Genomic DNA, 72,089 nt, shown 5'->3' with positions numbered 1-72,089 from the left:
GAAACTGCACATTTTTTGTGTAGCAGCGCTGCGATCCTTTCGTTCGCACTTCTGCTAAGCTAAGATACACTCCCAGAGGGTGGCGGCTTAGCGTTTGCACTGCTGCTAAAAGCAGCTAGCGAGCGAACAACTCGGAATGAGGGCCAATATGACTTCTAATTTTACACAATTAACCCTGTTGCCGTCAACCCCAGGTTGTTGCATAATTTTGCATCTCAGGTGCACATATAGTATGTGAATCTAAAGCATATTCATGTGATATGCATCCATATAGATTGTAAGCTTGCTAGCAGGGCCTTCTTACCTCTATGACTGTTTTTTATTACCCAGTTTTGTTTTATCATTGTTGTCTCTAATTGATTCAACAGAATCTGCTGTGCTAAATAAAAAAAGTATTTGTCTGGTAATTTTATAATCATTATCCTGGAATAATCTGTGTTCAGATGTATAGTGTTCTCTCAGAAATGGCAACAAACACTTAGCTAATTTTTCTTGAAATAGTATCTTATCCATGTTCCCTACAGAGTTAACAAATGTTGGTAATTAAAAAGCTGCACACACTGTACTACTGTATATAGTACAGTACTGTAAATACTGTGAGTTCTGCATTTATTTATTTTTTTACAACAAACAGTAATGTACCTTCAAAAATTAAGATACTGTAGGTCCTGGACCCAAACAAGATATGGCTCCCAATGCATGGACCTTTAATGGATGTTTGGGATGTAATTTTACTGAGAGATGTACATTGTTACAGAAGGACATTCTTGAAAACCTATCCATTGAAAGTTTCATCTGTGAAAATTACATCATCACATTTTTCACCACTTTCAATCCACCAAAGTAGCTGTTCAACTTTTTTTTTATTACCATCCCTTATCATGGGATGTATCCTATGTTCAGAAAAAAATTATTACTTTACAGTAAAGTACTTCAGTGCATTATTGAGGACTTGTTACTGTATAAAATAGTGTACTGTGCGATGCATTTGTGGGTTATGTATTTTAATTTGCAGGCCCAAAACTCTATCCTAGTTCCATTAGCGTACTTTTGATTCTGGAACAGGAGATATTCTGGAGATACTACAGGTCATATTCTAAATGTAGAATATTTCTTATTTGTCCAGCAGTACACTCATTGTCCTGACAAGTTAATTCATCTACTGTTGATTTGAATTTCCAACAACATAACACATATACAAATGATGATACAATTAGTCTAATGAAATTATAAAATAGAATTGTAGCAATCTATTGTGCTTTACACAGTATTCATGGTAGAATAAAAAAGTGGATTCTGTAAATTACCTACCATGTATATTTTGAAGGAGTTCTGACTCTGTGCCACATCCTCTCAAATGCCTGATAGCATAGCACACAGTCTGTAAACTAATTGCAACACCATTGTTTTTCAGCCATGCCTAGATCTCTTGTGTTGTCTTATTTTCTTTTTTTCATGTTTGCAATTATCTTGCTCATGGATTTGCTGAATAGTGGGGGTAATTCCAAGTTGATCGCAGCAGGATTTTTGATAGCAATTGGGCAAAACCATGTGCACTGCAGGGGAGGCAGATATAACATGTGCAGAGAGAGTTAGATTTGGGTGGGGTGTGTTCAATCTGCAATCTAAATTGCAGTGTAAAGATAAAGCAGCCAGTATTTACCCTGCACAGAAACAAAATAACCCACCCAAATCTAACTCTCTCGGCACATGTTATATCTGCCCCCCCTGCAGTGCACATGGTTTTGCCCAACTGCTAAAAAATGTCCTGCTGCGATCAACTTGGAATTACCCCCAGTGTCAACACATTTTAAGACAGGAACTGTGATGAGAATAAGGGAGATATTTGAAAATATTTATCTTAAATCAATTTTTACCACACATTTTGAAAATACACAGGGGAAGATTCAATTGTTCTAACAGCAACAATAATGAATGGGCACCCAATAGAGCAATTAAATTGCTCTGAATGACCATTCATTATTGTGCTTCTTGCACCCAAGGATACTAGGTTTATAGCCGTTAAACCCATCTTAACTCATGATTTCGGGTGACCAAACTACAGATATAGCCACGTTCATCTTGCGTGGCTACATCATGGGTGGGAACCCTTGGTGGGGCTAGGCGATCAGGCACCTAGCCACACCAAGATAGCATGCAGAGACACTCCCATCCACGATCGCCCTTACGCGTGTAGCCACGATGAGCATGGCTACATGTGTATGTAGTTTTAGCAAATTTCTGCTCTCCCCCTCAGGAGGCAGCAAGCAGAGATGTGTCCATCTGTGGCACTCAAGTAACATAGTAACATAGTTAATGAGGTTGAAAGAAGACAATTTGTCCATCAAGTTCAACCTGTATTATAATTATTACACTATTCTGTATGTAACTATAGTTTAACTATAAGTACCCAGATGAAGTTACGGTTTAAGTCTAATTGACAACTATAATTCATGCTGTTACTAAAATACATTCATTTTATATGCTATATCATAGGATATCCTTTTCAGTTAGAGATTTATCTAATTCATTTTATACATATTGCCTGAGTCCACCATTATTACCTTCTCTGCCAGAGAATTCCAAATCCTTACTGCCCTTACTGTGAAGAACCCCTTCCTTCCTTGGGTAAGAAAATTTCTCTCCTCTAACCTCAGAGGGTGTCCTCGTGTCCTGTGTAGAGATCTCTCAATAAACAAATCTCCTGATACTGTAGCTCCATGTATTGTCCCTTTACATATTTGGAAATATTAATTATGTCTCCTCTTAGATGCCTCTTTCGAGTGTAAACATATCTAACCTAATAAGCATTTCCTCATAATCCAGTGCCTCTAACCCCTTAATCAATTTTGTAGCTCACCTCTGAACCTTTTCAAGTTCCAAGATATCTTTTTTTATAATGTGGTGCCCAGAACTGTACACAATATTCAAAGTGTGGCCGTACCAATAATTTGTACAGTGGCAGGATTACACTCCATTGTCTCAATTCCCCTTTTTATGCATGCTAATACTTTAATTGCCTTTGTTGCTGCTCTTTAACATTGGATACTGCTAATAAGTCTATTATCAATGAGCACCCCTAAATCTTTTTCAATTACCATTTTCCCTACATTTTCCCCATTTAATTTACAGGTTACATGTTTATATTTAGTTCCAAAGTACGATTGGAACAACAATGTAATTGCTAAATCAAGGGCCATCTACTGGCATCGGCATGGGAAAACAGTTGAGTTCGCCCCACATAACACAGTTTGTAAAAGTAAAATTTATTTGAAAAAACAATGGTTACAGTATCTGGTAGAAACTAGCTAAATTGCAACTGGACAAAATGGCTTCTGACTGCTGAGACCAGCCACGAGGCAGCCGAGCACCACAGAGCAATCAGCAGGGGTTCGGTATGATTTCCCGATGGTCGTTATTCCGGCGGACAGAATACCGACAGTGGTATCCTGACCATCAGAATCCTGTAATCCCCCTGTAAAGTACCCTAACCCTCCCCTTTTCCCTCCCTAACCCTCCCTTGTGGGTGCCTAAAGCTTACCCTCCCCGGTGGTGCCTAACCCTCCTGGGTGGTGCTTAACCCTAACACTCTCTTCACCGCTGCCTAAACCGAACACTCCCCGCTTGGTGTCTGACCATAATCTCTCCTTCTAAATGCCTAAACCTAACCCTCCCTCTCCTAACCGTAACTTTACCATCCATGCACCCTAACCTAACCTACCTTCTCATGCCAGTGCGTCCCGCTGGAAGTATGTTAAGGATTTTGGCTGTCAGTATTTTGACACCGATCTTGTGGTGTCCAACGAGATACTGGCATCAGTATTTCGACTGCTGGTATCCTGTCTGTCGGAAAACTTAACTGCCTCACACCAGCAGCATGAATTTCAGTAATGTGCTGCTGCTCTATGTGACTAAGTAAAAGGGCATGCATCTAGGTACAGTACATAGATGTTGTAAAATATATGAATAAAGCTACCAGCAGAATCCATTATGATTAAATATCATAGGTTACTAAATACAATTTACCTATAGTACTAGCATGATGATACTGTAGTAAAGGGCTGTAACAGTTCAGGGTAAACCGTAGGCAGCAACAACATGACTTGGAAGCTAGGAAATGTTGCTGAAATTTTCTCAAGCGTTCATACTAGTGATACATTCCATAGAGATGATCCGAGCAGCAAGTCTGCACAGGAAGTAGCAGATCCAAAGGGCAGAAATCAAATGTTATCGCGGGTCCCGCACTTGCGTGCGTCCATAGTGATTCAAATGTTTCTGCCAGTGGGCATAAGATCTTCATTTCAGCTCACTACCCCCAGGGGTGGAGAGCTGAAATGCGTGAAAAGTGACCCATTTGGGCACACAAGTGGGACCTTTTACATTACACCCATTTGTTAACTCAGGTTTTGTCACTTTAAGCAGCTAAACCCAACTGATATGGGCACAATTAGTGCAATAACGGGGAACAATTGAATATCGCCCTGCGATCTCCTGTCACTTTAGAGGAGAACGCTATTAATTGAACAATTGACTTCCCCCATAGTGTAGATAACTAACAAGGCCCAAGCCAAAATTTATCTTACAACAAGCAAAGAAAAGCAGCGCTACCCTCTCATTAGTCTGTTTGACATACACACTCATGCATGCACTAATAGAGCAACAGCGTTATGGTGGGAATATGGTATACAGTATGTGTAATGATTAGCTTCATGTTGTAGTGATTATTGGCAAAGCCAACTTTGTGGCATTGCACAGAAATGAATGTTGGAGGGAGGTGCAGACCAAAGCATGCAATGAATTAAGCATCAAGTGGTCAGCATCTCTTTTTATTGAAAACTGAAAGTGCATCTTTATCCTGTAGCAAATACCGAAGTGTGTATTTGCAGCTTTTGATGTGTGTTAAAGTGTGTTTTTGTGTGTGTGTGTGTGTGTGTGTGTGTGTGTGTGTGTGTGTGTGTGTGTGTGTGTGTGGGTGTGTGTGGGCAGCTTGGGCAGAACTGTAAAAAAAAGTAAGAAAAGTTTGGAAAATGTCCTTCCTTCACTTTCCCCATCCCCAAAGCACACATAAGCTCTACAGTAGTTAATTAAAATAAGAATAGACATGTTTTGGGGGGTATTCCAACACTACACCAGTGTGTAATGAAAGTGTATATTCAGTGTGTGTACCGTATAACCACTGTGTAATAAATGTAGACACTACACAATAGTGTACATATAAAAAATGTTTAAATGTTTTGATTGTCAAATGTTTGACATGCAGATCAATGCAAAAGTAACATTTAAAAACATACCCAGTAGATAAAATAATATTGTCATATTGTTCAATGCCTTTGACCTTAATGGCAGCTGAACCCCAGTTGACAGCTATTTTAAGCATTCACCTTACCACTAACCCACGGCAGCCCCAATAACATGGTACACACCTGTTGTCTGTGACTTGCTATTCAGTGCCTGTAGTAGCAATACAGCAGGCAGGGATACATGACAATACAACTGGTCAGCATGAATTAATCTCTTTTTACTGAAAGATGAATGTGCAACTTTACTCCACCAGCAGTTTGCCAATGGTGTAACAATTAACCATCATGGTAAGCAAGTTGATAGCGGCAATGTCTGTTGTGATTTGCAGAAAAGCATTTTATCTGTATAGTAGATGGTAACACCACTTGTGCAATATTATAAAAAATTTGGTTGAGAGAACAAGCTAAATAAATACTTGTTATAACTGTTTATACCATAGATTCAATAGTGAACAGTGTGTGATTGGCCCACCTGTAAGTGATCTCTATCCACTACTACAGTATTGTACAGTATTCAGTACTGTAGTTTTCATCAGTGGAGTATTGGGCAGTACGGACGGTGTAATGGTTAGCATTACTGCTTCACAGCACTGAGGTCATGGGTTACATTCCCACCATGGCCGTAACTGTGTGGAGTTTGTATATTCTCCCCGTACTTGCGTGGGTTTCCTCCGGGTACTCCGGTTTCCTCCCACAATCCAAAAATATACTGGCAGGTTAATTGGCTTCCAACAAAATTAACCCTAGCATGAATGAGTGTGTGTGTACATGTGGTAGGGAATATAGATTGTAAGCTCCACTGGGGTAGGGACGATGTGAATCAGCAAATATTCTCTGCTAAGTGCTGCGGAATATGTGTGCGCTATATAAGTAACTGGTAATAATAATAATAATAATAATAATAATAATTCACCACTCTGCGGTTTAGCTCTGTATGGCATGCCAACACATGTATTTACATGCCATGACTAAAATGCCAGAATAGCAAACCTAGAGCAAAAATGACTGAGGACACATTCTGTACAGTGTCAGCGGCGAAAACACAACTGCATAATCAATATTAATATGCTTGATTTTCAACAGTGAAAAATAGAGCTGATTGATGGTTGTCTTATATATGTATACATATGCTATATACAGTATACACATATATATATATATATATATATATATATAAAACCAACAATTAGGTCGGCACTCACATGACTGACCAGACAAAAACGCTCGGGTGCCCTCCTTGAAGTTGAAAACTCCACCATGTACACACGCAGGTAGGCAGCACTCACAAGTCTTATAACCAAGAATGAATCAGACGGACAGCGTCAGCGTTCAACGTATCAGTCTATTGACTTTTTTCAAGAACACGTGTTCTTGAAAAAAGTCAATAGACTGAAACGTTGAACGCTGACGCTGTCCGTCTGATTCATTCTTGGTTATAAGACTTTTGAGTGCCGCCTACCTGCGTGTGTATATATATATATATATATATACACACTAAATGTATATATACAGTGTATGTGTATATATATATATATATATATATAAATAATTAGCCTGAAAGCGAGAATGGTTGAGTATATTAATTATATAAATAAATCAGTCTGTCATCTAAAGACATACAATTGGTGTATATGGTTCAATATCGACAGACCCTAGAAACTTAACTTCATAAGTTTCAATTTAAAAAGCAATTGGAGGTATATATAAAGAGTCGCCCTAGGGAACCATTAAAATGAAATTAAAAGCCAGTGGTTTAAAAATAATTAGCAATTTATTTATACATATATAATACTTAATAATCAGACAATATAAAAAGACAGACAGCACCATATAGAGAGAGTTGCAACAAGCAATCAAAAGGAGAGCGAAATGACAGCATAGGAATGAAGAGAGTTAAACCTCCTGTGAGGGGTGGACCTAACTGTGATGAAAAGTACAGCCAATGTTAGAGAGGGGAGGGATCAGTATATATAGGGATGTATAGCCTAGGTTGGTCTCTCTTGCTGCTGGTTTTCCTTCTGGTGAGTGTGACTGATTTGCACTTGCACTAGTTTTGTTTAGCTAGCTGATTGGAGATTCAATTTCCACTTCTACTGTTCGCAGTATTCACTGTTATAACAGTACTGAGCCTTTCACCCTCCTCTCTCATCCCCCCCCCATAATATTTTTTTTTGGATTATGGCCGCCTCTCGCCCCCTCCGCTCTGCCGGGACCCCAGCGCGTTACCGCTCTGCTGGCTGGGATGCTGGGTCTACGGATGGGCCTGCGGGCTCACCTGCCCGTTCCCCGTCCCCCAGCGCCGGCGCGGCTGCCCACGCGGCGGTGGCTGGGCGGACCCGGTCTTCCCTGCCCCTGGCTTCTGGTCCAGTGCTTACCTCCGGCCGCAGGCGGCAGGGGGGGCCATCGACACGGGGGAGCCGTCCGGAGGAGGCCGGGCATCGGCCTTCACCTTCACTTCTTGAGGGTGAGGCGCCATTGCCGAGAGCAGGCACCCGCGGGCGCGCACGGGAGCGCCAGAGCGGGCGGCCTCCGGGTGCTCCCATAACATCTTCCCACCCGTCCCCCTTGCCACGGCCGCGGAGTGATGCCGGGCGGGGTGCCGAGGTGGATGGAGAGCGGCGGTGAGTCGGACAAGGCCTGTCGCGGGGCCTCGTCCGGCGGTCCCTGTTTGTGGGTCAGGCACTGAGAGGACGGTGGCGGGTAGCGGCGGGACGCGCGCACGGGTTGCGCGCACGCCCACGCGCTCAGCCAGTGGTGCCGTTCGTGCACATGGAGGCGCAGCGGCGCCGCCAGTATCAGCGTCTCCCCTGCTGCCTCCCTTACAGCCGGAGTCCGGCGGGGAACGGCGGGTGGGGGGGCGACATAGGATAGGGAGCACTAGCATGGAGCCCCGCAGGGATGCCTTCCCGGCAGACGGGGAGAGCTCCGGCCTGCGGGGGGAGGGCAAGTGCGGGGGGGGCAGGTGGCAGGCGCAGCAGCAGTAGGGAGGGCCGGCAGGTGCGGGTTAGGCAAGATGACTGGTGGGGGACCACGCCAATGGTGATCAGGGGGGCCAGCGGCTCACCAGCAAGACGGGCGGGGCTTAGGTCATCGGGTCCCTTGTCAGAAGAGACGGAAGAGACGTAAGCAGCTTAGCGAGGACGCTCGCAGGACCAAGAAACGCCGCAATTTGCCTGGGGTAGACCACTGTGATTATACGGCAGTTTTGAGGGGGTTGAGGGATAGCTGCCGTAGGAAGATCTGCAGGGGCGACTATGTGATTATGTTCGTGCTGACTAAGGACGCGAAGAAGGAGTATAAGGCAGCGACGGCTAAGAAAGGCATCGGAGCTGAAGCTTTCCGAACTTTCGACAACTGGCTTGCCGGTTTTTGCGTCTTTGCGGCGTGTTATCTGGAAGATAGGCCATATGAACGTCAAACGATACCTGCACTTGATACACCATATGCAGTGCACATCGGCAGGTCTCGAATGGCGGATGTATGATGAGAAGGTCCGAGAGAAGCAGGACTGCTTACAGATTATTGACTTCAGTTGCAAGGACGTGGAGGTCTGGCTCCAGGTCACCCGGGCTTCTCAAACCGCAAAGGAGCCCCGGAATACGGCGGCGGACGGGCTACGCGCGGGGTCGTCCGCTCAGGGGGGTAACGCGAAAGGGGGACAGGGTAAGAAAGGTAGGTTGGCTGTCCGCGGAGGTGGGCAGGCCGCCACGAAGGGGAAGTGCTTCGCGTTTAATAATGCGACCTGTTCCTTCGCCAAGCAGTGTCGGTTTCGACATTCGTGCTTGCAGTGTGGCGGCTTCCACCCGGCCTCCAACTGTTTTAAGGGAAATAGGCAAGGCGCGAGGGGAAAGCAAAGCTACGCAAGACCCGGCGTGAGCGGGATCGCTCCGCAGGGCCCCAACGCCAATTAATTTGGACGCCATGTCCAAATGGTTAGATTGGTATCCGAATAGTACGGACGCCCAGTTTTTGTTTCAAGGTTTTAAGTTTGGCTTCCGCTTGCCTGTTGCGGGCGAAGTCTGTGTTAAGGCTCTCCGGAATCTGCAGTCCGCTCGCGCCTTGCTGTCCATTTTGCGCGAGAAGGTGGATAAAGAGTTGCGCAGGGTAGGATGGAGGGCCCGTTTAGCTCGCCCCCAGTGGATGACTTGGTCATTTCCCCAGTGGGGGTAGTTCCCAAGAAGACTCCAGGTGCCTTTCGGCTCATTCAGCATCTTTCTTACCCGTCAGGGTCGTCGGTCAACGACGCGATACCACCGGCTCACTGCTCGGTGGTGTACCAGTCGTTTGATGAGGGGCTGGAGTTGGTTCATAGTTACGGCCCTGGTGCCCTGATGGCTAAGATCGATGTGGAATCCGCGTTTCGGTTGCTTCCGTTGCATCCGGACTCATTCTGTTTTATGGGTTTTCGAATCGGAGCAGAGTATTTCATTGACAAATGTTTGCCGATGGGATGTTCCGTTTCCTGTTAGTTTTTTGAACGGTTTAGCACATTTTTACATTGGTGCGTGGAGTCTTCTTCAGGGGGTCCTGGAGTTGCGCATTACCTCGATGATTTCCTGTGTGCGGGACCGGCGAATTCGCCGCGCTGCAGCGACTTGCTGTTTAGCATCCGAGCGTTGTTTTTTCACTTTGGCGTTCCTGTGGCCGAGGATAAAACGGAGGGGCCGGTTTCCTGTTTGTCGTTCTTGGGGATTGAAATCGACACGGTGGCGGGATCGTGTCGCCTTCCTCAGGCCAAGGTTGCGAAGCTCCGCGAGGTTATTTGCCAGTTCGTACGGTCGCGCAAAGTCACGCTGAGGCAGGCGCAGTCCTTGCTGGGCCTTTTGAACTTTGCTTGTCAGGTGATCCCGATGGACAGGGTTTTCTGCCGAAAGCTGGAAAGGGCGACGGCGGGGTGTGCCAGGCCGCATCATTTCATCGGTTTGTCCTCCAAGATTAAGAGGGATTTGGCCGCATGGGCCTCGTTCCTGGAGGATTTCAACAGAGTGCGTATCTGGCTGGCCCCAACGGTCGACAGCGCTCGGTTACAGCTGTTTACCGACGCGGCGGGTTCCTCTGGGTTCGGTTGCTACCTAGAGGGGTCTTGGTGCGTGGCCTCGTGGCCTGAGGAATGGCATCACGAAGGTTTCACTAAGGACCTTTTGCTGCTGGAGCTTTTCCCCATTATGGTGGCGCTAGAGGTTTGGGGCTATCGTCTGGCTCATCGCAGCATTTTGTTTAGATGTGACAATCTGGGCGTGGTGCATGCGATCAATAACCAGAGGGCGAAGTCGCTGGTGGTTCTGAGGGTACTTGGCCGTTTGCTGCTGACATGCTTGCATAAGAATGTATGGTTCCGCGCGCAGCAAGTGCCAGGACTTGAGAACGGAATAGCCGACGCGTTGTCCCGCGGTCAGTGGGAGAGATTTCGTTTGTTGGCACCCTGAGGCCGACGAGCGGGGGTTTCAATGTCCCGGTTATGTCTGGCAGGTGATCGGACCGGACTGGAGGGTCTAGCGATGCGGTCAGTGGCTCCGAACACGCTCAAGGCTTACGGTCAAGCTTGGAGCGAGTGGAAAGAGTTTGTCCGAGGACGTAGTCAAGAAGGTAAGAGCGGGCATCGGATGATGCTTTCTTTTATTTGGCAGCTTTTTGTCACGGGTAGGTCCAGAGCGGTGGTGTCCCGGTACTTAGCTAGGATTTCGTTTTTTAATAAAATCAAGGGTGTCCCTGATGTGACGAAGAGCGTGCTTCTGGTTAAGGAGATGAAAGGGTGGGCGTGCGTGGCGCCAACGCCGCCTGATAGGCGTCGGCCCATCGATGCGGCCTTGCTACCGGCTGTCATCGAGGCGGTTGGCGGGATCGTGTCGTCAATTTTTGAATCGCTTTTGTTCCGGTTGGCGTTCTCCATGGCTTACCACGGAGCCTTTCGGGTTTCGGAGCTGGTAGCGCCATCTAAGCGGGCAGACTCGCGCATGCTTCTGGTTGGCGTGGTGGTGGGTGAGAGGTCCTTGCTGTGCAGATTGCGTCGCTCTAAGATGGACCAGGTAGGTAGAGGACGATGGGTCACCTTGGTTCCGTCGCTGGAGGATAGCATTTGCCTGGTGAGGTTGGCATCGAAATATGCAGCGGTTCGGCCCGGTGGGCAGGGGTCGTGGTTGCTGCATTATGACGGTTTACCTTTGACGAAATATCAGTTTCGTTGGATGCTGAGTCGCTGTCTGGCGAGCTTGGGCCTTTCACCCGCTGCTTTCGGTGCGCATTCTTTCCGAATTGGGGCGGCGACGTCGGCTGCGTCGGCGGGGTTTTCCGTTGCGGAAATCCAGGCAGTGGGGCGATGGAAGTCGTCAAGTTACAGACGATATATTCGCCCAGTTCCATGAGTTGTTTGTTTGACTAACAGTTCAGTTTTATTAGTCGTTGTATAAGTTCATGTTGTAAAGTTAAGTACATCCTTGTGTAGTGTGTCTGTTTGTCTCCCCTGTTCATCCTACTCAGGGATTAGCTACTCGCCGCTGCTGGCAGCGGGGGTCTGGAGTTCTTTTGCGATTTTTTGCCTGACTTGACGGACTGAATTCTAATCTACAATTCGGCTGATCAGTTCAAATCAAAGTCCCTCAGCAGGTTTTTACGCTTTCACCTCCAGCTGAGTTCTTACATGTTTTTCCCATTTTATACCCCCGACCCATTTTATTTTCCTTATATTATTTTGATTTTTCCCGTTGTGTGTTTATGTTATGCTTTGATTGGCTGGAAGCTTGTTTAGATCGTCTAGGCCGTGACTTCTGCAAGACATGAAAACCCCTTTTTTCTTTTGGCAGATCCTTCAGGTTAATGCGTTTAATAAACTCCTGTTCGGATACTTATTAACCGATTTTTACTCCTTTCCTTCTTTTCAGGTTGGGTAGAAGACGATTTGGCAATCTGGGTGGTTGGCAACTCTTATGTTTACTGGGCAGCCAGGTTTTTTGGCCTCGGAGGGGGCACAGATGTCTCCTAGGGCTCATGGCGTTCGTTGGCTTGGTTGGTGGGGGATGATGTGGAAAGATCTGAAGAGTAGATTGGTCAGTCAGGTCAGCGAGCATGGAGTCCCTAGGGTGCTGGTTGTCCATTTAGGTGGCAACGATCTGGGGAAGAGGACATCTTTGGAGCTGCGGTGGGCCATGATGGAGGATCTGGCCAGTGAGGCCGCAGCGTAGACCAATTGGGTCTTGGTGTTCTCTATGATGGTGCCAAGGTTGCATTGGCAAGGAGTGGCAGACGGTCGCCCGATTGATGAGGCCAGGCAAAAGGTGAATGCGGCGGTGGCGAAGTGGGTGTTGGCCCACGGAGGGAAAGTGGTTCGCCACCCTAGGATTCGGTTTCGTGACAGTCACCTTTTTCGGCCTGATGGTGTGCATCTGTCCAAGGAGGGGATGCTGTTTTTCCTGGAGGATCTGTTTCTGGTGTTGCAGGAGTTAGGTTGAGGGTATGGTGGCGGTGCGAAGACTCTGGGGAAGAGTCTTTCGCTGTTCGCAGAAAAGAACGGCAGGTTGTAATTTGACTTGTTAGTTGCAGTTGTTTACAGTATTGGTGTGGTGTAGGTGCACTCACCTCCATTGACTTTTAAGGCCGCTAGATCATCCATCAGGGGGCAGCGTCATCACCCATCCGGGTGGGCAGTCAGCGTGGAGGTCTGAGTCGGGCACCTATTACCTATGTATGGTTTGTGGTAAATTAGGATCGTTTGGGTTTTAATGTTTTTTGAGGTTATCGTCAGTTGAATATAGCCGTTCTTTTTTCTGCCACCATATGCCGGCTGAATCGGCATGTTAACTTAAATTTTACTTTACAGGTTTTTTCTAATGGTTAGGGTACAATAAATAGCTAACAATTTTCTGCCAAATTCAAGTCTCCGTGTCATTATTTCTTGGTATTAAAGGTATTAAATGCTTTACTTTTGAATAAGAGTCCACATACTATCATTAGGAGGTTTATAGTGTGAAGTAATCTAAATAGATGATACTATGCTGCATTTCAGTTAACACACATATCTGTTTTCCTCAGTAGATTGACAGATTTAAAAGTTCAGTTCCAATTAAAACAAATGATCCAAATGAAATTGGCCAATATAGAACTGGGGTCCCGTAAGGTATTACAGATCATGAAATATGCAAAGTCCCGGCTGAGATTTTAATTAAATGTTCACAGGTGATTCTGTATGTGCCGCATATGTGCTATGTATGAATTGCCATTTGCGGTGTCCGCTACTCACTCTATCCCATTTTGAGCTGTATCAGGGACCTGTTTCAAGATATGAGGAGATGATCGAGCCTGAGCATCCTTGGGTAAAGCGGCTTGTTATCAACGGCAACTGGTGTGGCTAACGATAACCGTATGAGGAAGCAACAGCTGTGGCAATGTGCAGACCGGTGAATAGAGCACGAGATTCCCAGTGCTCAGCAGTAAATTGTAAGGAGTCCTAAAACATCTCCTCATATCTTGAAACAGGTCCCCTCTCAGCCGATTCCTGTTTCCGGTCACATTGCACTCCCATAACTTGTGGATCGCAAGCTTCCGGCTTGCGTTCCACTCGCGGCGCTTAGCCCTTTTCCATGGTCACATTGCGCTCCCGTAACTTGTGGAATTCAAGCTCCAGCTTGCGTTCCACTCACGGTGCTAAGCTCTTCTCAATGGTCCCTACGCTATTTTAGGCTCACCTTTATTTAACGAACTATATATTATTAGGTGATGGTGTTCTAGTTGTCAGCCTATGCTCCCCTAGCAACCAAATCCTTACATTATTTGAGCATTAATGTCTGCCTATGCTCCCCTAATAACAAAATACTTACATTATTTGAGCATTAGTATATATAACTATTGTGATAAAATAAAATGTGCACAGTGGTGTTTAATATACTATTAATTGGCGTTTACCTGTGATTATTATTTTAAAAAGAGTTGCTTATATTAAAACGTTAAGTTTCATTAATGTGTGTTAATTACAGTCTCATTTATAATCTTCATATTTCACAATTCATAGTGCTTAATCTAAAAAGACAATACCCAACAAGACCTTGTGGGGAAAATACATATGACCATATACATATAGTAACTAGTAACCATATAAAATCTTAGTACTCTTATAAAATAAGTTATAAACAAGATAATTATAAAATGGTCCTAATTTCTTCAAGGAATTCATGATCTAATATTATAAATGAGTTATGAGACATCACCTATATAGCACCAACTCTAGGACTTAAATATTCTTGGGTTTTGAAACCTAAGTTTACGGTTTTTCTCAAACGGGTTTTTTTGATCGAATTTATATAAATTACACTATATCTATGCCATCACTGAAACCAAGGGGTGCCTACGAGTTCAATGTATAAATCCAATAGGATTACCTCTTTGAAAGTTGTAGTTCTCTACTGCATCTCCTTGGATTTTCTATAATCTGTTCTAATATCGTAATTTTCAATCTATTTGGATTTTCATGTTTCTCAAAAAAATGTCTCGGAAGGCTGTGTGTCATAGCCTTATTCTTGATGTTTCTCATAAGTTCTAATTTACGTAGTTTTACAATTCTCTTAGTTTTCCCTACATATATTAGGCCTCAATCACATATAATCCTATAAACCACAAATGAAGAATTGCAATTTAAGTGATTCTTAAGTTTGATTGGCTTTTTTACTCCCTTATCTTCTATGGTTGGATTTTTTTCCATATGCCTACAACATTTACATTTTGTACATGGGAAACATCTTAGTTTCTCGTTCTGTAAAAAATTGTTAGGGATTTGGGACTCTTTTTTCACATATTTCAGAGAGATTGGAACTAGAGTACTTTTCAAATGTGGGTCTTTCTTATATGTTACATGAAGTTTGTTGGGGAGATGTGTGCCCAATATGGAATCTTTCAGGAGTATATCCCAATGTTTCTCTAATACATTTTTAATTTTCCTATTTTCTTTTTTATATTGGGTGAATAAAGATCTTCCTCTAATTCCATCTGTGCAGGTTTCTTGTCGCTCCTCTAACATTGGTATTCTTTCCTTCTTGAATGCCCGTCTTCTGTCTATTTCTAATTTCTCCTCATTATATCCTCTTGAAAGGGATCTTTCAGAAATGCCCTGACATTGGTTGAAATAGTCCTCATCCTGAGAGTAGTTCGTTCTAATCCTTGGAACTGAGCATAAGGCACATTGTTTATCCAACTTGATAGATGACAACTTTCAGCTGGTATGTAGCTGTTTGTGTCTGTTTCTTTTAAAAATGTGGAAGTTTTGATTTGCCCTGTATTTAATCCTTCTAATCTAAGGTCCAGAAAATTTCTGATATCCTTGTTTTGATTGTATGTGAACTAGAGATGTGCATCGGAAATTTTTCGGGTTTTGTGTTTTAATTTTGGATTCGGTTCCGCGGCCGTGTTTTGGATTCGGACGCGTTTTGGCAAAACCTCCCTGAAATTTTTTGTTGGATTCGGGTGTGTTTTGGATTTGGGTGTTTAAAAAAAAAAAAAAAAAACCCTCAAAAACAGATTAAATCATAGAATTTGGGGGTCATTTTGATCCCATAGTATTATTAACCTCAATAACCATAATTTCCACTCATTTCCAGTCTATTCTGAACACCTCATACCTCACAATATTATTTTCAGTCGTAAAATTTGCACCGAGGTTGCTGGATGATTAAGCTAAGTGACTCAAGTGGGCGGCACAAACACCTGGCCCATCTAGGAGTGGCACTGCAGTGTCAGACAGGATGGCACTTAAAAAATAGTCCCCAAACAGCACATGATGCAAAGAAAAAAAGAGGTGCACCAGGGTCGCTGGATGGTGGAGCTAAGCGACCCAAGTGGCCGGCAAAAACACCTGACCCATCTAGGAGTGGCACTGCAGTGTCAGACAGCATGGCACTTAAAAAAATAGTCCCCAAACAGCACATGATGCAAAGAAAAAAAGAGGTGCACCAAGGTCGCTGGATGGCGGAGCTAAGCGACCCAAGTGGCCGGCACAAAAACCTGGCCCATCTAGGAGTGGCACTGCAGTGTCAGACATGATGGCACTTTAAAAAAAACATTTTTTTTATATGACAGGGACAAACTCACTGTCCTAACAATTGGCAGGGCTGATTAAACAAACATCCAGGGGGAAACTCCTGAATCCAGTTTGTAACCCTGGGTAATAATTTTTATTACCCGGGATATAATTATAATCACTAAGACTCCCCTGTAGTGATGTAGATAAGATCCCCTCCAGTGGACCCCCACATGGGAGGCCTTCCGCGTCACGCTGAGGATGATAAGAGAGTAGAATCCAACCTCTGAACCCGTGCACCTGTAGAGGGTGCAGACTCTCTGCTCTTTCTATGGCCTAGCCTTGTGCAGAAGTAGGCCCTCCTGAATTTTCTCGATCTGGCAGCCGAAGGGGACTGCATCAGAGAAGAATAGTTACGTCTTCTCACAGGCGGTGCTGTGGAAAGATTTGTATTCAGAGTGTCCCCAAGCGCTGTCTCACCTGCAAAGGGGAGGTACCTCTTGGATTCGGCATCTGTGTTCCATTGGCGGATACAGAGACCTCTGCGAGCCGCTACTGCCATAGAGGATGCTCTAGAATTCATCAGTCCAATGTCGCTCATGGCTTTCACCATGAATTTAGCCAAATCCTTTATGTGACCTAGAATCAATACAACATCGACCATATGGATTGTATGAAGGTCTTCTATTAAATTGTCTGACCATTTTAACATAGCCCTAGCTACCCAAGTGCATGCAATAGTGGGCCTAGGGGCGGCTCCAGTAGCCGTGTAAATGGATTTTAGAGTTGTCTCTATCTTGCAGTCAGTCGGTTTCTTTAACAAGGCCGAGCCTGGTACATGTAATTACCCCTGATGGCCTGGACACCAAAATGTCCATTATGGGAGGAATCTCCCATCTCCTTCTATCCTACTCTGGAAAGGGATATGTCTTAAGTACTTTATTGGGGATGTGAAAAACCTCTTCTGGGTTTAACCAGGATCTTTCATTTAGGGTTTTCAACTCTTCCGAAACCGGGAATGTCACTAATGATTTTGCAGTTAGCATACAAGAATTTTCCTCTATTTGTATAGGTATTTCTAACACATCCCTTGATAAATTGCTGAATTTTATATTCCAATCTATCATAGTGCCCCCCTCTAACTTCTGTGTCGATCTCTTTGTCGGCATCAATGTCCGCGTTGGCCTACAAGACCTGTGTATCAGGAGCTGAGGGGGTCCTAGATGAAATGGACTGATCCATATCTAGAGCATTCTTTGTAGCTTTTTTCCAGCAACTTATTAGAGTATGCCCTAATGAACTCTGAGGAATCTTAATTCCTAGGCTATCAAGCCATTCTGTCTCCATCCTAATGGGATGAAACCACTCAAGGCAATCCTGAGTACCTGGTACAGACTCCTCTGAGGAAGACATCTCCACAACCTCCAAAACATTTTGTTCTGACATGACACTGACCAGTGATACTGAGCACTGTTCAGGATACTTGAAGTGACACGGAGCTGCAAGGTACAGCAATGGCCTACTGTACTGTGCAGCTATATATACTGGTGGTCACCAAAATGCTGCACTGTACTACTATATACTGCTCACAACAATGCAGCACAGATATGGATACTTGAAGTGACACGGAGCTGCAAGGTACAGCAATGGCCTACTGTACTGTACTACTATATATACTGGTGGTCACCAAAATGCTGCACTGTACTACTGTATACTGCTCACAACAATGCAGCACAGATATGGATACTAGAAGTGACACGGAGCTGCAAGGTAAAGCAATGGCCTACTGTACTGTACTACTATATATACTGGTGGTCACCAAAATGCTGCACTGTACTACTATATATACTGCTCACAACACTGCAGCACAGATATGGATACTTGAAGTGACACGGAGCTGCAAGGTACAGCAATGCCCTACTGTACTGTACTACTATATATACTGGTGGTCACCAAAATGCTGCACTGTACTACTATATACTGCTCACAACAATGCAGCACAGATATGGATACTTGAAGTGACATGGAGCTGCAACGTAAAGCAATGGTCTACTGTACTGTACTACTATACTGGTGGTCACCAAAATGCTGCACTGTACTACTATATAGTATAAACTGGTCACACAACAATGCAGCAGATATTGAGCACTGATCAGGATACTGTCTAGAATGGAGTCTGACACAGAGCTGCAAGATACAGCAATGGCCTACTGTACTGTACTACTATAATATACTGGTGGTCACCACAATGCAGCACACTGAGCACAGATATTTGCAGCACACTGTGCACAGATATTGAGCTTTTCAGGCAGAGAACGTAGCCACGTCCTCTCCGCTCAATCTCCAATGCACGAGTGAAAATGGAGGCGAGGCGCGGCTCTTTATATGGAATATGAATCTCGCGAGAATCCGACAGCGGGATGATGACGTTCGGCCTCATTCGGGTTAACCAAGCAAGGCGGGAAGATCCGAGGCTGCCTCGGACCCGTGAAAAACATGTGATGTTCGGGGGGGGGGGGGGGGGGGGTTCGGATCTTGACGAACCGAACCCGCTCATCTTTAATGTGAACTTCAGGTTGTAGTTAGTCATGGTAATGTCTGACATAAATTATTTTATGGTTGAATCTTCATTAGTCCAGAAACAGGAAGTGGCCGAGAGCCACAGGTGGAATGCAGGACGTAAGTCTGCATTCCACGATTCACATGGGGTTATGCTTTACACTGAGCCACCAATGAATTTCAATAGGAAAGATGCATTGGAAACGAGGTTTGAATAATCAAGGAAATGGAAGGGAACTATAGCTGAAATGCAAAATGGGTTATTAAGCCCATTTTTATGTTTGGGGCTCAATAAAAGGTCCTATTTAGGTTAAAATCACAACAAATATCCATCAATACTAAAAAGCCTATGGGGTTAAATAGGAAAATATGCTAAAAATAAGAAATTAAGGAGTAATTAGTGTTAACCAATGAAAATTAAAAGGATGTGATGTTATGGTGAAATGGGTATAAATAGATGAAAGGTAAGACACTGCTTCCATGATTTGACGGACAAGGAAACAGGACAGACCAGGAGAGGGATCCTTACTTTAAAGGTAACTAATAATTATTGATTGGTTATTGTACAAACCTTTAAACCCTAAAAGATTTGATAGAAATTGTTATATTAAATAGGAGTTTAATGAACTTATAATTTACAAATTTATTATAATTATAGAATCCAAGGAGTTTAACAATTTATTGTTTATGTCAGTATCCTGTTGTTCTTCATTGTTGGCTCTTTGGATATTGCTCCAAATAGTAAATAAAGTATTTGTTTCTGAAAAAAGAAAAAAACATTAATAAGAAGTTCCTCGGAAAGTTTATACTTAGGGAAAACTTGATGTAATATATATGCAGAAGGTATCCTGTATTTAAATCTCTATTCCAGCTGTACATCTATTCATGATTCTTTTTATGAATTTTAAACTATGTCAAAAAATATCCATTTGCACAGTATTTTTCTATATTTTTTCTTTTTATATATTTTTGATGTTTATACCTGTATGTATTGTACTTATTGAGACAATTTTCTTTTGATATTTTAGTAGTGGATACTAAGGACACCCCTGATGAAGTCATAATTGACGAAACGCATTGGATGATATAATATTTGGATCCTTAAAGGGAAAGAATAAATTGTCAAAAATGTACTGAAACAATTTGTACACAATACTGTCTTATTGCACTAAGTTTTAGTACTATTTTAAGGGAGAATTTTTAAGAAATAAATGTATGTAAATCTTGGAGAAGAAAAAGTCTGATGCTACTTAATTCTATTCTATTTTATTTGTCTATTAGAATGACATAAGAGGTTTCCTGTTTTTTGTATAAAGGTTACCAACCCTTTGAAATATATAAGTTGTAGGCGCACCCCAGAGAAACAACCGTTTCTACATTTTTACAAAAGGTCTCTTCAGGTAGAGGACCAGTCTTTGGAGTTGCAGCCGATTGATTTAGGATACATAAGAATTAAATTAGTAAAGGAATTGTTGAGTTATTCAAAACTTATAAGTTCTAAAGTGCAATACTAGTTAACTAATATTTTTAATATATATATATATAATTATTATTATTGACACCAGTTATTTATATAGTTCTGCACATATTTTGCACCGCTTTACAGAGAATATTTTGGCCGGTCACATCAGTCCCTGCGGCTTACGATAACTGTATTTGGAAGCAACAGCAGTGGCAATGTGCAGACCGGTGATTAGAGACCGAGATCCCCAGTGCACAGCAGTAAATTGTAAGGGGTCCTAAAACATCTCCTCATATCTTGAAACAGGTCCCTGATACAGCTCAAAGTGGGATAGAGTGAGTAGCGGACACCGCAAATGGCAATTCATACATAACACATATGCAGCACATACAGAATCACCTGTGAGCATTTAATTAAAATCTCAGCCGGGACTTTGCATATTTTATTACTTGTAATACCTTACGAGACCCCAGTTCTTTATATGCCAATTTCATTTAGATCATTTGTTTTGAATTGCAACATAGTATCATTTATTTAGATTACTTCAAACTATTTTGATTGCTAGTTGCAACTGTGTCTATATAGTCCTGTCTGTCTTTTTATATTGTTTGATTCTCAAGTATTATAAACTGTATATGTAAAAATAAATTGCTAATTTATTTTAAACCACTGGCTTTTAATTTAATTTTAATGGTTCCTTAGCACGACCCTTTCTATACTGTATACTGTATATCCAAATATATATATATATATATATATATTACCACCAGTTATTTATATAGTTCCGCGCATATTCCGCAGTGCTTTACATAGAATATTTTGGCCAGTAACATCAGTCCCTGCCCCAGTGGATTTTACAATCTATATTCCCTACCACATGTAAACGCAGACACATTCATGCTAGGGTTAATTTTGCTGGGATCCATTTAACCTACTAGTATATTTTTGGATTGTGGGAGGAAACCGGACTACCTAGAGGAAACCCACGCAAGTATGGGGAGAATATACAAACTCCACACAGTTAGGGCTATGGTGGGAATTGAACCCATGACCTCAGTGCTGTGAGGGAGTAATGCTAACCATTACACCATCAGTACTGCCCCAAATGTCAGGAACCTGCTGTTCACTTCTCCAGATATGCCAATCTGAGTAGCGCCGCCTGTGACATGGGGCTCACTTTGGACACACAGGGATGGGATATACAAACACTTTCTCTGCCACCAGCAGGAGGAGTTTAGCATCTAAACACAAGGTAGCCTTTGTTTCTACCTGTCACACACAGTTATTCATATGTAAAACATCAGTAGCTGTAGGCCACTCAGGCTTGGTTTCTGAAAACACAGAAATCCGTACTAGGATTAGATTTTTAATCAAAGTCAAAATTTCAAAGTTTATTGTTACAGAAAAAATAATGTTTACAATGATATTAGAGAAAAGTCACAGCAAGTAATTTACAATTTCTGGTAAAATAAAAATTGGAATAAACACAGCTTCACCTAAAGTTGAGCTGGACGATTGAGGCCTATCCTTGATGCTCAGCTGCACTTTATAAAACCAAGTCTTCCTGACCTGTTTGCCTCATGATAAAATGACACAGACAGCCTGCAGTTTCTAATGCTTATATATATATCAGGTTTTATAATGTGCACTTGAGTTATATATTATACATTTGTTAAATTACACTTCACAGGACTATTGTGTAGTTTCTACAGTGCATTAATCTTGTACATTATTATGAATGCACTAGCAGTATTAACTATAAAGAAAATGTAATGGGCCCAGACCATGCACTCTCTCATGGTTAGCCAAGCCGCTGTGGTGGCTAGTCACATCCCTAAGTATGGGCCCTTATCACTGCATTCCCCGGGGGACCCTTCATGCCCCAGTCTGACACTGTGTATACAGTATTTCTGAATAGATACTTATATTGCGCTAAACATATTCCAACAGCTTACTATAGATTTAAGTATGAGTTTACCAGAATTTAACTAAAATTGTACACATTTTCATAACATTTTACAATTGTCTGCTGTCCCCCTAAAAAGTTTCTTGCCAGTAAGGACCAAAGTTTTTTTTGAATCAAATAGTTTTTTTTGGGGGAGCGCCCAATTCCTACTATAGTAAAGTTACCTTATAAGTATACTTTTATTAATTTAATCCTGCTTTGTTGAGTGGTGCAGGTATGATGGTTATTCTTTATTCAAATCATCCTGAGAGCACCCTAATAAGAACAATCTCTAGATCCAATAAGAGAACAAATGCAATTTAACAATTGAATTCTACTTAAAACAGGGTTTTTTTTAAATATTTGAAAAAAATGGACTGGTATCTGAATAGACAGCTTTTTAAAACCTCTTTAGACATCCTCTACATCAATTAGACATCCCCATGTATACAGATTTTTTTCTTACTCTTCACAGTAGTCCCAGTGACATTTTTCTTTCTTTCTTTTCTCTGATTTTATGTTCTACCTCTTGTGTGCCCCGCCCCCTTTCTTTTCCTACCCCAAGCCCTTCCCTTCATTCTTGTTTTAGATCCATTGTTCGGATTATGGATATTCACATGTTTATTGCTATTTGACATATACTTATGTCTTTGTTTTCTTCATCAACTTTCTACGCAAATACCATTGTGTTCTTGGTATCTTTATTGACTTGTCTCCTACTCATTTGTGATTATCTCCTTTCATAATGTTGTTTCATCATGTGATGTTTATCTATTCATCAGCTTGCACTAATGATTCCTTCTGTTGTATTTAGTCATAATATTTCTTATTATTGGTGAAAAATGCGTAATAAAAAGATTTCACAAAAAACAGGGTTTAAAACATTTCCTCACATAGAACATAAAAATTCACGATAACAAAAATTTTACTCATGTTGGTGCCCACAATTTTGCTGGCTTGGTATCAATCCATTCAAATCGCTTTGAATAACAATAATGTGTCACTCAATGCATTTCATCAATAACAACATTCTCAGAGGCCTTATTAGTGAAAGTACAGTATACTCTTTTTTGTGGTTTCCTCAAGTCCTACAGCTTTAAGGAAATTCCAAACAATTACTGTGGTATTTGTTCAGATAATTAAACCCCCTATTAGAGATAATCTCTCCTAGTCTTTTATAGTTCTTCAAGTCAGATGACTTTCAAGATTCCTAAAGGACTTATAGGAAAGCTTATTAGTGTCAGTGTCTCCCTCTATGCTGCTCTAGAGCTCATATACAGATGGAGCCATGTTCATCTAGTCCAGTACCATTGCAAACATGCACTCCCAGCGGGATTAGGCAATCCGGTGCCTAACCCCGCTACGGGAGTGCACAGAGATGCTTCCATTTAGTGAATGGGGCACATGCACCTCTCACATGCATGCACATCCCATTCACAGCAATTGGCAGGACTTGGTGCAGACGGAGCCACAATTAGCATGTCTCCATCTGTATAACTATGTGTTTGTGTTTGTTTGTGTGTGTGTGTGTATTTATGATCCTAAAGAAGGTTACTGTTATTCAAGAAACTAGAGTACAAATGACAAATAATAATAATAATTGGTGGGTGGCAGCGTGTTCCTCCATGTACCAGTTGAGTAGGTCAGTCTGAAATACAACCCTGATCAACACATAGAATGGTGGAGAGTGCCCAGCACAGAATAAACTAGAGATGAGCGGGTTCGGTTCTCGGAGAACCAAACCCACCCGAAAATTAAGATCCAAGCCAGGATCTGAGTCCGGCTTGGGACTTCCTAGCTTACGCGGATCCCAAAGCGAGGCCGAAAATCATCTTCCCAATTTTTGGATTCTCACAGGTTTTGTATTCTATAAAAGTCCCCATGCACTGGTGCCATCTTTACTCCAGTTGTGGAGCATGTACTGGATAGATGTGTCCATCTCAGTACTGTGTTGTCTGGCGTGGGGTGGGTGCTCTGTCTGCTGTATCTGAAACAAGTGCTCTAATTCTGTATCTGAATTGAGTTCTCTGTCTGCTGTATCAGAACAGGAGTGCTCTGTCTGCTGTACTTGAAAGGGGTGCTTTGCTGTATCAGTCCAGATGGGGTATTCTGTCTGCTGCATCAGTCCAGATGGGGTGTTCTGTCGACTGTATCTGAAAGGGGTGCTCTGTCTACTGTATCTGAAAGGGGTGCTCTGTATGCTGTATCAGTCCAGATGGGGTGTGCTGTCAGCTGTGATAGAGAAATTAATCGGAGGATAAGCCAGGATCAGATGAAAGAGCATAGTTAGTTTATTCATATGCATACATATGGGTGCCTCAGTACAAGAACTGAGAGACACCTTGGTTACACATGTTCCAGGTTTAAATAGGCATTGTCCAACCCACAGAGTGTCACAGCTGAAACCAGAACTAATCACACAGTATACCTTAAAAAGACTTATTGCTAAGATTTAGACACAGCCCTATTTATAATTATAAGCATGAAGGAACAAATGGTAGTCAAACAGGAGTCACTTGTCAAGAGGATACTACATCCATAATTTGCTATACATCTGACCCCTGTATAACCACCATGTAAGTCCTATTCAAAGTAAATTTGTTCTAACAGACTGGCAGACCTAAGTAAAATGATAGCATGAGCTTATGAGATACAGAAAGTTCAATCCATAGATCTTATTGATGCACAAAGTTAACTCTTAACCATTCTGCGCCATACTATAAGATCCATATTTCTCTATCATTCCTCCCTCTGACAAACTCCATTGTCACACATCATAGCCTACTCTCTCATATACCTCTGGTTAACCACTTGATGTTTCAGACTTTAAGGTCAAAGCAGATTGTACATACTGAGGAGATGTGTTTTAAGGCAGAAAAATTGGATTGGGGGGCATTATCCCTCGGTGCATAGGAACATAGTCAAATTGCGGGGAAGTAGAGGAAAATGGATCTCTGACATATTTTGAGCTATTCTTACACATTATCTTAACACGACTTGATGCATACATATATGATTAATACTATTATTCCAAAAATCACAACATACTGTAAAACTCCTACTATTAATGCAGAGATTCAATTTCCTAGAAACCCAAAAGGGTCCCATCCTTCTCCACCTATTTTCTTTATTCCTTCCTGCATATTTTCTACCTGTTGAATATGTCCTTCTACTACGTTGTGATTGTCTGTTATAAATGTGCAGCATTCCTGTCCTATCAAGGCACATGTTTCTTACTCTGAAGCTAGCAATTGAGCCAGAGCAAACCTGTTTTGGAGAGCTACCTTGCATACATGGGCTAATTCTTCATTCATGTCTTGTATGGCATGACTTGTCTCGATCACTACCTTATCTATGTACTGGGTGTAAGCTTCATATAGTTCTGACAATATTCCTATTCCTACTTATGGAAAGAGTGAATAGAAGAACTGTTCCCATCTATTTTTGTATACTACTCCTCTTGTTGCTCTATAAAATACCTGTCTATCATCTTTATTTCAAGTGATTCCATATACTGAAGGTCTTTGGTAATTCTTAACGTTGGTGCTACTTTGGTAAGATCACAATTACCTTTTCCACCTATTGCTACCTAAGAGTAAGCATTTTTTTACACAAAACCAATAAAACCCTCTGGGGAGTGCTACACCTGCCATTCCTACATTAGTGAACAGTGCGGACAAGAAAAAATGGGTGTTGTTACCTTCCTTACTGTATGGGTTGGAACCATGTATATCTAAACTTTTTTCATAACTTTTAAACATTGAACTGTTTATGTTTCCATATTAATCTCTAAATGTAGATTTACCTCCACCCATACGATTTAAGATTAGAACCCCCTGGGGGGCAGTTTGTCCCACCCATCTGTTGTGTGTGGGATATGAGTGTATATAATTTAGTACTTTCTTCGGTGGATGTCACTACTCTAGTTGAACTATCATTGTGTATTACACAAACCACTGGTTGACATATTCTAACTACTATTGCTAATGGGGGTGAATATATCTGCCCTTGGGGAATGATTCTAACAGTTCTATTTGTTCCTGAAATATTTTCTTACCAATATCTCCAATCGAATTTCAGAGCCTCTTCCCAAGTTACAGAAACTGCTACTAAGGGTTTTCCGGATTCAGATGTCATTGGTAAATGTGTGCAAACCCAACAATCAGTCTCATTATTAGCTTTGGCAATAGCCTGATGAATAGTCAGTATGGCATTTTTTCCTTTTATCTCATGTCCGTAGTCTGTGATGTGTGTCTCCAGCATGACAGGAGTGAACACAGCAAACAGCATCCAAATTATCTTAATTTTTTGATGGGTAGAGGAGCTTTGCTCCTTTCCAACTTAGGTGGCAACTCACCAGTGACCTTATCTGGCCAGGGAGTCACGTTATTGGAAATAAAACAGGTGACGTTGTCAGCAGAATGTCTTCCGGTTGATCTTTGGGTGGAGCAGAACAAACCTTTTTGTAGTGTGATACGTGTATCCAAGTAGATTTCTCTCCCACTTTAAATGCTGATGGAGTAGTCAGCAACACCTGGCAAGGTCATTCCCACCAATCTGACAAGGAGCTGGAATGCAAAAAGTTTTTAATCATCACAAAGTCACCAGGCACTAAATTATGACATGCCTCAGAGTTAGCAGGTTGTTGATATATAACAGCATCATGTATCTGCTTGATCTGCCTGCTGATTTTGATCAGATATTTAACAGTCACATCCTGAGCTGTAGAAAGGTCTGGAGATGGAAACATCATAAGATTATGCAATCTCCCAAATAGAATTTCATATGGGGAGATCTGTAGAGATCCTGTTGGCATAATTTGTATTTAATGTAAGACTTGCGACAGGGCCTCGGGCCACAGAAGTCCAGTTTGTTTCATACAATTTTGCAATTTAGTCTTTTTAGTCTGATTAACTCTTATGATTCTGCCACTTGACTGTGGATGATACAGGACATGGAGATTTTGCTTTATGCCAATCATTTCACAAATTTCTCTGAATACAATTCCTGTGAAGTTTGTACCTCAGTAAGAGGATATGATTTGGGGCAGTCCATACCTACAAACTAATTCCTGCACTATCCTTTTAGCTCTTATGATAGCTGTGGCCGTGGCTACAGGCCACGCCTCCACCCACCCACTGAATAAGTCCACACAAGTCAATACATAGTTTATTTGTCTTACCACTCTCATTATCATATGCAGCTAATACTTATAGTATTCTGTCATTGATGACCCAATGTATACGTATTCCTCCAGCTTCATTCTTTCACTCCACCCACCACGTTCCGCAGTTCCTACACCATCACAGGCTTCTATTCTCCAATATTTTGGCATTTTAAAAAGAAAACACAGGCGCATTCGTGGGTAGTGAGCTGACCGGAAATTTATTTTCCCCGGTAACCACCTAAGTCCTTTGCCAATCTGCTCACCCCCAGATTCAAAGAACAATCAAATAGAAGTGATACCCAAAAGACGGACCTGTGCTTGGAAGAACAGAACCGTCAACTCTCGCTTTGTTATCCCCATACCCAGAGCTCCTGCACTTAACATAAAGAAAACTGAAGGCCCTCTGATATGCCCAATCAGGTCAGTCCTTTGTAATGCCAGATCTATTAGAAACAAGACTGCAACAATTGCTGACCTTATTGAATCTGCAGATCTAGCTTGTATTACAGAGACCTGGCTAGATGTAAATGCAGCACCTATATTAGAGGCTGCGATCCCAACAAACTACTCTGTCATCCACAACATAAGACTGTACCACAGGGGTGGAGGGTGGCTATCTGCTTTAAAAAAATAACTTAAACTTAGGGTCCACCCTATTGAAATTACTTGCTCATTTGAGTGCATTGCTGTCCGGAATTCAAAAGGATTAGGTTTTAGAGTATTTCTCATTTACCGGCCCCCTGGAGACTAAAATATATTTCTACAAGAAATTGGAGACACTGTTGCTAGCCTGGTTTGTGAACCTCAAATATGGCTCATCCTCAGGGATTTCAATGCATGGTTGGATGATGAGCTCTCACGCCTTGGCCAAGTCCTCCTGTGCACAATGAATGGTCTGGGCTTCACACATTCCTTCTACCACACATAAAAGTGGTCACACTGTTGATATTGTCTTTCAGATTGGATTAGAAGTCACTGACCTACAAATAAACCCAGTCATCTAGTCTGACCACCACTCCCTTTGGTTCTCAGTTGCAATCCCTCAAGTAAGATCTCTGCCCGTGGAGTCGACCAGGTATCGTCCAAGAAGTGGTATGACTCCCCAGGCTCTTTCAGCAAATCTGGATCTCTGCTATACTGAGTAACTGTAAAGATTCCTGTTCCTTTGTCCGTTATTATAATAGGGATGTTATGGCTGCAGTTGATATTATCGCCCCTTTGCTTATAAGACCTCGGAAACCACAATGTCGAGCTCCCTGGTTCGACAACAGTGTTATTGAGCTCAATAAAAGGGGGAGTAGACTAGAAAGATGATGGAAGAAGACTAAGCTAGTGCATGACAAAATAAAACTAACAAAGCATAACAAAGAATATCATTCGGCTATCACTTGTTAGAAATCACAGTTCCTGTCAAATGAGATCATGACAGCAAACAATAGGACAGCTCAACTTTTCAACACAGTGGAGATGCTTTGCAAGCCAGCATGCCTGCAGACTGATGAATCCCTCTCCCAGGCAAGATGCAATGAGTTTGCAAACTTCTTTGCAGATAAAATATCCACCATCTGGGCTGGAATCTCCCCAGTACCATCAAAGGAGTGCCAAACTACAAAGCATGCCAACATAAGCCACCTGCCTTAATGGACCAGCTTTGACCAAATGGATGTAAAATACACTACTGAAGATGAGGTTACTGGGGGCAAGCAAAGCTAATTCCCACTTATTGAGCTGTGAGGTAGTTAAGTGTTGAGATTTTTTGCAGGTGAGCAGAGTAGCAACCAAGTGTGGTACATACAAATACAGTGGTTGATTGATGAAAATGCCTGCATATTTGTCAACTGAGGTGGCTGCTGGAGCCACGGCCCTTAGACACACTGGAAGAGCCTGGGTGAAAGGATCAAGAACAGCACTGTAATTTTCTATGGGATGCTGCTTGTCCGTATGACTCTGAGTTAACACACCAGCAGCATGACCCATGACTTTGTGACAAAAGAGCGAAAAAGGTTTGTTGTAATGTGGTATACCCAAAGCAGGTGGTTGTAAAAGCATATTTTTTAATGTGAAGAACACTTGCCTAGATTCATCTGTGTGTTGCAAAGGTTCTGCTATTGCCTGCTTTGTTAACTCATACAAAGATGCCGCTAATTTTGAATAGTTAGGTATCCACAGCCTGCAATATCCTGTCATGCCTAAGAAAGCACACACATGTTTCTTGTTCAAGGGTAACTGCACCTTATGGATAGTGTCAACATGTATAGTGGTGATGTGCCTGTAGCCATGGGAAATGCAATGTCCCTTGGGGAACATAACTGTAGTTTGCCCTTGGACACCTTGTATCCCCTGTCTTCCAAAAAACGTAAAAAATCTTTTGTGTCTTGTTCAGATACTGAAAGGGAATTGGAACAAAGCAAAAGATCATCCACATATTGAATGAGGATGGAGCCCCCGGTGGTATAAAATGACTTAGATCTTAATTTAAGGCTTGTTCAAAGATGGATGGATCATCAGTATATCCAATAGGCAGGTGGGTCCAGGTGTACTGCTGGCCTCTGTAGGTGAAATCAAACAGGTGCTGGCTGTCTGGGTGGATATGGATAGAAAAGAAAGCAAAGCATAAATCAATCACAGAAAAATGCATACTGTCTGGGGGCACTTGCATGATGAATGTGGCAGGGTTTGGAACTACAGAAAACAAAGCGAGCACTGCAGAATTAATGGCTCACAAGTCCTGTATGAATCTCCATGAAGTGCCACGGTGCTGTGAATTGACACGCCCCTTTTTAATAGGAAGGATCAGTGTATTAGTGGGGCTATGCGTTTTAGCGATAACCCCCTGTTCAAGTAAGACTGGGAACACAGAAGCCAGTGCATCATATCAATTATTAGTAACTGCACGCCTCCTACCAGTACCATCAGCACATCTCTGTCTTCGGCCTCTGGGAGGTCTCCTTCAATCGTAAGATGAGTGTCCTGTTTCCTAACAGTTATAACATATGACAGCCTTTCTGGAAGCTGATCTCCTGTCACTGGGAGAGTGTGTTTTTGCCTGCTGTGATGTAACTTCAGCTGCTTTAATTTGTACGTTCATTAGTTTCTGCTGTCTGTTTGCATCTTTCTCATATGGATTATTTTCATGGTGTTTTGACCACTCAATTACATTTGCCAAAGTTTTAGTTTTCCAGTCCGGTGCCTGTGTTTTAAACTGGGACTGTATAGGTTTTCTAAGACCTTCTACATAGGATGTTATTAATAAGGGAGCTAAATCTTCCTTGCCCTGTATGTCAGGAATACCACAGTGGCATTTAACAGCCCTAAAGAATCTGGCAGTGTAATCTGTTACAGATTACTTTGGATCCTGAGCAATTCCCATGATTTGAGTCCAATCTATCAAAGCAGGAAAAGCCTTATTGAAAGCTGTTTCTAATTCCAACCATTTAGTTTGTAATCCCTGAGCATCAGGGTTGTCAGTAGGTGTCCATTGTAAATGTTGGAAAAGGGATGTGTAATCATTTGGTTTAAATAATGCTGAAAGCAATTGAAAGATATCTCTATAAGTGGGATGGTGAATATTTTTTAGTTAAGGCTATCTGTTCCCAAGCTGCCCTGTAGTCTTTACAAGGGTTAGGCATTTTCTCTGCTAATGTTCTGAGGTTAGATGCCATCCAGGGGACATGCATCGAGTAAGAGACAGCATTTCCTCCAGCAGACACTGGTGGGGCTGTGATAAGCCCTACAGGGTAAAGGTTAGGCTGGGACAGGGGAGTATAAGCAAGTGGCACCATGCGCCAACCGCTTCCTTCTGTCAAAGGAGTTACAGCTAAATGTGGGGAAAGCATCCCAGAAGAATCTGGAGACTGAGCCCGAGATGGCGATTCATGTAGTGTAGTATCAGCTAGGAGCGAAGGGGCAGAGGCAGCAACTCGGGAAGAGTCTGCTCCCTGTGTCCCTTGTCATTGGTTCCATAGAACCTGGGGAAGATAGGGATATAACATCTCCTCCCTCTTGTTATCTTCATCTATGTCAGTTTTTAAAACCATGGAATGTGTCGCATAAGGTGGAGGATCTGTAGTGTGTGGTAATAGTGACACAGATTCAGATACCCATAAACAAAAGGATTTCCATTCATTACAACCTTTTAACATATTCCCTAGATTATTTTAAAATTTCACTGTCAAATGCACCTGTAAGAGGAAAAGTTAGTGAATTCTGTGTTCTTGTGTTTCATTGTTTCAAATACTTTACAGCATAGGTCTGCAAACTCGGTCCTCATTACTCTACACAGTGCATGTTTTGCAGGTAACCCAGCAGATGCACAGGTGTATTAATTACTCAAAGACACATTTTAAAAGGTCCGCAGGTGGAGTTAATTATTTCACTTGTGATTCTGTAAGGAGACCTGCAAAACATGCACTGTGTGGGGTAATGAGGACCGAGTTTGCAGACCTATGCTTTACAGCAATCACACAATGTTTACGATTCATCACATCAGCCGGAGTATTCAGAGGAAGTTTCCTCGTTGTAGACTGGCCTTGCCCCAAGCGTGCAATTTCCTTAATCCGGCAATATAGAAAAATGGGGACCCTTACCACAGCAAGAGAGAGGACCGATATTTCAATACACTGAGTATACCTACAATGGCTACGTCTGGTGTGAATATCAAATGGGCTTTTCCCACCTGAGAGAAAGCCCAGAACTACATTCCTAAACTAGCAAGTATTCTTAGAACAACAACATGTATCCCTGAATTTCTGTACTAACCAGAGATCAGTTTACACTCTTCAATTCATGCACACAGTCACAGGCATACACAGAATTCCTATAGCAGCTTTGCACATATTTAGAACAAAATAACTCTTCCTTGTAGGCAATGTTAGATCACATGATAATATCACTTTATGCAGAAACAGAAGTCATGTAACTCATTGCAAAATTAGGGGAATAAAAAAGAAATGAGATTAGAACATGAAAACAGGAAGTGCATAATGTAACAGCAGACAATCAATAAGAAACAAGAATCACATTAAGTTATGCAGAAAGATAATAATCATAGGGAAAAGTATGCAGTCACCTGATCTTTACCCCTTGAAAAGGTCCATGTCTGCAGATAGATCTGCTGCACAGGAGGGGCAGACTGTACCATAATACCACAGAAAGAAAAGATAGAAAAAAATCCTCAATTTGCTGCAGCTTAAATTCTGTGATAGATGGTCCAATAACCGATGGGTTCCATACAGTCAGTGCAGATTCCAGTAGGGCAGAAAAAACACCAAGTGATAGATAAATTAATCAGAGAATAAGCCAGGATCAAATGAAACAGCATAGTTAGTTTATTCATATGCATACATATGGGTGCCTCAGTACAAGAACTGAGAGACACCTTGGTTACACATGTTCCAGGTTTAAATAGGCATTATCCACAGAGTGTCACAGCTGAAACCAGAACTAATCAAACAGTATACCTTAAAAAGACTTATTGCTAAGATTTAGACACAGCACTATTTATAATTATAAGCATGAAGGACCAAATGGTAGTCAAACATGGGTCACTTGTCAAGAGGACACTACATCCATCATTTGCTATACATCTGACCCCTGTATAACCACCATGTAAGTCCTGTTCAAAGTGAATTTGTTCTAACAGACTGGCAGACCTAAGTAAAACAATAGCATGAACTTATGAGATAAAGAAAGGTCTATCCATAGATCTTATCAATGCACAAAGTTAACTCTTAACCATTCTGCTCCACACTATAAGATCCATATTTCTCTATCAGCTGTATCAGCCAGGGGAGCTCTGTCTGTTGTATCAGTCCAGGGATGCCCTGTCTGCCATATCAGTTCAGCGGTGCCCTGTCTGCTGTATCAGTCCAGGGGTACTAAGTCTCCTGTATCAGTCCAGGGATGCTTTGCCTGCTCTATCTGAAAAAGGAGTGCTTTCTCTCTCTCTGCTGTATCTGAAAGGGGTGCTAAGCCTGCTGTATTGGTCCAGGGGTGTCCTGTCTGCCATATCAGTCTGGGGGTTCCCTGTCTGCTGTATCAGTTCAGGGGTGCTAAGTCTGCTGTATCAGTCCAGGGGTGCTCTGCCTGCTGTATCTGAAAAAAGGGTGCTCTGTCTGCTGTATCTGAATGGGGTGATCTGTCTGTCCATTCATGGGCTCTACCCCATTGTAAAACTAAAAAAATAAAAGCTAAAAACAAAATGGCCTAAAAGTATACTTATTTTGTTTATGTTTGTGCTGTACCCCAATGTAGTATACAGTTTTTATTTTATTTTCATAAATACTGTGACACTGCTGGTCAGACCACAGTATATTATTTCCTGCTCATACATTATTGTGTGACACTGTTGTGAAGCTAAACCACAGTGTGTAATAATATATATTTCTGACTCATTTGTGCAACACTGTCAGTGAATCTAAACAGCATTGTGTAAAAATATATATTTTTGACTCATTTGTGCGACATTGTAACCACCGGTGTGTGATATAAAAAAATAATAATACATATTTCTGGCTCATTTGTGCTACACTCTCGGTGAAGCTAAACTGCTGTCTGTAAAAATATATATTTCTGACTCATTTGTGTGATACTGTAACTGCCGGTGTGTGATATAAGAAATAATAATACATATTTCTGACTCATTTGTGCAACACTGTGTGACACATAGAAATGGAAAACAATTGAAAGATCAGGAACCACTTACTACTAGTAGTGCTGAAGCTGCTGCCACTAGTCATGACATTGACAATGTAAGTCCATCAATGTCATCTCCTTAGGCCGATATCCAATGGTGTATCGGGCATGTAAAATCAATTAAGCTTTATTTTTAGGTGATAAATAAAAAAAATAGTCGAGTTAGCTGTCGAGAAATGTAAAATTGGCAATATGCCATTCACTACACGAAGTGGCAAGGAAGGCTGTGTTTATGACTGGTGTAGAATACTTAAAAAAACTTGTTAAGGCACAGAAACCAACTGTGTGTTCAGAAATATCATTAATCCCCAAGGAGAGTCCAAGTCAATTTCCTCCTCAATCGGGATCAGAAATAATCCTTTGTAAATTTCATAGGCATGAGTAACCTATCCAGGATTCCTCCGGAGGATCCTTAAGTGCTATGCATACTGCTGCTACTGTTACTGCTGGGAGTCGATCTTCATGCCAGGAGGGAACCTTAAAGACTTTTTGTAGTTTAACAAAACAATTGACTGTTCAACAATCCTTTGCAAGGAAGATGAAGTATGACAGCAGTCACCAATTTGCAAAGCGGTTTACTGGGCCATAACAACTATGCTTGTGTTTGACGTGCATCCAGTATCTGCCATTTAGTGCATTGGGATTTAGACAGTTTATTAGCGTACTGTTTCCCCGGTACCAAATCCCATCTAGATTCTACTTAACAAGACAAGCAATTCCCAGTTTGTACAAGGACATTAAAAAAAGTGTTATTAGTGTCCTCAGAAATGCCATTCTACCCACTGTCCACATAACCAAGGATATGTGGACAATCGGAAAAGGGCAAACTAAAGACTATATGTCAGCCCACTGGGTAGATTTATTGCCTTCCGCAGCACCAACAGCAGTAGCAGTATCTCACATATACCAACTCATTCAGAGGCAGGCTACACTGTGTATCACTGGTTTCAGTAAGAAGCACACCATTGATAACCTCTTAGAAAAACTCAAAGAAATCATTGCACAATGGCTTACCCCACTTGGACTGTCCTCGGATTTGTGATATTTGACAATGCCACCAATATTGTGAGAGCATTACATCTGGGATAATTCCAATATATCCCATGTTTTGCTCACACAATTAATTTGGTGGTGCAGAATTTTTTTTAAATGACAGAGGGGGTGCACGAGATGCAGTCAGTTGCCCGAAAAATGTTGGGACATTTTCGACATTCACCAACTGCATGTCAAAGACTGGAGTACCAGCAAACACTCTTGATTTTGCCCTGTCATCATCTAAAGCAAGAGGTATAAACGAGGTGTAATTCTACCCTTTATATGCTTCAGTGGATGGAGGAGCAGCAAAATGCCATTCAAGCCTACACATCCACCTATGACATTTGGAAAGGAGCGGGAATTCACCTGAGTCAAGTGCAGTGGAGAATCATTTCCATGTTGTGCAAGGTTCTCAAACCCTTCAAAGTTGCCACGTGTGAAGTTAGTTCAGACACTGCCAGCTTGAGTCACGTCATTCTTCTCAGCATGCTTTTGCAAAAGAAGCTGGAGAAAGTGGAGGAGGAGCTGAAATGGAGTGATACCACTAAGTATGTCCGACTTGTAGATCAAGCCCTTCATTTGCTTTGCCAGGATTCAATGGTCATCAATCTCTTTAAATCAGATCACTATATTTTGGCGACCATACTTAATTCTTGGTTTAAGTCATATGTTGTGTCTTTCTTTCCAATGGGCACAAATCTGCAGAGATGCAAAGAGCTGTTGGTGATAAAATTGTCAGCTCAAGCGAAACGTGACATGGCAACATCTCCTTCATTTTTTATAGGCATGTCAGACAGTCCCTTTTAATACTGGCAGGAAAAAGAAGCAATTTGGAGGCCCTTGCACAAACTGACTTTGTATTACTTCAGTTGCCCACCCTCCAGTGTGTACTCAGAAAGAGTTTTTAGCACAGCTGGGAACCTTGTCAGCTATAGGCATATGAGGTTACTTCCGCAGAATGTGGAGAAGATGATGTTCATCAAAATTAATTACAAATTCCACTTGGAAGATCTTTACCAGCAATTTCCGTCAAAAAGTACAGAGGGACCTGTGATGGTGGACTCCAACAGGGATGAGTTAATAGTCTGTGAAGATGAGGATGTACACATTGATGGGGGTGAGGAATCGGATGCTGATGATGACATTGTGCCTATTTAAATTACTAAAGCCAGTTTGGCACTGCCCATTGCCAGCTTGTTTTGTGGGGTTCAAACAAACCAATCATTTCAGCCAAAAGTGGCAGACCCTGTCACTGAAATGATTGGTTTGTTAAACTTTGCATGTCCTGTTTAATATACAACATAAGGGTGTGGCCCAAGAGCAATTCCATCGTGCACCTCTTTTCTTTGCATTATGTGCTCTTTGGAGCATTTTTTTTTACATAATTTATAAAACTGATATCCTGTCTGCCACTGCAGTGCCACTCCCAGATGTGCCACATGTTTGTACTGCCCACTTCTGTTGCTTAGCTTAGTCATTCATCTAGCTCGGTGCAACCTTTTGGCCTAAATTGGATGAAAACAATACTGTGAGCGGTGAGGTGTTCAAAATAGACTGAAAATGAGTGGAAATTAATGTTAGTAAGGTTAATAATACTGTAGGAACAAAAACACCCAAAACCCACAAGGGTGGTTTTGGTAGAACCAATACAGATCCAAAACACGAAGGCGATACAGATCCAAAACCAAAACACACCCCTAGAATAAACATAGATACACAGCAGCAGGTACTGTAGTGTAGAACCAACTGGTTGGAGCAATGCTAGAAGTACCCAGAAGTAGACTGGAATCTGTGAGGATCGCTCACCAGTAATGAATGATGCAGGATGTAATACTGTACCTCAAAGGAACTGTAGGATGGCAGGAATAGTAGAAATATCATGAACACTACAGTAACACACTGGAGAATGGAAGTAGTGCTTAGCAATTATGGCTAACACTAGAAGTTTATCAGGTATAACTGTAGTCTGTGATAGTGCTCAGCAGGATTGGCCAGCATGTAGAGTATATTAGGAATGCACAGAAAACTGTGAACTGTACTTAGCTAGACTAGCTAGTGTTTGAAGTACAGTAACACAGTAATGCTCATACATACCTCCCAACATCTGGTCAGTCGGGTCCCCCCATGTGGCACAGCTGCATGTGCCACCGGAAATGGGGCATGGCCTGTGAGAAAGGGGCATGGCTTCATGGGAATGCTGCGATCGCAGGCCACACCTCCCATTTTAGTCACAGTGGGGGCATAGCCAGCGCTCTGAGAGCTGCTGTCCATGCCTCCAATCCCTTTGGCTCCCAGGAATAGAAGCTGTGTGCATGCGCATAACGTCTGTTCACCACTGCTCTACTTTGCACTATGCATAGCAGCAAGTGACAGGGGGTCTCCCATTTGGGAGGTATGCTCATAGCAGGACTGACTAGTGCTTAAAGAAACACAGCCAGTGTTGGACCGGGGCATGAAAGGCCCACCGGGGGATGCAGTAGTAGGGTCCCATGTTTAGGGATGTGACCGGTCTCCAGAGGGGGTGTGGCCAGCCACCATATTGGTTTGCCTAACCAGTGGAGAGTGCATGAGCTTGTGTCTTTGATAAATATATATATAGAAAATTACTGATAGCACATGCATGATAATGTACCAGATTACATCCAGAATTCACTGTAGAAAATACTCCATAGTCCTGTGAAGTATAAGGTAACATATGCATAATGTATAACTTATGTGCAGAGTCTGGAACATGATCCCTAGAGGAGGAGGAGGGGCCCCAGGCAGTAGGGCCCACCAGGGATTTCCCCTGTACCCCTGTGGTACAATCCAGAGTGCTTAGCAGGCTGACTGGTTCTTGTAGCAATACACAGGAGACTGTGGATACAGCTTAGCAGGATTGGCTAAAACTGGGAAACCGGTGTAGTATGTTATGCTGGCTGTAGCATGTTATGCTGGGTGCTAGGATCCCGACAGCCAGCATGCCGGCAGTGGGGCGAGCACAAAAGAGCCCCTTGTGGGCTCGTCACGCTGCGGGCATGGTGTCACACTACACATGCCAGGCTATTTCTTCTCCCTCCAGGGGGGTTGTGGACCCCCCAAGAGGGAGAATAGTTGTCTGTATGCCAGCTGTCAGGATTCTGGCACCGGTATACTGAGCGCCAAGATCTTGACAGCTGGTATATCCAATTTCTCCCTTGGAAACACATCAGTCAATAAAGCACACTGAACTGTAAAGCCAAACTCTGGAAACTGCATACATTCAAAGTGTCACTAGTTGGTCTTGCTCCCCTGAATTGGTATATGTTGCAACAATATAATGGTAGGTTCTCTACCAGGGTGAAGAGTAAAAGAAAATATTTCTTTGTTGGGACACCCTTAGTTAATATATTTCCATAATACAGTGAAAAATACATTTAAAACATAGCCCTTAATAATATCAGTAACATTTCAGAAATAGCAACAAACATGTTTAGCCTTCAAAACAGAATATATGATCACAATACAATTTTGATGCAATCTCTAATAGGGTCAGAATTCCTGGTGTGAAATACAAACATATACAGATGTAGCCACGCTCAGTGTGGGTACATCTGCACTGAACGAGCATTCTCGGTAGGGCTAGGTGCACCTGCACCTAGCCATGCCAAGCTGTGGCAATTGCTGCACCCATTCATGTAGAGCCATGCTAACACCTCTAATGGGGAACATGATGACCCCTGCTTGGTACCACTCAGCCTGCACTGCAGCAAATGATGGTGCATCGCTGCTGGTGCTGCTTCTGCTGGACTGTGAGTTGGGACCAACCAGTGAACACTGATTCTGCATGGTGCAGACGGCTAAGTTACAATTTAGCAGGAGACCTGCCAATTCATTGCATGCTCCAGTCCCTCTAGACCAGCTGAGAGTGCTCTCTATATAATTATTTAGGTCGTATACTGTATGTTTTTACATACACACACTATATTTGTTTTCTTTTTTAAGGGGGAAGGGTGGGTTACCAAACTCCAACTTGCTTTTAGGCGACTGGGATGAACTTACGCCCCTGGTCTGGACCTATTGTTAAAACAATCTAGTGACATCTAGTGCAGCTCAATTTCCTCAAGGATATTCAGTCTGTAATAAAAAAGGATGGCTTCCTACATTTAAAAGTTGGTAATATAAATTTAGGGACGGTGGAGGAATCTTCACTTGTTACAGTATCAACTGAATGACAATTCAGAAAATAATGTATATCCATTTTAATCTTATACTACAGTAATTTTTTCCAAATTAGAGGACAAATGTAGTCAATTCAATTGCTTGAAAAGTCAGTTGGGTGTCTGTTTTTTCCTATCGAATAGACGGGAAAAAACAGAAACCCAACCGACTTTTTAAACAATTGATTTCCTCCAAATGTGTCAGCGGAGTTGCAGGGATCCCCAGCTGTCAGCATACCGCTGCCGGTATCCCATTTGCCAGAATGCCTGCAGGAGGGTGAACGCAACGAAGCCCCTTGCGGGCTCAGACACCCACGAGTGGAAATAGCCCTCAGCCCACTGTTGGCATTCTGGCAGCCGGGACCCCGTGTCGGTATGTTGACCACTGGGATCCCGACCACCGGGATGGTGACTACATCCCTATCAGTGGATAGGGCTCAAGGCACCGGGTGTGATGCTCTGAGATGACATGCACACTGTATTTTAATTTTGCAGCTTAGTCACATCGGGTTTACCTCCCAGCGAATTGTCGGTGCTGTTGGATTAAATTAACCCTGCGTGCTATTTACCATAAACAGGATTTTTCCTTGCAGCTTCACACCATTTTTGGGGGAGGAATCAGCCACTACATGCGATCATGTACAGTATTTCTCCAGCATTTTAGTTGCGGCAGGCATTCTGAGTGGCCATATACTTACTTGAGGAAGCATGTTTTTCGGGATCTGCATTGATGCTGTGAATGTGTATGCAGTTGTGGGCAGCTGCAAAGGCTCCATAGGGCGCCTCAATAGAAATCTGAGTGGATTAGCATATTTTCGCACATCCTCTTAGTCAAAAATCGCATCTATGGCAGGATTAGTGTACAACTCTGAATCAGGCCAATAATCATCTAAACTTCTGCATACTGTGTTCTGCAGCTTACATTTCTGCTGCAAATGCTGATGATGACAATTGTACCTTGGGAAATGGTTCTATTGTTTCCCCTATATTAAAAGTAAAAACATATGCTACCTTATTTGCTACAATATCTTTCCTACTGCAACTAAACTGTCAATACAATGAAAAAATATGCTGTTTGTCTTGTCTGGTAGTGGTACAAATTTATAAACTGGGGAGGGATGGCAAAGTAATTGGCACTGCTTCCTAGCAGCACAAGGGCTATGGGATCGATGATATTAGGGTTTAGTCTGTATGTTTAGCCCATGTTCATATGGAGTAGTTTTCGGTGCATATTCTGTTGTGTATTTCAGGTAACATTAAAGAGCTTCTAAAAGCATGATACAGGAATGTGTTATGAAACGGGCACATTGTCAGCCATCACTGGGAACAAATATGGTATCCCACTGTGGCAATTATAATTTGGTGACAACTGCAAACCATTTGCTGCTCACAGTCCGATCAATCAGAGTTGGCTGTGGTGAGCGAATCACGTATTTCCTCATTATGGCTCCCCCCACCCTGCTTCCCCCCTCTTGACCGGTTCTATTAAGCAATGTAAGTAACAGTGGGACATTTTGGTGGTGGTGAGGAAGCAGAGAAGAGCAAAAAGAAGCCAGACAAAAAACTGCAGGCACTGGATAAAAGAGAGGCCACCAGGGATTTGACCCTTCCTGTATTTGTTATTAAGTCCATAAGGCAAAATCAATTAGGTGCTAAGCTTGTAGGAGAGGTTAATTCTGATATAAGTCCATGATGTAGGATGAAGTTGGGTGTGCAGCTGAGTCACGGTGCGTCTCAAGTGGTAATGGAAGGTCCCGAGTTCCTCAAGGGGTTCACCATGCAAGATACTAGCTCTAGGCACTGATGCAGCATTAAGCTGGGGATTAATACCATAAATTGCCCAGGTTTGACATGAGGCATGCATACCTAAATGCCACCAAGCCACAACCCCCTCGCTGAGACTTTTTTAAACACTCTGCACCAACTGCCCCACACGTGGTCCAGCATTAAAAAAACCATAATTAACATGCTCAAAAAATAGTAAAGCCCCTTTATGTTCACAAAGTAGTAGAGCTCCTTTAACATTATGACACACAGTAGTAGTCATGTCCCTTGTGCATAGTGCTTCAGTGTAGTAGTGCCCCTTGCACATTATGCACAGTAATAGTAGTGCCCTATGCAGATTATGCAACACAGTAGTAGTCATGTCCCTTGTGCATAGTGCTTCAGTGTAGTAGTGCCCCTTGCACATTATGCACAGTAATAGTAGTGCCCTATGCAGATTATGCAACACAGTAGTAGTGTCCTTTGCACATTATGCCACACTGTAGTAATAGTGCTCCTTAAACATTAGGGCCACATATTACCAATGCCCCTTGCACAATATACCAGAAAGTTGTAGTGCCACTTGCACATTATGACACACAGTAGTAGAAATAGTAGTGCCCCTTGCACATTATGCAAGGGTCACTGACTGCACCACAATATTTGTAGCCCTGAACTTGAGTTTTATATAGATAGCTTCGATGCTAACATTACAATAAATTTTTTTTTTCAAGATTATGCTTCCCATTGTTTTGGGTTTTTTATGTCTTGTCTTTCAGTATGCCTGTATGTGTACCCATATGTCTGTATATGCCCCTCTCTATTTTCTATATCTCCCATACATTCTAAATTGTGCCCTCTATTTGATGTGTATTGCACCCCTATATGGTTTTTATTGTGCTCACCTATATTTTCTGTAATGTGCCTCCATTCTATATGTTTTGTGTTGTGCCTCCCCTGTATGATCTGTATTGTGCCTCCCCCATAAGCTCTGTATTGTGCACCAATTTGTATTTTCTTTAAAGAATTTCTCGCCACTTCCACCCTCTTTCACTTATTGTTCTCCACACATCTTCCCCTATTCTTTTTGATGTTGTGCCACTCCCACTGTCCCCAACCCATCTGTATGCTCTTTAATTTATTAATGTTCTGTGTGCCATTAAGTACAAACCCACATCTGTTACTAGTGTAATGTGTCCCCCCTTACTTTACTCATTGTGATACCCGTACCCCCATCCACATCTCACATTGTGCCTCCCCTTAGTAGTTTACTTATCACAGAAGGGCTGTCTTCTTCCTTATTTCTTTTCCAAGATCCTTTAACAGGCAATGTTACATCATCACATCCTGTGCACAATGTGTCAGGAACTCGGAACTGTAGCTGTCTGCTGAGACCAGGCCTGATGTCTTTTTATGAAGAAGTTCCTCTGGCACAATGGACAGTGGCAATCTGAACATGTGTTAGAATATATGTGACTCTCATGCAGTGGGCCCTGCCAGGAATTGGATTATGTGGGCAAGCTCCGACCCTGGGTGCAAGTGTCACCCTGGGTGGCAACCTCACTGCACTGGCATGCAGGGCACCTGATGCATGATGAGGAGCAGATATAGAAGAAGGTGCTGAGATGGGATCAGTTAGCACAGCAATGTCACAGAAATAACTGTGCTACCTGTGTTAAAGGTAGGCAGCACTTTTATCCCATTAATATAAAAAGTAAAAGACAGTTACTATAAACTAGTGATGAGCGGATTCGGTTTTACTCGGTTTTACTCGGTTCTCAAAACGGCATCTTATTGGCTCACGGATGTCACGTGTTTTGGATAGCCAATAAGATGCCGTTTTGAGAACCGAGTAAAACCGAGTAAAACCGAGTAAAACCGAACCTCGCTCATCACTACTATAAACATTTAAGAATCTGCAAATAGACCAATTCTGGAGTACCCACCAGCCACTGGCCTCCAGAGCACTTGTTCCACTAACTCCACCCATTCAACGCCCCTGCCCAGCGGTGCATATTTTCTATATTTCTAGTTGGTGCACATGTTTTTATTAGTGACTGACACATTTGAAATGATCCCCAGATGGTATGAATTATTTCACTTGTGATTCTGTTCATCTGTAGAGCATGCACTGTTAGAATTATTAGGAGACTGGAGTTGGGAAAACAAGGAAAGCTTTAGCTCTGCTTCCTGCAAGCAAAATTTACTTTGCAAATTTCACTATTTACCTTCTTTACAGTATTTCTTACATCTTTGTTTTAAAACTGTCCATCTACAGTACACAAACCAAGCAAGATGCTTGTGTTATGTGTAAATGCTGGTTTATGTACAGGACTAAAAGCAACACTTTAAAAAGACATTTCATACACTTTAAATGGAGCCGCTGCAGCCGCTATACTTAATCCTCAAAATACGTACTTATTACACCATTAGCGTACAGAGCCCCGTACCGTGTACGTACTTTGCGTACAAATGCCGCGCTGGCTGTACAAAGTACACTCAGTGCGTACACACCCAAAGATACACCATGAACCCTTAACAGCTATACATGTGATAGTAATACACTTATAACCTTAGCAGGGAAAGGAAAACACAACACCAGTTTGTATTTAAAATGCCGGGTTCCGACACCACAACATATTATTACTGAAAGGGGGTTACAATAACAAAGCAATACAATACAAAAGAATAATGGCTACAGTCAATGATACATACGTGTTTGGTTTTCGCCGCGCTTCCCAGTGTGGTCCTCAGTCATCTGGATAGATAACCTTTAGAGTCTGTGATAGTGACCTGGCATGCAGCTGGCTCTTTATACAGTAGATCAAACCATAATATAATAGACACTGTGTGCTCTTCTTCCATTGGTTCGGGGGTGGGACATATCCTGTGCACCGGGGATCATTGGTCAGCTCAAGAAGTGGGCGATGGCTAAGACTTAAGATGTGATTTCTGTTGTTTGCATCTGAGTTCCCGCCCCATGACCAGTTAAACCCATCACATTAATCATACATAAATCCGGTGTTATTTATCATTTAATGTGGTAATATATGATAATATTCTTATTCCCACCAGATTAATGTTTACATGACTCTGAACAATATGATCCCACACATGATATGATTATCTATTTCCATCCTCAAGATTTACATATATCCACATATATCCATATACTCATATATATATATATATATATATACATACATACACACACACACATACTCCTGCTATTACAATTTGTTAGGAATTATATATATATATTTATATATATATACATACATACAAATATATACAAATATATACATCTTCAAGAGTTTAGACTATGAATGTTATTACCTCAGATTTCTAAATTACTGGTTTGTATTTTTGTTAGCTGTTGCTAATTGAGTTTCTCCTCAGCCATAGATTCCTGGGTATTGTCTTTTTGTTTGTCTTGTCTTCAGACAAGACAATGACAATCCAGTGCTTATTGTTTTCGATAGAAACTGGGCTACCCTAGAATAATAGGAAAAACAAAGGTGTTTGCCTTCTTCATAGAATTTCAAAGCTTTGTGTAAATAAGGCCATTGTATTTGTGGCTCTGGGAGTTTAATTTATGTGTGACCGATCTTCATGCTATTAGAAGAGGAAGCAGACAGTGGGGGATTTATGCAATATATGGATTAGATATATGATATATCTTTTGTGGCTTTTCCATGCGAGTACAAACTCCACTGTAATTACTCATACCACGCACTAATGTGCAGGACCACGGAAGCGACCATACGCAAATTGCGTATATGTGCACGCACGGCCGAATACGTACACACATGGAGGCCATGTATGTGGTGTTTGTACGTAATGTGTGTGCTGTAATATTTTCTGACTTTGACAGTCCACCCTTTGGCAGTCATCAATAACTGCCACTAACTAATCAATAAACAGGAAAAAAATATTACCTATACAATATATACAAAAGCTTGGATGATCGGGGAGAGTTGTAAGTGGGAAAATGTATAGCCTAGTGGGATAGTAAAAAGCATGTATGTATGAATCCATGTCTGAGGGGCATGTATCATCATGCTGTATATATTCTAGATAAGCTTCAAAGTATTGCAAAGTATACATTAAATCCTTCTCTTCCCATATTAATGGTCTGTAAATGGGCCAACAAACACTACCAAGCTCTTTTCAGCTTCTTGTTCCAACAAATGGGGTGCACATTTAGTTGATGATACATGGAGGGGGAAACATATGTGAGTGCTAGTATATGTGGATATCACCTGTCGACTATGTGTGCCATTAACTGGAGGTTGAAGAGATGCAGATAAGACACATATATAAAAATACATTCACATAAACATTTTGGGTAGGGCTGACGTCTTTTCCGGATGGATGCATCTGGGCAGAAGGGGAGACAAAGAAAAACGGGTGAAAGAAACAGGCCATGAAATTCACTTGCAATCCTTATCATAACACTGTCTCTATGGATGGGTTGTAGATTAAATCTGCTGCTATAACAGCACCCTCGCTCCTTAGACTCATCAAATTTGTGCTGTGCTTGCGCCGCATTAGAATTTGAACACACCTAAATATCGAACCAATAATTATGACGACTCCCAGGATACAAAGGAGAAACTTCCCCACACTCATAATGACATTTTGAGCCCACTCTCCTAAACCTGAGAACCATTTGCGTGGGTTCAACCATGAGACCCAGCCGGTCAGTTCATTACTCACAGTCGCTAAGGTAAGGTTGTGCTTCCTCCTGAACTCCCACTTCAACTGCAAGATCTCGTCCATCTTCTGATCGATGATCTCTGTTGGGTCGTCAGTGCTGTTCGTAATATACGTACAGCACTTTACACCATATTGAGTTGCCAGAGTAACAAAGTACCCACCTGTCACGGCTGTGACATAATTAAGGACCATCCTGTGCTGAATCAGTTTCTTCTTGTAGGCTTGTAACTCCCTTCCCGTATACCTGAAGGTGTCGTCATACATCTCAGTGATATTATATATCAAGTTCGCTAGCGCATGGATATACCTATAATTTATAGGTCCTCTGGCAGTACGGGTAATGTCTAATGCGAGAAGGAACTGAATCCCGGTGGATTCGTGAATCAAATCAGAGGCTGCGTGCTCTGCCCTATCTATGAGGTGTATCTTGATGATGTGTTCATAGTGATTATGAGTATAAGGAGCCTGAGCACTGCGGTGAACGTCTTTCATTTTATCATGGGTTATGGTCATGATCTCTGGTAGTACTTTCCCATTATAACACAATCCCTCTGAGCTCAGGGCAAGCCACTTGTACGCCTTCCTCCCACATATGAAATAGGCATCATCTGGGAGAACATAGGGGACAAAATATAACATCACCATATTACAAATTTTCCAAGTAAAGGAACCAATCCCTAGTTCTCCCATCTGCACAGTACAAATATTGGGCTGGATGATATGAGCACAATACCCTGACGATACTTTTCCAACCCACATGGTCTTGCTTCCACGGGCATACCTATACCAAAAATACCTCCCACTGTTGGCTATCTGGCGTACAAGTTCAGCAGACAATATCTCTTCCCAGTGCCTCCGAACTCCATGACTACCAGAGCGCTTACTGATACCAGCCTTTACTCGAGTGATGTGCTGCTCCTGAGATCCTACAAATTCGTACTCGCCATCAGAACCCATTCCAGATCCCTGCTCGACCTCTCTGGGACCCTCACCAATACAAACTGTCCTGATCAAAAACAGAATTACTAACAGAACCCGAAACGCAGTCTCTTGTGATCGATCCATTTTGTTAGGGGAAAGAAGGAAAATAAGAAGGAGAAAAGAAAGGAAAATGCAGGGGGAGGTGAAAAAAGAAAATGGTGCGACAACCGTTCTATATCTTGTTGCTCTCTGTGCTCAGGTGCCTTTCAACAGTCCTGCCTCTCAACTTTCCTGGAACAAACACTCTAGTGTCTCTTTGCCTTGCTCTTTGAACACACAGTTCACTTTGAACTCACAGTTACCAAACTACTTTGTCACGAGTTCTCTACGGGTCAGCGACCTTCCTGCAGTGGGACGAGTGGACCCAAGTCTCTCTTTCGGCGACGTTTAATGCTGTTGTGCTGGTTAATAAGACTTGGTATGGTCCTTCCCACCTGTCTATGAGGCAACCTGAGCGTAAGAAATTTCAAATCATCACATAATCCCCAGGCTCAATGTCATGACAATTACTGTTCGGTAGGTCAGGAATCACCAGCTTTAAATTTCTTTGTTGATTTCTCAGCTGCTGGCTCATCCCAACCAAATATTTTACAGTCACTTCATTATTACATTTCAAATCATCCTGGGGGTCTATCATTACATGAGGTTGTCGACCAAAAGAATTTCAAAGGGTGAAAAGTTAAGTGGAGACCTGGGAGTGGTTCTGATGCTGTACAACACTAGTGGCAAAGCTTCTGGCCACAACAATCCAGTTTCAGCCATTACTCTGCTCAGCTTGTTCCCATCAGTTTGCACATGACCTGAAAGACTTCACCTGTAAAATGGGTACCCCTGTCACTTTCAATCATTCTAGGGATACCATATCTACACACAAATTCCTGCACACTTTTCTTTGCAGTGAACGTAGCAGTATTTGTGGCAGCAAGGAACGCTTCTACCCAGTTGGAAAATACATCAATACAAACTAACACATATTTCAATATCCTACAGGGTGGTAACTGTATGAAATCGATTTGTATTACCTGATAAGGTCCGTCTGTAGGAGGAATATGGGATGGCTCTGTTGGTATTGTCTTTCCAATATTCTTCCTCAAGCAAGTAAAACATGTCATTGCTCTCTTACCTGCATGAGAAGAGAATCCTGGCGCACACCAACAGGCTCTCATCAGCCTGCACATACCCTCTTCGCCTAGATGAGTCAGACCATGTGCCACCTCAGCTAGAATTGGAAGATATGCTCTGGGGGCTACTGGCTTACTGTTTCCACCTGTCCACAGTCCTGAGGACTCCTGGCCATACCCCTTTGTCCTCCAGACTGCCTCTTCCTGTAGGGACACAAATTTTGCATTTTAATTTACTATCGTGTGTTACCAGTTGTGTGAAGTAAACCGTCTCTGGATGATAGGAGAGAGGGTTTGTAAGGTTGGAAATGTCTGGTTTGACATTCACCAACAGGCTGTCACACCATCATGCATATTGGTGACTGTGCACAGTCTCCATTCACCAGTATTCTCATTCTCCACCCTTTGTGCATGACCAGGCACACTGCATTAATACTGTTGTCCTTATGTCCTTATGCTGGTGAGATATATCCTGGATTTGGGCAGAGCTCTGAAGGACCAAGTAGGCATGTGGCGTTTTAACTGTAATCGGGTCCATGTGTTGTACCCTCCTGCCGGTGAACGTAAGAGATGAGGAGGAAACTTTGAAGAAAAATCACATAGAGGTTAGTAACAGGTAAGTTTATAGAGGCAAAGAGGATTTTATAAAACTTGACAACTGGATTGGGCACTATGGGGAAGTGATTCTCTACTGTCTATACCTCCGAAAAAAAATTCTATGTGTCATATATCTACTGGGACTATCCCAGCCATCAATCTAGTGTCCTGTCCATCCTAACTTCGTAGGGAACCCGGTATCTGTGAGATAATTTCCTCTACCTGTGATGGACATGCATCTAGAACAGTGAAATGCAACATTAGTCTTCGTGGGTATCCAACATACTTTGTGCTTCCTGGGCGGGAGCACGCTATGTGTATACCATCTCTAACAAAACTCCTGTTAAATTAATCATGGGCCATTTCTGCTAGAGAAAGAATAAAAAGTTTAGAGGCCTCCTCTTAACCCCAGCAAGTTCTGTCAAAAGGATAAAGTTGCATTTATTCCGTTCTTCCCATTAACCGAATCTGTGTTTTCTATATGGCTCGTGATTCCTTACTATATGTCCCTTGATCCCGTCTATGTGTTTTAATACTGTGGCTTGTGTTCTCTGTCTAGGGGCCTATATTGACTATGTGTTCTACTATACCTACAGTCTCTGGCAAAATGCCCTTCCTTTTTACAAATGTAACATATTCTAGGTCTTTTCTTACTACCCGGGTTTTGGGTTTTAGGCTGATGAGGCTTTGCTGCAAGAGCCTGCAGACTTATTGTCATCAGCTTCTCCTCCTGATGTTTTCTGCACCTAGCAATATTCTTATGATGTTCAATTGCGCACTCTCTAAGACAAGCTACTGTGGCCCCTCTCCAATTAGGCAAATATGTTTGTACCCTGTCCCTTACTGCCTTATTGAGTCCGTCCATTAGCACAGAGACAGCCACCTCCCTGTAATTCGCATCGTTCCCTATATCTGATACTCCAACGTAGAAATCCATTATTTGGAGAGCCCAATAAAAATATTCAGATGCCATTTCATTTTCCCTTTGTTTAATGGAGAAAATTTTTCTCCACTTAACAGTAATGGGGAAATACAACTCTAGTTGCCTGTTAATTTGTTCCACATTCTCCTGATTGTTTCCGTCAGTCATAGGACTATCCGACTCTAATCTACAATCAGTGATACATTTTTGGGTGTCAATATTAGGGGGTAGGCACGCTTTTAAAAGTGTCCGCCAATCTTTATTAGCTGGTTCAAGAGCATTACCCAGATCTCTGATAAACTTCTGACATCTGGCTAAATACTTCCGGGGATCGTGGAATTCTGAAATGATTGACTGCAGCTCAGCTCTGGAACACGGGCAATACATTGCATTATTCCTGGTGAGGATTACTCCCTGACTATCGGTTCCCCCATTAGGAGTTACTATTTCCAAGACAGGATGTAATCCTACCATTCTGTTCCTAATCTGTTTGCTGTAAGGTGTTGTAATCTCTGTGCAATGACCCGTCTCACACTTACCGGTTGCTGTGACCTCACCAGTTCTTTCAGTGGGGAACACTGTTACTGCTCTAATTGGGTGGACAGGCCCCACCTGAGTTTCCAGCAAGGTGACTGCCTGAATGAGAGCTGTGATTTGGCTGGATCCTTCATCTTCCTGTGACCTATAACCTTGAAAAGACTTCAAAACAGGATACATCTTGCAAAAATTAGGGTTAATACATTTCTCTTGCATTATACTATCATTCATAGATATACCATTGACTGTAGCCATCTGTTCCCTCTTGACCTGTGTCGATAATGGTGTGTTTGTGTCCTTACTCCTGCTAGGTTTGGAACCTGCTTTGCGGGTTTGTTCCCTTTGCATTTCCCCCTCTTGTTGCCATAATTTTAAACAATCGTTATGTCTAATCCTTTGTTTTCTGGATTTAAAAAGACATATTTTACTGCTTACATTCTGCAGTACCTCTGGTTCAAAGCTGCCCACCTTAGGTAATGGTACCCTATCTTTGTCAGTCATACATACCCATTCGTCACTATAAACTTCCATGTGTGAACCATATTTTTCACACATGATAAACCTTGCTGACCCTTTTGGCCGCAATTCTGACCTTCTCGGTCCTAACTCTTCTGCCTGAACCCTGCACAAACGTCTCTCACTTGAGCAACTGGCTCCCATATTTGTGGATCTTTTTAATAACTGAAAAAAATTCCCACAAACACCAAAACACTCAATGTAAGTAGATGGTGGAAGTATCTCTGAGCGCCTTCCACTCGCTCTTGCCCTCGTGGACCGGTACTACCATACACTGTTGATAGCGAAGGCGATGTCCCCAACTTAGGGCTCCTATCAGACCTTACAGCACCGTAATTTATTTCGGTGGAAGTTCTGTTGGAATATTTTCCTGAGAGAGGCAGCGAAAAATTCCTTTTCGGTATCGTTCAACTGGAATTGTTTGTAGGGTGAAAAACAGAGAAATTAGATAACTATCCTTCACCCTTTCCAGTGAAGCCCACCAGGGAGATTTCCCAACGTTATCAAAGAAAACCCCCTTTGTCTATACAATCACGTCTGCGTATGTTTTTCCACAGCGCATATGACATAATGGTATCACGTTGTGCTGTGTAGAACGAACAGACATGCGATGCAATCACACAGCCTATAGATACTAGTTATCTATATGCCCTAGGATTGCTGTAGGCCACCTGACCTAGACCACTCCAGATCACTTAGTTGTATGGGACACTTAGACCACTTCAGATCACTAAGACCACTTCAGTTCCTAATCACGCAAGGTAACGAACCCTACGCCACTGGGCCTCTACTAACCCAGTGTTACCACTCCAGCCACTTAGACCACTTCAGTTCCTGGGTTAAGCTCCACTCACTCCTGCTTTCACTCATTCAAATACACTTTGTTTTTCTGTATGGAAAATTTTCACTCGTTCTGATTGGCAGCTTTATCCCCAGAGGCAATACAGTTTAAACAAAAGTTTTATACTAATCTGCTTTAGAAACCAGTTAGTTTTGTGCTATTGTAGCATGGCTACTGTCCCACCTTTTAACTAAACGACACTATTGTGTAATTTGTGCTTAGCGCCCGCACTCTTACGCACTTTGCGTAAACACGCGACCGTGCGTGTCTTTTACGCTGTGTGCGCAGTCCTGTACTTTGTCCGAAACACGTGTACAAAACCGTACGTTCGCAATTCAACAAACCACACAGTCTCTATAAATGTGAGCAATACTAAATATAATCGCTCACTTAACACAACACCCAGTTTTTTTCTGTATAAACCTTTAACGACCGGGCCAGACTTGCATGTTGTGCTTTATATTTACTTCCTTAAACACTGTTATTTCAGTTTTAACTATATAGCAACAAATGTATCCGATTTCACACAGATCTAAATGAATCTAGCAATCTGAATCTTGCGGAAACAATGTGAGAGGGTATGCAAAGTATGGGTGCCCTTTGTGTATGCTTTTTTTTGGCGCCCAAAAAAAATTCACAGATTTTTAAATAGCTTTTTTCCTGTGTTTTACGGGTTCTACCAGCACCTCTGCAGACAATACAGAGCAGACGCCATCTAATCAGCACACAAGTAGGGTTTTCAGTGTATCCATCGACCAAGAAAAGGTTACATAGGATAACCTTCCGCCCTTTGCTGATAGATTAAGTCTGCTATGACCTGTTAGGCTGTGAGCATGTGGAAATCGGATGATGCTCCCATTTGTAAACGCTGGTTTACATACAGGACTAAAAGCAACACTTTAAAAAGATATTTCATACACTTTAAATGGAGCCGCTGCGGCCGCTATACTTAATCCTCAAACGACGTACTTATTACACCATTAGCGTACAAAGCCCTGTACCGTGTATGTACTTTGCGTACAAATGCTGCGCTGGCTGTACAAAGTACACTCAGTGCGTATACACCCAAAGATACACCATGAACTCTTAACAGCTATACATGTGATAGTAATACAATTATAACCTTAGCAGGGAAAGGAGAACACAACACCAGTTTGTATTTAAAATGCCAGGTTCCGACACCACAACATATTATTACTGAAAGGGGGTTACAATAACAAAGCAATACAATATAAAAGAATAATGGCTACAGTCAATGATACATACGTGTTTGGTTTTCGCCGCGCTTCCCAGTCTGGTCCTCAGTCATCTGGATAGATAACCTTTAGAGTCTGTGATAGTGACCTGGCATGCAGTTGGCTCTTTATACAGTAGATCAAAACATAATACAATAGACACTGTGTGCTCTTCTTCCATTGGTTCGGGGGTGGGACATATCCTGTGCACCGGGGATCATTGGTCAGCTCAAGAAGTGGGCAATGGCTAAGACTTGAGATGTGATTTCTGTTGTTTGCATCTGAGTTCCCGCCCCATGACCAGTTAAACCCATCACATTAATCATACAAAAATCAGGTATTATTAATAACTTAATGTGGTAATATATGATAATATTCTTATTCCCACCAGATTAATGTTTACGTGACTCTGAACAATATGATCCCACACATGATATGATTATCTATTTCCATCCTCAAGATTTACATATATCCACATATATCCATATACTCATATATATATATATATATATATATATATATATATATAAAAACACACACACATACTCCTGCTATTACAATTTGTTAGGAATTATATATATATATATATATATACAAATATATACATCTCCAAGAGTTTAGATTATGAATGTTATTACCTCAAATATCTGAATGTCTGGTTTGTATTTTTGTTAGCTATTGCTAATTGAGGTTCTCCTCAGCCTAGATTCCTGGGTATTGTCTTTTTGTTTGTCTTGTCTTCAGACAAGACAATGACAATCCAGTACTTATTGTTTTCGAAAGAAACTGGGCAATCCTAGAATAATAGGAAAAACAAAGGTGTTTGCCTTCTTTATAGAATTTCAAAGCTTTGTGCAAAAAAGGCCATTGTATTTGTGTCTCTGGGAGTTTAATTTATGTGTGACCGATCTTCATGCTATTAGAAGAGGAAGCAGACAGTGGGGGATGTATGCAATATAAGGATTAGATATATGATATGTCTTTTGTGGCTTTTCCATGCGAGTACAAACTCCACTGTAATTACTTATACCACGCTCTAATGCGCAGGACCGCGGAAGCGACCATACGCAAATTGCGAATATGTGCATGCACGGCCGAATACATATGCACACGGAGGCCATCTATGTGGTGTTTGTACGTAATGTGTGTGCTGTAATATTTTCTGACTTCGAAATATGGCATTTTACATAAAAGTAAGTACCTCCCCCCCGTTCACCAGCCTACTGCCAGTCATGTAGTATCTTTCTATTTTGAAAGACATAAGCAGACAAATGGCCAATGGGAAAAGAGAAGAGAATAAGCAACAAGGAAAATTAGTTGAATCAAGTAAATACAGTAAGTTCTGATTTTTGTAGAAAATGCTAAGACTGATTCATAAGTAGCTCCAAATTGTACATCATTACTCATTTCTATATGTTTTTATATAATGTTGTGGTAACATTTTTAACAATGAATTTGCAAGCATTTTAGAGCACCATATTGTGATGTGTAGGCATAGTAAAACCCAATGCCTAATAGCTAATTACAATTAGATGAAGTACCTTAGAGTATCTGTCCCTAAAGGCAGAATCTGACAGTAAACATGATTTTTTTTATAATAAAAGGAAGCAGCTATACTAGTACTTATAGCAATTTGTTCTACAGAGAACTTGCGGACAGTAGAGTATTGAGAATATTAAATCCTTTGGAATTAAAAATACACTTTCATTATCTGACAAGTTTACTAGTTGGACAGTAACACAATAAAAACTTGTTTTTATATGACATACTGAAGAAGTGAAATGATTTTTTCTAATAAAACAAAAGTAACAGAATTGTTACTTGTTGGATTTTCAGGTATTCGCAAACTACGGTTATTTATATTTCTCTTGTTAATGCTTGTGTACCTATCCATTATTTTAGGAAACATGCTCATAATTACACTGGTTTGGACACAGTCTAAATTGAAAACACCAATGTACTTTTTCCTGTGTAACTTGTCCTTCTTAGAAATATGCTACACTTCTGTCACCCTTCCAAAAATGCTTGACGATCTTCTACATATGCATCAAAGGATTTTTGTCATAGGTTGTATTGCCCAGTGTTACTTCTTTTTTGTGCTTGGAGCCATTGAAAACTACATTCTTGCAGTAATGGCATATGACAGGTATCTAGCTATCTGCAACCCCCTTAGATATTCATCCATTATGAGTCATGTACGTTGCTGGCACTTAGCTCTTGCCTGTTGGTTCTGCAGTATATTGAGTTCATTTTTGCCTTTATATTGGTTATGCCATTTATCTTTTTGTGGTCCTAATCAGATTAATCACTTTTTCTGTGATGTCATTCCTTTACTGAATATTTCCTGCACCGATGTGTCGATGTTAAAAACTTATTTTTTTGTTTTTCTTTGGATTATTGTATTTGGCTGCTTACTATTTATTATTGTTTCTTACTGGAAGATCATTTTGACCATTTTTAGAATACCATCTGGAAAGTATAAAGCGTTTTCTACTTGTGTATCTCACTTCACTGTAGTACTTATATATTATGGTTCTGTGATATTGATATATGTGAGGTCACCTAATGAGCAGGCTTTTGAATATGACAAAAGTGTATCAGTGCTTTATGTTGTTGTGACTCCATTGCTTAACCCAATCATTTATAGTTTGAGGAATAAGGAATTAAGGAAATCAATGAACCTAATTCAAATTAATTTCTTTGGAAATATTAGAGGTGGTATCTTAAAAATCATCTAGTATTAAATGACTTGAAGCATCCAACAAATGGTTGGAATACAGCAAGGAAATTTCATTGAAACAGATATTACATTGGTCACATCAAGGGCCTTGTTGATGATTGTACAGGTTCTATTATGTTTGACCCCCTTATTTAAATAAATGTTATGCTTTTTGTTTCATAATGGGCTAATGCCAATCTTAACTATATATGCCCTTAATTATTGGCTCATACCAGTGGTGTCCAGCAGGAATTACTGCTAACAGTGCAAAAAAAAAAAAATTGTTCCATATATTTACATTGTAGTTAATAACTAGTCCCAACAACTAAAAAAGCAATGCTGCTAAACACGTATCCCAGTTCATGGACACAACAAACTGGTTCAGGTGCATTTATATAATGGTACATTTATCATCATATATTTGGGGTGTATGCCTTGAAAACACCCAATTTCCGGGGGGTAACTGCAATTATTAAGTACCACCTGAATTGCAGTCGATATCAGATCTGGCTATTGGCTTTGCATAGGTCATGGTATGCGGTTGCCTCTCTCACTATTCTGCCCAGTAGTGATAGTCACACCTGTGTCGCTACATCATTCATCATAGCAACCAATTAGGTTTCTATGGGTGCTGCTTAATTGCCAAATTTGCCAAGTGCTGGTATGTGTCATGTTCTGGAGTTGGTCCCAGTAGCTATTGCTGACTCCAGACGGCAATAGTCATATAGTCAATGGGCTATATTCTTCAACAGTTACTAGGAGTTAGATCCATAGAATCCCTCCCTGACAATGGTCACTCGCACATGCATGATCAGCAGACCATGCATGTGCAGTAGTGTGGTGGGGTCCTGAAGGAGAACTAAATTGATCACATTAGTGATCACTTCTAACACATTGCAGGGGAAGGCTCCTATTGGAGCCCCTGTCCTTGCATTGAATTCATAATACATTTGGGGGACACTTAATTTTTTATTGATGCAATAAGAAATTATAATTATAGGGTCAAAACCTGATAATTTAATAAACATGCCCCATGATATGATTATTTGACAGAGAATTTCAGAATAAATTAAATTGTACTAAAGAGCTCACAATTTAAAGCCTCCAAGACTGAATGAGTCAAATCATCAAGAACTTTACTTCTTTTGGTTAGATTGATCATTTATTTTCACTAACAGCTGTATGTCTACATACTGTAAATACTACAGATGTATCCTCTTATTATGTTGCTGCATATAGCAGCATTTTATAGTAGTATGCTATATAAGGTATGCCACACTCGAATGCACCCACCAGTGGCTCAATTGTATGCATTGTGGTAAATCCCACTCAATCGCACCTGCCAGCGTCCCCATCGTAGCTAAAAGATAGCGAGTGCATATCACTGAGGGACTATAAAATTCCATATATTCCTTTGCTTCTTCCAGCTCCTCCACATCTTCATTTTGAATTGCAGTAGTTCCCACTTGACCCATGGGCTACTCCTAAACAAGAAGCTAATGTCGCATTTGCCCCTTGGAGGGAGCACTGGGAATCAAACCTTTCATAAGGTACTTAAGAGTCAAAGGGAGGGGGAGGGGGGGAGGTGGCTGAACTGCATACCCTAATTCTGAACATAAGAGGTGCTACCTTGCTGAGACTTGTCGTACCACACAGAAAAAAAGAAAATGCAGGTGCATAAGCTAAGCTCTAAGAACACCGGCAATCAGAATAATTACAGTATAAAAACTCTACATTTTAACATGGAGTGAAATTGACAATTTTTCGGACATGCCTAATATTGACATACGAGGTATTATATAAATGTATCCAGGTCTTACCTATTTTAGTGCCTGTTCCAATATGTAGAAAGCAAAAGCAAGGACCCATACTAATTAAAAGCACCGTAGGGCAGGTGGGGTTCTAGTCTAGATGAAATATTTTGTTTACTGTAATTTTCTAGAGTTGTAAGATCACATTTGATTCTTAAAGGGCCCTACACACTGGGCAATGTGTATGGGCGATATGAACAATCTCGTTCATATTGCTCAGTGCGTATGCATCAACGATGAACGATGCGCGGCCCCGCAATCGTTCATTATTGATCTATCGTTGTCTAAACATGCAAGTCAATTTGGACGATATAGATGTAATGTACTCTCATATAGTCCAAATTTACCATGAATATCATTCAGTGTGTAGGCAAAACCGACCATCGATAGTATTGTTGTGCGATATATTGTTGGTCGATTACATCGCTCAGTTTGTAGGGGGCTTTAGTTGTTTTTGTAGAGAATATCGTATTTTGTTAAAATTGTCTTCCCAATTGGCATTGGGTAGTATGTCTGGGATAGAGGTGGGGAAGATGTTATTCAGATCCCCTCCCGTCTTCCTCTTGTTACTCAACTAATTTTTCAGACCAAAATTAATCATACTCCCTTTGTGAGGAACCTTGTATGGTTCCCTGATTGGTCATTCACTATAATGAAGACTAACCCTAATCCTGGACCTGGAACTTACAGTGACCAAGCCTGAATGTGAAACGATATAATCGCGAATGAGGGTCTCCTGCTGCATGCACAGCAGTACCCACAGACACTAGACTTTACCATTCAGTGAACACACACATGTTAAGGTATTTATTTCTATGTATCCCTGCACTCTCATCGGTGAGTATCTGCAAGAGCCAGTCACCCAGCCTACAGCTGATGCAGCTGATACACTAAGCCAGATGGTCAAATCCGGCACTCTCATTCCTCCTTCTCTGCATGTGAATTGGAAGCAAGAGGAGGAAAAATAGATATCTGACGCTTTTGACTGGCTAGATCTTTTCGAGACTTTACCAACGATTGTGCATATCTCACTGTTACAATTGAAATCAAGGGTTTGGGAGCAATCAATTACTATTCTATGCCTACATGGCAAATAACGAACAGCATTTGTCCACCCTCTAACTTGCAGTTCATAAAATACTTGACTATACATTTTCCTTATGCCAACATTCTTTTCCAATGATCTATTTATTTGAAATGTGATTGGCCCTGATATATATAATGCTCCAACATTGGTCAAGAATTTTAATAGTTTATTTTCAGCTAAGCTTCTTCTAAAGTGTCTGGTGGCCATTTGTTGAGGGGGTGCTTAGCCCCACTTATCGCATCCAGTGCTGCCACATCATTGCAATTTACACATCTCCAGTGTCTCAGCAACAACCCAGTTCTACACAGAACATGTGTAAACAAACAAGCTGACTGCATGGGCTTGGCTATATTGGATTTCCCTGTGTGACGCTCCAGTCCAATCCTCGTGCTTCAGCAGTGTACACATGATCCTGGCATCCTATGGACTTTCACTGCTGCCTATTTAAAACCCCTTCAGGAAAGCATTACATTGTCAGAGAAACTTCATGTTCTGTTTCTGTATTTGCTATTTTGCTTCTGTGTCTGACCATATACAGTTTGCCACATGTAATCTGTATCCAACTGAGTGGACTACTGGAATCTATCAGTGATCATGTGCCTGTAGTCCTTAGCAGTCTGCTACTCATCTGCATTCCTGGCCTGCACCTGCTGTTTCCATCTGCTGCAGTTGTTCCAGGAGGTACCTCTGGACTTTCACACCATCCATTTGGTTGATATCCATAGGTTGGTACTGGGGTTTGATTTTTCCACACAGGGGTTGTTCCTGAGTGTCAGGGTCTAGTTCCATAACTGAGATCAGCAGTGTTTTCCAGGTTTGCCCAGCCACATCTACACTTTTAGATTCTGAGTTCTGGATTCTGATTCTAGTTCCAGGCTTACAGTATAAATCAGAGTGTTGGTTTCAGAATGATTTATCCCTTGTGATTATGCACCCTAAGTTCCTTCATTCCTAACAAGGGATCTGAGATCTCAATTTCTAGGCTCCGAGGTCAGTACTAGAGACCTCTGCGTTTCTCCACTTGTGTTTGTATGAGTTCCCAGTAGTGAGTCCCAGCATTTAGCTTTTGTGTCAGACCGGTTCCAGGCTTGCTCAGCTTAGATTCCAGTTCTTTATCCTTGTGCAGATTCCAATCCTGAGTATTAATCTGTGTTGTTAAAATTAGATGAACAGGTCCAGTTTTCCGAGAACAGGACCCACCCAAATTGTATAAAGCTCTTGGTGATTGGCACCATTTTCACTCCATCTGTAGAAAGTGTACCGAACGGACGTGTCTGTCTCAGTATTGGGTTTTGTGGTGTGGGGCATGGGCGTGGGGCTGCTGTCTGCTGTAGGGCTGGTGTATCAGTCCAGGGGTGCTCTGTCTTTAAGAAGTGTATCTGGCAAGAGGTGATCTGTTTATAATCCATATACATCCAGAGGCTCTGTCCCAGTGTTAAAACTCCCCAGTATACTGTGTGTACATCCAGGGGCTGGTGTGTTCTAGTGTGTCCTATGTATCAGTATCAGTCCAGGTGCTTTGTTTATCATCTGGGGGTGTATTTGACAAGGGGTGATCTGTCCATATACATCCAGGGGCTCTGTCCCAGTGTTTAAAAAAAAACAGTATACTGTGTGTACATCCAGGGGATGGTGTGTCCAACTCCTATCAGTATCAGTCCAGGGATGCTCTGTCTGTCATCCAGTGTATATGACTAGGAATGATCTGTTCGTCCATCCAGGGGCTCTGGCCCAGTGTAAGATTAAAATAAAACTTAAAAAAACAACATAATTCTTAAAAAATAAATATTTTTGTTTGTTTGTGCAGTAGGTACCCTAGTGTACTATACAATTTTTATTGTATTTTCATACTCATACACATATTGTGTGACACTGTTAGTGAAGGTGGTACCACAGTAATATATTTTATTTTGTACTCATACGAGTATTGTGTGACACTGTTGGTGAAATTAAACCACAGTGTTAGATTACAATTTCTGACTCATACATTTATGTTGTGCAACTGTAGGTGAAAGTTAAGAAAAGTGTTAGATTAGTATCTCTGACTCATGTATTGTGACACTGTAGGTGGTACATTTTTTGTGCAAATTGTGGTGTGTGCTGTACCCCACTTTATTTGTGTTTGTTGATAGATATGAAGGACAAACAATTGAGAGGATATGCAGGTGCTGCTACCAGTCATGATGATACAAGTCCATAAACATCATCTACTAAGGCCGTTGCTCAAGGTCGTAGATGGATTATTTCTAGGCATGTAAAATCAAGAACTTTATTCTTAATTTTAAAATAATTTTAACAGATGATTACAGCATTTAAAAAAATATTGTTAACTGCCATGTGTTTGCTGCCCACTGCTGTTGCTTAGCTTAGTCATCCAGCTACCTTGGTGCAACCTCTTGGCTTAAACTGGATGAAAACAATATTGTGAGCAGTCAGGTAGTCAAAATTGACCAAACATGAATGGCAATTAATGTTATTGAGGTTAAAAATAGAGATGTATACTATAATAGAGTATACTTGGCTGATTAAGCCTGGCTGATTAATCCAGGGTGTAGGACTCTAAGGGAGGAGGCTCAAAGGGAGCAGATATCTAATTTTAATATCAAAGCCTGGACTTAGCCTGGATGAAATACAGTAGACAAAGGACTGCGATCTCCTCCTAACATCTTATTCTCTCACCTACAGGTATTCAAAACGATTATTACAACTCTCAGCAGCAGCACAGTGATCTAGGATACTATACTCTGCAGTGTCTGTTTGCATAGGTATTCAAAACGATTATTACAACTCTCAGCAGCAGCACAGTGATCTAGGAAACTATACTCTGCAGTGTCTGTTTGCATAGGTATTCAAAACGATTATTACAACTCTCAGCAGCAGCACAGTGATCTAGGATACTATACTCTGCAGTGTCTGTTTGCATAGGTATTCAAAACGATTATTACAACTCTCAGCAGCAGCAGCACAGTGATCTAGGATACTATACTCTGCAGTGTCTGTTTGCATAGGTATTCAAAACGATTATTACAACTCTCAGCAGCAGCACAGTGATCTAGGATACTATACTCTGCAGTGTCTGTTTGCATAGGTATTCAAAACGATTATTACAACTCTCAGCAGCAGCACAGTGATCTAGGAAACTATACTCTGCAGTGTCTGTTTGCATAGGTATTCAAAACGATTATTACAACTCTCAGCAGCAGCACAGTGATCTAGGAAACTATACTCTGCAGTGTCTGTTTGCATAGGTATTCAAAACGATTATTACAACTCTCAGCAGCAGCACAGTGATCTAGGATACTATACTCTGCAGTGTTTGTTTGCATAGGTATTCAAAACGATTATTACAACTCTCAGCAGCAGCACAGTGATCTAGGATACTATACTCTGCAGTGTCTGTTTGCATAGGTATTCAAAACGATTATTACAACTCTCAGCAGCAGCACAGTGATCTAGGAAACTATACTCTGCAGTGTCTGCTTGCATAGGTATTCAAAACGATTATTACAACTCTCAGCAGCAGCACAGTGATCTAGGATACTATACTCTGCAGTGTCTGTTTGCATAGGTATTTAAAACGATTATTACAACTCTCAGCAGCAGCACAGTGATCTAGGATACTATACTCTGCAGTGTTTGTTTGCATAGGTATTCAAAACGATTATTACAACTCTCAGCAGCAGCACAGTGATCTAGGATACTATACTCTGCAGTGTCTGTTTGCATAGGTATTCAAAACGATTATTACAACTCTCAGCAGCAGCACAGTGATCTAGGAAACTATACTCTGCAGTGTCTGTTTGCATAGGTATTCAAAACGATTATTACAACTCTCAGCAGCAGCACAGTGATCTAGGATACTATACTCTGCAGTGTCTGTTTGCATAGGTATTTAAAACGATTATTACAACTCTCAGCAGCAGCACAGTGATCTAGGATACTATACTCTGCAGTGTCTGTTTGCATAGGTATTCAAAACGATTATTACAACTCTCAGCAGCAGCACAGTGATCTAGGATACTATACTCTGCAGTGTCTGTTTGCATAGGTATTCAAAACGAATATTACAACTCTCAGCAGCAGCACAGTGATCTAGGATACTATACTCTGCAGTGTCTGTTTGTATAGGTATTCAAAACGATTATTACAACTCTCAGCAGCAGCACAGTGATCTAGGATACTATACTCTGCAGTGTCTGTTTGCATAGGTATTCTGGAGTTATTGTTTTGTGCAGAATTTAGCCTGTTTAATTGTTAGATATTTGGGGAATTTGGGATGTCCTCCTCCCATATCATTATTTGTTTGTTTTAGCTTTATTGCCCACCAGTGGGTGTTGGGCAATGGGTGGGGTTTTAATCAGTGAACCTATACCTTACACATGTTAATGTTAGTTCATATTAGAGTTAGAGATGAGCGGGTTCGGTTCCTCGGAATCCGAACCCCCCCGAACTTCAACCTTTTTACACGGGTCCGAGGTAGACTCGGATCTTCCCGCCTTGCTCGGTTAACCCGAGCGCGCCCGAACGTCATCATCCCGCTGTCGGATTCTCGTGAGGCTCGTATTCTGTCGCGAGACTCGGATTCTATATAAGGAGCCGCGCGTCGCCGCCATTTTCACACGTGCATTGAGATTGATAGGGAGAGGACGTGGCTGGCGTCCTCTCCGTTAGAATAGATAGAGACACTTGAGTTGATTTACTACTAACTTAGTAATTTTGGGGATCATTAGGAGTACTCAGAGTGCAGAGTTTTGCTGATAGTTACTAGTGACCACCACCAGTTTCATTTATTATTTAATATAATCCGTTCTCTGCCTGAAAAAAAACGATACACAGTCACATACCATATCTGTGCTCAGCCTCAGTGTTCTGCATGATAATATCATCTATGTATATCTGACTGTGCTGAGTGCTCACTGCTCACACAGCTGAATTGTGTGGGAGACTGGGGTGCAGTTATAGCAGGAGTACAGTGCACACTTTTGCTGCCAGTGTGACTGACCAGTGACCACCAGTATATTGTCTGCCTGAAAAAGTTAAACACTCCTGTGGTGTTTTTTTTTTTTATTCTATAAACGCATTCTGCTGACAGTGTCCAGCAGATCCGTCATTCATTATATTATATAAATATTTACCTGCAGTAGTGTTATATTTTTTTTGTTCATCTCTATCATCTTTATCATCTCTATATTAGCAGACGCAGTACGGTAGTCCACGGCTGTGGCTACCTCTGTGTCGTCAGTGCTCGTCCATAATTGTATACCTACCTGTGGTGGTTTTTTTTTTCTATCTTCTTCATACTAGTAGTTTAGGAGTCTGCTGACAGTGTCCAGCAGGTCCGTCATTATATTATATATACCTGCAGTAGTGATATATATATATTTTTTATATCATTATCATCTCTATACTAGCAGACGCAGTACGGTAGTCCACGGCTGTAGCTACCTCTGTGTCTTCAGTGCTTGTCCATAATTGTATACCTACCTGTGGTGGGGGTTTTTTTTCTATCATCTTCATACTAGTAGTTTAGGAGTCTGCTGACAGTGTCCAGCAGGTCCGTCATTATATTATATATACCTGCAGTAGTGATATATATATATTTTTTATATCATTATCATCTCTATACTAGCAGACGCAGTACGGTAGTCCACGGCTGTAGCTACCTCTGTGTCGTCGGTGCTTGTCCATAATTGTATACCTACCTGTGGTGGGGTTTTTTTTTCTATCTTCTTCATACTAGTAGTTTAAGAGCCTGCTGACAGTGTCCAGCAGGTCCGTCATTATATTATATATACCTGCAGTAGTGATATATATATATTTTTTATATCATTATCATCTCTATACTAGCAGACGCAGTACGGTAGTCCACGGCTGTAGCTACCTCTGTGTCGTCAGTGCTCGTCCATAATTGTATACCTACCTGTGGTGGGTTTTTTTTTTCTATCTTCTTCGTACTAGTAGTTTAGGAGTCTGCTGACAGTGTCCAGCAGGTCCGTCATTATATTATATATACCTGCAGTAGTGATATATATATATTTTTTATATCATTATCATCTCTATACTAGCAGACGCAGTACGGTAGTCCACGGCTGTAGCTACCTCTGTGTCGTCAGTGCTCGTCCATAATAGTATACCTACCTGTGGTGGGTTTTTTTTTTCTATCTTCTTCATACTAGTAGTTTAGGAGTCTGCTGACAGTGTCCAGCAGGTCCGTCATTATATTATATATACCTGCAGTAGTGATATATATATTTTATATCATTATCATCTCTATACTAGCAGACGCAGTACGGTAGTCCACGGCTGTAGCTACCTCTGTGTCGTCAGTCACTCGTCATCCAAAAGTATACTAGTATCCATCCATCTCCATTGTTTACCTGAGGTGCCTTTTAGTTGTGCCTATTAAAATATGGAGAACAAAAATATTGAGGTTCCAAAAATAGGGAAAGATCAAGATCCACTTCCACCTCGTGCTGAAGCTGCTGCCACTAGTCATGGCCGAGACGATGAAATTCCATCAACGTCGTCTGCCAAGGCCGATGCCCAATGTCATAGTACAGAGCATGTAAAATCCAAAACACAAAATATCAGTAAAAAAAGGACTCAAAAATCTAAAATAAAATCGTCGGAGGAGAAGCGTAAACTTGCCAATATGCCATTTACCACACAGAGTGGCAAGGAACGGCTGAGGCCCTGGCCTATGTTCATGGCTAGTGGTTCAGCTTCACATGAGGATGGAAGCACTCAGCCTCTCGCTAGAAAAATGAAAAGACTTAAGCTGGCAAAAGCACAGCAAAGAACTGTGCGTTCTTCGAAATCACAAATCCACAAGGAGAGTCCAATTGTGTCGGTTGCGATGCCTGACCTTCCCAACACTGGACGTGAAGAGCATGCGCCTTCCACCATTTGCACGCCCCCCTGCAAGTGCTGGAAGGAGCACCAGCAGTCCAGTTCCTGATAGTCAGGTTGAAGATGTCAGTGTTGAAGTACACCAGGATGAGGAGGATATGGGTGTTGCTGGCGCTGGGGAGGAAATTGACAAGGAGGATTCTGATGGTGAGGTGGTTTGTTTAAGTCAGGCACCCGGGGAGACACATGTTGTCCGTGGGAGGAATATGGCCATTGACATGCCTGGTGAAAATACCAAAAAAATCAGCTCTTCGGTGTGAAAGTATTTCAACAGAAATGCGGACAACAGGTGTCAAGCCGTGTGTTGCCTTTGTCAAGCTGTAATAAGTAGGGGTAAAGACGTTAACCACCTCGGAACATCCTCCCTTATACGTCACCTGCAGCGCATTCATCATAAGTCAGTGACAAGTTCAAAAACTTTGGGCGACAGCGGAAGCAGTCCACTGACCAGTAAATCCCTTCCTCTTGTAACCAAGCTCACGCAAACCACCCCACCAACTCCCTCAGTGTCAATTTCCTCCTTCCCCAGGAATGCCAATAGTCCTGCAGGCCATGTCACTGGCAATTCTGACGAGTCCTCTCCTGCCTGGGATTCCTCCGATGCATCCTTGAGTGTAACGCCTACTGCTGCTGGCGCTGCTGTTGTTGCTGCTGGGAGTCGATGGTCATCCCAGAGGGGATATCGTAAGACCACTTTTACTACTTCCACCAAGCAATTGACTGTCCAACAGTCCTTTGCGATGAAGATGAAATATCACAGCAGTCATCCTACTGCAAAGCGGATAACTGAGGCCTTGGCATCCTGGGCGGTGAGAAATGTGGTTCCGGTATCCATCATTACTGCAGAGCCAACTATAGATAGACTTGTTTGAGGTACTGTGTCCCCGCTACCAAATACCATCTAGGTTCCATTTCTCTAGGCAGGCGATACCGAAAATGTACACAGACCTCAGAAAAAGACTCACCAGTGTCCTAAAAAATGCAGTTGTACCCAATGTCCACTTAACCACGGACATGTGGACAAGTGGAGCAGGGCAGACTCAGGACTATATGACTGTGACAGCCCACTGGGTAGATGTATTGACTCCCACCGCAAGAACAGCAGCGGCGGCACCAGTAGCAGCATCTCGCAAACGCCAACTCTTTCCTAGGCAGGCTACGCTTTGTATCACCGCTTTCCAGAATACGCACACAGCTGAAAACCTCTTACGGCAACTGAGGAAGATCATCGCAGAATGGCTTACCCCAATTGGACTCTCCTGTGGATTTGTGGCATCGGACAACGCCAGCAATATTGTGTGTGCATTAAATCTGGGCAAATTCCAGCACGTCCCATGTTTTGCACATACCTTGAATTTGGTGGTGCAGAATTATTTAAAAAACGACAGGGGCGTGCAGGAGATGCTGTCGGTGGCCAGAAGAATTGCGGGACACTTTCGGCGTACAGGCACCACATACAGAAGACTGGAGCAACACCAAAAACGCCTGAACCTGCCCTGCCATCATCTGAAGCAAGAAGTGGTAACGAGGTGGAATTCAACCCTCTATATGCTTCAGAGGTTGGAGGAGCAGCAAAAGGCCATTCAAGCCTATACAACTGACCACGATATAGGAGGTGGAATGCACCTGTCTCAAGCGCAGTGGAGAATGATTTCAACGTTGTGCAAGGTTTTGCAACCTTTTGAACTTGCCACACGTGAAGTCAGTTCAGACACTGCCAGCCTGAGTCAGGTCATTCCCCTCATCAGGCTTTTGCAGAAGAAGCTGGAGGCATTGAAGGAGGAGCTAACACTGAGCGATTCCGCTAGGCATGTGGGACTTGTGGATGGAGCCCTTAATTCGCTTAACAAGGATTCACGGGTGGTCAATCTGTTGAAATCAGAGCACTACATTTTGGCCACCGTGCTCGATCCTAGATTTAAAACCTACCTTGGATCTCTCTTTCCGGCAGACACAAGTCTGCAGGGGTTCAAAGAACTGCTGGTGAGAAAATTGTCAAGTCAAGCGGAACGCGACCTGTCAACATCTCCTCCTTCACATTCTCCCGCAACTGGGGGTGCGAGGAAAAGGCTCAGAATTCCGAGCCCACCCGCTGGCGGTGATGCAGGGCAGTCTGGAGCGACTGCTGATGCTGACATCTGGTCCGGACTGAAGGACCTGCCAACGATTACGGACATGTCGTCTACTGTCACTGCATATGATTCTCTCACCATTGAAAGAATGGTGGAGGATTATATGAGTGACCGCATCCAAGTAGGCACGTCAGACAGTCCGTACGTATACTGGCAGGAAAAAGAGGCAATTTGGAGGCCCTTGCACAAACTGGCTTTATTCTACCTAAGTTGCCCTCCCACAAGTGTGTACTCCAAAAGAGTGTTTAGTGCCGCCGCTCACCTTGTCAGCAATCGGCGTACGAGGTTACTTCCAGAAAATGTGGAGAAGATGATGTTCATTAAAATGAATTATAATCAATTCCTCCATGGAGACATTCACCAGCAGCAATTGCCTCCACAAAGTACACAGGGAGCTGTGATGGTGGATTCCAGTGGGGACGAATTGATAATCTGTGAGGAGGGGGATGTACACAGTGATGAATCGGAGGATGATGATGAGGTGGACATCTTGCCTCTGTAGAGCCAGTTTGTGCAAGGAGAGATTAATTGCTTCTTTTTTGGTGGGGGTCCAAACCAACCCGTCATTTCAGTCACAGTCGTGTGACAGACCCTGTCACTGAAATGATGGGTTGGTTAAAGTGTGCATGTCCTGTTTATACAACATAAGGGTGGGAGGGCCCCAGGTGTTTGTGTCGGCTACTAGGGTCACTTAGCTTACTCACACAGCTACCTCATTGCGCCTCTTTTTTTCTTTGCATCATGTGCTGTTTGGGGAGTGTTTTTTGGAAGGGCCATCCTGCGTGACACTGCAGTGCCACTCCTAGATGGGCCAGGTGTTTGTGTCGGCCACTTGGGTCGCTGAGCTTAGTCACACAGCTACCTCATTGCGCCTCTTTTTTTCTTTGCGTCATGTGCTGTTTGGGGAGTGTTTTTTGGAAGGGCCATCCTGCGTGACACTGCAGTGCCACTCCTAGATGGGCCAGGTGTTTGTGTCGGCCACTTGGGTCGCTGAGCTTAGTCATCCAGCGACCTCGGTGCAAATTTTAGGACTAAAAATAATATTGTGAGGTGTGAGGTGTTCAGAATAGACTGAAAATGAGTGGAAATTATGGTTATTGAGGTTAATAATACTTTGGGATCAAAATGACCCCCAAATTCTATGATTTAAGCTGTTTTTTAGGGTTTTTTGAAAAAAACACCCGAATGCAAAACACACCCGAATCCGACAAAAAAAATTCGGTGAGGTTTTGCCAAAACGCGTTCGAACCCAAAACACGGCCACGGAACCGAACCCAAAACCAAAACACAAAACCCGAAAAATTTCCGGTGCACATCTCTAATCAGAGTATACCTGGCTGATTAAGCCTGGCTGATTAATCCAGGGTGTAGGACTCTAAGGGAGGAGGCTCAAAGGGAGCAGATATATAATTTTAATATCAAAGCCTGGACTTAGCCTGGATGAAATACAGTAGGCAAAGGACTGCGATCTACTCCTAACATCTTATTCTCTCACCTACAGGTATTCAAAACGATTATTACAACTCTCAGCAGCAGCACAGTGATCTAGGATACTATACTCTGCAGTGTCTGTTTGCATAGGTATTCAAAACGATTATTACAACTCTCAGCAGCAGCACAGTGATCTAGGATACTATACTCTGCAGTGTCTGTTTGCATAGGTATTCAAAACGATTATTACAACTCTCAGCAGCAGCAGCACCACAGTGATCTAGGATACTATACTCTGCAGTGTCTGTTTGCATAGGTATTCTGGAGTTATTGTTTTGTGCAGAATTTAGCCTGTTTAATTGTTAGATATTTGGGGAATTTGGGATGTCCTCCTCCCATATCATTATTTGTTTGTTTTAGCTTTATTGCCCACCAGTGGGTGTTGGGCAATGGGTGGGGTTTTAATCAGTGAACCTATACCTTACACATGTTAATGTTAGTTCATATTAGAGTATACTTGGCTGTTTAATCCAGGGTGTAGGACTCTAAGGGAGGAGGCTCAAAGGGAGCAGATATATAATTTTAATATCAAAGCCTGGACTTAGCCTGGATGAAATACAGTAGGCAAAGGACTGCGATCTCCTCCTAACATCTTATTCTCTCACCTACAGGTATTCAAAACGATTATTACAACTCTCAGCAGCAGCACAGTGATCTAGGATACTATACTCTGCAGTGTCTGTTTGCATAGGTATTCAAAACGATTATTACAACTCTCAGCAGAAGCACAGTGATCTAGGATACTATACTCTGCAGTGTCTGTTTGCATAGGTATTCAAAACGATTATTACAACTCTCAGCAGCAGCACAGTGATCTAGGATACTATACTCTGCAGTGTCTGTTTGCATGGGTATTCTGGAGTTATTGTTTTGTGCAGAATTTAGCCTGTTTAATTGTTAGATATTTGGGGAATTTGGGATGTCCTCCTCCCATATCATTATTTGTTTGTTTTAGCTTTATTGCCCACCAGTGGGTGTTGGGCAATGGGTGGGGTTTTAATCAGTGAACCTATACCTCACACATGTTAATGTTAGTTCATATTAGAGTATACTTGGCTGATTAAGCCTGGCTGATTAATCCAGGGTGTAGGACTCTAAGGGAGGAGGCTCAAAGGGAGCAGATATATAATTTTAATATCAAAGCCTGGACTTAGCCTGGATGAAATACAGTAGGCAAAGGACTGCGATCTCCTCCTAACATCTTATTCTCTCACCTACAGGTATTCAAAACGATTATTACAACTCTCAGCAGCAGCACAGTGATCTAGGATACTATACTCTGCAGTGTCTGTTTGCATAGGTATTCAAAACGATAATTACAACTCTCAGCAGCAGCACAGTGATCTAGGATACTATACTCTGCAGTGTCTGTTTGCATAGGTATTCAAAACGATTATTACAACTCTCAGCAGCAGCACAGTGATCTAGGATACTATACTCTGCAGTGTCTGTTTGCATGGGTATTCTGGAGTTATTGTTTTGTGCAGAATTTAGCCTGTTTAATTGTTAGATATTTGGGGAATTTGGGATGTCCTCCTCCCATATCATTATTTGTTTGTTTTAGCTTTATTGCCCACCAGTGGGTGTTGGGCAATGGGTGGGGTTTTTAATCAGTGAACCTATACATCACACATGTTAATGTTAGTTCATATTAGAGTATACTTGGCTGATTAATCCAGGGTGTAGGACTCTAAGGGAGGAGGCTCAAAGGGAGCAGATATATAATTTTAATATCAAAGCCTGGACTTAGCCTGGATGAAATACAGTAGGCAAAGGACTGCGATCTCCTCCTAACATCTTATTCTCTCACCTACAGGTATTCAAAACGATTATTACAACTCTCAGCAGCAGCACAGTGATCTAGGATACTATACTCTGCAGTGTCTGTTTGCATAGGTATTCAAAACGATTATTACAACTCTCAGCAGCAGCACAGTGATCTAGGATACTATACTCTGCAGTGTCTGTTTGCATAGGTATTCAAAACGATTATTACAACTCTAAGCAGCAGCACAGTGATCTAGGATACTATACTCTGCAGTGTCTGTTTGCATAGGTATTCAAAACGATTATTACAACTCTCAGCAGCAGCACAGTGATCTAGGATACTATACTCTGCAGTGTCTGTTTGCATAGGTATTCTGGAGTTATTGTTTTGTGCAGAATTTAGCCTGTTTAATTGTTAGATATTTGGGGAATTTGGGATGTCCTCCTCCCATATCATTATTTGTTTGTTTTAGCTTTATTGCCCACCAGTGGGTGTTGGGCAATGGGTGGGGTTTTAATCAGTGAACCTATACCTTACACATGTTAATGTTAGTTCATATTAGAGTATACTTGGCTGATTAAGCCTGGCTGATTAATCCAGGGTGTAGGACTCTAAGGGAGGAGGCTCAAAGGGAGCAGATATATAATTTTAATATCAAAGCCTGGATGAAATACAGTAGGCAAAGGACTGCGATCTCCTCCTAACATCTTATTTTCTCACCTACAGGTATTCAAAACGATTATTACAACTCTCAGTAGCAGCACAGTGATCTAGGATACTATACTCTGCAGTGTCTGTTTGCATAGGTATTCAAAATTATTATTACAACTATCAGCAGCAGCACAGTGATCTAGGATACTATACTCTGCAGTGTCTGTTTGCATAGGTATTAAAAACGATTATTACAACTCTCAGCAGCAGCACAGTGATCTAGGATACTATACTCTGCAGTGTCTGTTTGCATAGGTATTCAAAACGATTATTACAACTCTCAGCAGCAGCACAGTGATCTAGGATACTACACTCTGCAGTGTCTGTTTGCATAGGTATTCAAAACGGTTATTACAACTCTCAGCAGCAGCACAGTGATCTAGGATACTATACTCTGCAGTGTCTGTTTGCATAGGTATTCTGGAGTTATTGTTTTGTGCAGAATTTAGCCTGTTTAATTGTTAGATATTTGGGGAATTTGGGATGTCCTCCTCCCATATCATTATTTGTTTGTTTTAGCTTTATTGCCCACCAGTGGGTGTTGGGCAATGGGTGGGGTTTTAATCAGTGAACCTATACCTTACACATTTTAATGTTAGTTCATATTAGAGTATACTTGGCTGAGTAAGCCTGGCTGATTAATCCAGGGTGTAGGACTCTAAGGGAGGAGGCTCAAAGGGAGCAGATATATAATTTTAATATCAAAGCCTGGACTTAGCCTGGATGAAATACAGTAGGCAAAGGACTGCGATCTACTCCTAACATCTTATTCTCTCACCTACAGGTATTCAAAACGATTATTACAACTCTCAGCAGCAGCACAGTGATCTAGGATACTATACTCTGCAGTGTCTGTTTGCATAGGTATTCAAAACGATTATTACAACTCT

The 72,089-nt window shown here is 42.0% G+C and overlaps 1 protein-coding gene across 1 annotated transcript; it reads left to right on the top strand.

Moving 5' to 3' along the window:
• The first annotated feature begins 36,213 nt into the window (after positions 1–36,213).
• On the top strand, positions 36,214–55,309 carry LOC134953041 (olfactory receptor 6F1-like). The gene is made up of 3 exons (XM_063938668.1): positions 36,214–36,277; positions 53,829–53,906; positions 54,474–55,309. The coding sequence occupies exons 1-3, from the start codon at positions 36,214–36,216 to the stop codon at positions 55,307–55,309; spliced, it is 978 nt and encodes a 325-aa protein (XP_063794738.1).
• Positions 55,310–72,089: the final 16,780 nt, after the last annotated feature.

Source organism: Pseudophryne corroboree, chromosome 1 (assembly GCF_028390025.1).
Source record: "Pseudophryne corroboree isolate aPseCor3 chromosome 1, aPseCor3.hap2, whole genome shotgun sequence".
Lineage (NCBI taxonomy): Eukaryota > Metazoa > Chordata > Amphibia > Anura > Myobatrachidae > Pseudophryne > Pseudophryne corroboree.
This window is presented reverse-complemented; position numbering and strand designations above follow the sequence as displayed.

Excerpts from the sequence above, each read along its gene's own strand:
- LOC134953041 (XM_063938668.1), top strand. The coding sequence starts at position 36,214 with ATGGTGGACTCCAACAGGGATGAGTTAATAGTCTGTGAAGATGAGGAT. Across the intron at positions 36,278-53,828 it reads GGATGTACACATTGATGGGG|ACATAAGCAGACAAATGGCC; the intron begins GTGAGGAATCGG and ends CTATTTTGAAAG. Across the intron at positions 53,907-54,473 it reads AGTTGAATCAAGTAAATACA|GAAACATGCTCATAATTACA; the intron begins GTAAGTTCTGAT and ends CCATTATTTTAG.